At 31.7% G+C, this 72089-nt stretch overlaps 2 protein-coding genes and 2 long non-coding RNA genes across 4 annotated transcripts; 1 reads left to right on the top strand and 3 right to left on the bottom strand.

The window, feature by feature from the left end:
* Positions 1 to 15348: 15348 nt before the first annotated feature.
* Positions 15349 to 16930, bottom strand: LOC127730707 (uncharacterized). The gene is made up of 3 exons (XM_052239221.1): positions 16649 to 16930; positions 15981 to 16392; positions 15349 to 15546 (listed from the first exon to the last, which is right to left on the bottom strand). Exons 1-2 carry the CDS (start codon positions 16862 to 16864, stop codon positions 16117 to 16119), a joined length of 492 nt encoding a protein of 163 aa, XP_052095181.1. The 5' UTR covers positions 16865 to 16930; the 3' UTR covers positions 15349 to 15546; positions 15981 to 16116.
* Positions 16931 to 31377: 14447 nt separating this feature from the next.
* Positions 31378 to 32898, bottom strand: LOC127730717 (uncharacterized). The gene is made up of 2 exons (XM_052239233.1): positions 32640 to 32898; positions 31378 to 32447 (listed from the first exon to the last, which is right to left on the bottom strand). The coding sequence occupies exons 1-2, from the start codon at positions 32850 to 32852 to the stop codon at positions 32190 to 32192; spliced, it is 471 nt and encodes a 156-aa protein (XP_052095193.1). The 5' UTR covers positions 32853 to 32898; the 3' UTR covers positions 31378 to 32189.
* An 11695-nt stretch (positions 32899 to 44593) lies between these two features.
* On the bottom strand, positions 44594 to 46400 carry LOC127730739 (uncharacterized). Its single transcript, XR_007995261.1, has 3 exons — positions 46115 to 46400; positions 45211 to 45595; positions 44594 to 44812 (listed from the first exon to the last, which is right to left on the bottom strand). It is a non-coding gene; the product is annotated as an uncharacterized LOC127730739 (long non-coding RNA).
* Positions 46401 to 69134: 22734 nt separating this feature from the next.
* On the top strand, positions 69135 to 71877 carry LOC127730745 (uncharacterized). Its single transcript, XR_007995263.1, has 3 exons — positions 69135 to 69446; positions 70678 to 71288; positions 71657 to 71877. It is a non-coding gene; the product is annotated as an uncharacterized LOC127730745 (long non-coding RNA).
* Positions 71878 to 72089: the final 212 nt, after the last annotated feature.

Genomic DNA, 72089 nt, shown 5'->3' with positions numbered 1-72089 from the left:
TTACCTAATATGGTATTTTAGTTGTGCGTCTTCTAAATTGAAGACAAAGGGCAAATATATCATTCAGGACGTATCAAACCGTGTTAAACTTTAGATAAATAGTCTGTTACTGAATGATATTAAAGATTTGATTGAGGGTTATAAATGTAGTCATCTTATGGACCCTTCCGAGTTGTTGATCAGACCTAAAACGGTGTCTGAGATTCAACATTCCGATGGGACGTGAATCCGTACTTACACATTCCATAGTCAAATATACGTTCCTTAAGCAGTAGCTCTACTATCTAGTGGAAGAATTCCAGGTAGCACCATTAGATTCTTTAGACAGTGAGCAAAGATCCCCATCTGTTAGGTAAACAATTTAACGCATACAAAAAAAATGAAACAGTTCAAAAGAGACAACTAACGGTCGTATTGAGTACAAACTAAATAAATGTTGCTTTAGACATCACATAATTATACAAGGTAAGAAAGCAGTTTTTGATATTCCTATTTGTCAAGCCTACATTTGATTTTTCACAATTTGTGACCCCAAAGGGTGACTAGGGAATAGAAATATGGTCACTTTGGTCTTTTTCCGACCGGCAGTTAATTTTTCACCAAACTTGGGCGTCAGTTTTGCTGTGCAGGATGTATAAGTACGCAGGTACGTCTGGTAAGAATGGGGGCATTTAACCAGATGCATCGTATAAAGAGAGTGCCATGCTCTCTGCACGTTAAGAGCTATTGCAACAACTCTGTGAGTGGTCCGTAGGTGATCTGTGCAAAACAAACTAACTGTACGATCCAATAAACCCTCATTTTACAGTGACAGTCCAAATTTCACGGCCTCTATTTCAGGACCTACCTATTGTATTTATTGACATATTTGCAACTGGACTTTAAGCAACCAACAATCAATCAGTGAATCACAACTCTTCATGATAAACTCGTATATTATATAAATTGTTTTTTCAATCGTTCCATATAGCAGATGAATAATTTTGCTAAGCTGTATCTCATTTTTTTTATCACGTAAAAACTCAATAAGATACAAGGCCTATGATCAGTAATTGTACTTGTTACACTTATGTGATACCTCTATATGTACACGTAATCAGACAATACTTGTATAGACTGATAAATACCCAAGATGAGAGATTACAAGTTTGTCATTGATCGTTAAGGTTTTACAAGTACAAAGTATGTTCGTTATTAGATCGGTTAACAACAAGGACGCCCTTAAAACGAAAAGTAAAAAAAAGTTTAATGTATTACGTACATTATAATATATTTTGTTTGAATGATTAGTATTTCATCTTTAGAGACGGAACATTGACGCTATATGTAAACACTGTATTTCCAGACTTCCTAAAATTTCTCTTTCGAAAATGCTTTGGTGTTGTTTTTCGGTAATTCTGAAAGCTACAAGGACCAACAAAATTAAAATTAAAAACTGTTCAGTTTTATTAAACTTGGATTGTCTATTGGTTTTCACTCAAAAGTTTGTTTATGTGTCATGTGGACGCATTCACGTTTTGTGAAAACGATACATAAATCCGTACAATGAGTATCTTTTTCATATATCAGTAAAGTTGAAAACCAAGGCATAATCTTAACCTCAAAATTGAAGGCATATCCTGACAACCAGTCTTTATTTGATTTTTTTTTTTGGGGGGGGGCGGGGGGGGGGGGGGAATTAAACAAAATCCTTGCATTTGGTATTTGTATTACATCTTTTTTTGCTGTTATTAAAACTGGCTTTCTCCGGTTCGAAATTTCAAAATGACCTGCGTTGGAACAACTGTTAATGGATATTATACCTATTTGTTAACATAAAAAGGCAACATAAGTTATCAGTAGAATTTTGCTCTAACTTAATACAAAAAGAAAATAGTGTTATTGACAGTCAATACTTTCAGATCTTAGGATGGAGTCAAACTGCTGCTATATCTGGACAAAGAGCGTTTCATCTTCGTTTATCTCCTTTAGCTTGTATCTTCGATTCGGAAGCTAGATTGATAATACCTGCTGCATCAGACAAACATAAAATGAAATGTCCATCCTGTTATCAGTAAATGGAAAATGTGAGCAAAATTAGGAAATACTTATCATTAAAATTCTTCCAATTTATTTATTCGTTAAAATATGCTTTTACTGGTTCCAATGACTACATGGATACACGGTCAAATACCAGGAAGAAAGAAGTAATATACACCGTACTCAGACTGTACACCTAGTATAAGACTTGCCCTTTGTTACGAAAGGTCTTTTGGAAAACAACACTATGAACTTCATGCTTCCGAAGCGTTTTCGTGATTTACCTTCATCGAGAACGCTCAATGCCGAATATTTGAAAGCCAAGGATGTATAAGCTATATAACCAAAAGGACTTAACAAACTTATAAAAAGTGACAGGACAGACGATTGGCTGTGTACATTTTTTCCATGTTCAGATTTTAGAAAAATTACCAACCAACTCTTAAAGTATTTTCCCATTATGTAAGTAATAATATAAACAGTCAGTCACCGACCTTGGCTTCGAAGTTCAAGTTATTTTTATAAAATATTTTCTGTTTTTTGGCAAAATTAACCTTTTCAACTGCGATCAAAACACGATAAGTTTTTTTAATGTTGACATTTATTTCTTATTGAAATAGATATTTAACTCATAAATCTCAATAAACATCCGTGTAAGCAGTTCAATCGGCGTCCATTCGTTTTAACATTAATTTAATGTAACTATAATGCCCATCAAAACTGATGCTTCAGGAATATCCTTGATTATATATCAAAGTTTATTTCAATAATTTACCATCTATGTGGTCTCGTGGTAGCGTGCTTGCCTCGAGTGCGGGGGGTCGCCGGTTTGATCTCCGGCCCGGTCAAAATTGAGAAAGAGTATTTTTTGCTTCTTTCCTAATCATGTGGTATTTAGGAGTATGGTAGTGGTGGTACGGTAGTATTTCCGGTCCATACCGATAATGATAGCCTTTTTAAAATTTTCACCACTTTCTAGCACTGCCCAAAATTTTACATACACAGTTAACTAAAGTACTTTCATTATAATATTAAAAAATTAATTTAAATATGTATGATGACCGTTTACTTTTTTTTTTTGCTATCTTTATAAACCTAAGGCCACTAGTGCTTTTAGGTCTTTTATGATGCAGTGAATACAAATCTTTTTAAAAAATCTCAAAAATTCATTTTCACCTGTATGTAAAATTATTTCATATTTTTCTACACCCGATTCATCACTCAGTGTGGGACAGTATGTTCAGTAGATACTATATTTTTTGTCCAATCACACTGTTCAGATACTTTGACTTAAGTAGGGTACACGAACGAGCAACCTAAATTCCGAAATGTAAATACTACCGTGCCACCTAGTGTGTTTGCATGAAGACCGTAACCTTGTGAACAAGAATGGTTAAAAATCCGGATCAACGTGTTGGTCTAGTACAATGTAGGATTCATAATCATATCAAATTAACATGTTCTCGTCCTTTTAATGCAAAATTTGCCACTGAACGTCTATTCATCCATTAATTCAATATTTGGGATTAATGAATATACAGGGAAGATCAGTAGAATTTTTTTTAAATAATGTTAGGTTTGATGACTTCAGGCTAATGCATAATTGTTTCGGATTCTCAATATAGCATGAAACCAGAAACTGACAAACTATACACATAATATGAAAATAAGGAGATGTGGTGTGATTGCCAATGAGACAACTATCCCCCAAAGTTCAAATGAAGTGGATGTTAACAATCATAGGACGTTCTAAAAACTGAAAAATGTGTTAGTCGTGCGACTGGTAACAAAAATATGCAATATTTTCGACAAATTGTTAGGTTCTCTATTTTTAAGCAGACATTATACATGTTAGGCATATTTCTGGTTAGTTACCGCCTAGCGTCAAAAAATTGATACATATTTAGGATGAAACGAGATAACTATTCATCAATTGGTATAGTCATTGAAGTATTATTGATAATGAAGTTCTGGAAGAAATATAAATGGGGGTTGACTTGTGCACGTTTCAAAAGAACTTTTGCAGAAAAGGAGGCGTTCGTCATCTTTTTTTACTTGAAAATTACATATTTATTGAGAATTATTTTGAATAGCAATTTCCCATAGTTTTGTTTATGAAGAAATGATATCAAAAATGTGGGGCACACTGAATAAAATTAAAAATGTTTGAGGTTATTTCGAATAGAGAGAAAAAATATTACAGTTTTTCCTTATAATTTATTTCTAAATTCCATTTTAAGGATAAAATCATGAATAAAATATTAATGACGTCACGGTCACATGACAAAATTATGCCTATGAGCTGATAGATCTTTCGAATGTGTGGTAGGGATATAAATGATAAATAAAACACACCTTTCGCACTGTCGGAAAGAAGATATACGCTGAAAGCATGCTTTTCGACTTACAAGGTATTGTCAGCTATATATACAAGACCTTTCTTGTGTTGAAAGGCAAAGTTTCAGTTATATGATTATAGCCGAAATCGCCATGCTTTGGCTTGTTCCTCCAACTTTTCAAACCATACCAAATGATTTAGTTAAATTAACCCGCCTTGAATGTGCATGTAGTATTTGTCACTGGACGTTGAGAAACCAACAGTCAACCAACCATTATTCAGAGATTTCCAGATACATACAAAATCATTATACATCTGAATTTAGCATGACAAATAAGGGTCTAATGTAAAATTATAATATGCAATGAACAAAATAAATCATTGATAACTTTAAAATTATCATTGTTATCGATAGTAAGTTTGACTGTTCATCAGCCAGATTTCATTTGTTCACATTTACTTAGATACAAGGGTATTCAGCGAAACTGAATAGCTGGCTTGTGTATACTAGTGTAGTTCATTAATGTTATCGTATACAAAACATCCCAATGTTATTGTAAACAAACTATCAATTGTTGATAGAAATTGCTTCCATCATTCTCACGAACTTTATCAAATGAATTATTTAAATTTGCAACGTTGCATTTGAATAATGATAATTTTTTTAAAAATTCAAGAGCAATGGAAGCATAACATTTTCAAAATGTACCGGGATTAAGGATAAAAAAAAAGATTAAAACTTTCAGATCGTACAATCACTTAGAGATAGCCAAATATACATTGCTCTAAATATTTGTTTACTAAAATGATATTCAGCTACACGTTACCATGTCAACTGACCTCAAACGGACCATCTGTTTACGAAACAGTTAAAAGGCTAATTGCGTGTTGTGGTATCCCAAATATATGAACACTACTAATGAATTTATATAGTTCGTTCAATTGCATTCTTCGAATCCAGAATCTGTCGACACTATATGTTTTACAGTATCGTCGTTGAAATCAGCTGACTGATGGCCCTCGACTAGGTTCTGGATATCTTCAAAAACAGTTTCGGTTTCTTGACACATATTCTCCATTTCACTCTGAGATGCAACAGTTGGTAGGGGATCATGACCTTCACCTTCCGAAAGGTATCGTCCATGGAGATAAAACATACTAGTACTGCTTCCGAACGACTCTTTGCTATACCCATGAAATGTTCTAGATTTCATTTCCTCTATATTCTCGTTAAGTGTTAATAGTTGTCTCATCAGTACCAAGTCTTGATCAAGTAATGACACCTGAATAAACGACGAAAATACGAAAAACTGTTAAATAGTATTGTCATTGTACTTATAATACATTAATCTTCGGGATCCTTTAAAAAGTATTTCAGTTGGGCAATAGTAAAAAAAAAAATGTATTCAAGATAATACAAGAGGAAGTCCGTATCACATGCTATTTTGCGTTATTATGCTTCAAGAGACACATATTGTATCTAGTTTGCTCCCTTATCGGTTTAACCCCTGTTTTGGAGTGTTCGTGTTGCTGATCTTCCGTTTTCTATGGTGTGATTTGTAGAAAGTCTTTTCGACGTTTTTCGTTTTTTTTTCCATGGCGTTGTTAGTTTGTCTTCGACTTATGAGTTTGAATATTCCTTTGGTATCTTCCGCCTCACTTTAAAAACATTTCACTAAACCAATATTAATTAATTAGTAGTGATAAGACTTAGATAGTTAATTTGTCATTTTAACCTACATACAAATCCAGATATGGTACAAACAAAGCAATAGCTATTCAAACTACGAAAGTCGATATTTCAGTTTACAATCTTCATCGAAAATTGGAACTTTACCATTAACTCAGTACTGAATATATACATGTACACATGGGGTTGAACAGTAATATTTAATTTTGATAACCTTTGTAATGCTGGCAAAAGAGTTCTATTCAGTAGACAAATATTTTCGAATGACAAAAGAAACTTGTAAGACCAATAACTAGTTGTATTCGAAATATGGAAATGGTTATACAAATAAATGCATATACTATTGTAAGATAACAAAGTGCCCGCTTTGTTGCAATTGTGTGACTCAAAACTGATTGTGGTTTCGATTACCTATGCATCTCCTTGCAAACTTTGTCTTGTCCAGTTTTTGTTCTTTTATTTTTTTTGTATATTTTCTTGTATAAATTTTCTTTGCATCTTTAAGTAGTGATTTTCGAGAAACTTCACAATTATTGAAAGTAAAAAGAATTCCATTTAGTTAAACAAATATTTCAGTTATGCAAATGGATTGATATACTCACTATTTCTTTTTGCAGGCGCTGCATAGAAGAAACAAGAGGTTTCTCTTTCTTGTTATTTCCTGTCATCTCTTTAGTCGCGTCAACCCCAAATATTTGTTTATAATGTTCTGTCTTCTGAATTCGACTGTAGTAAAATGATCGACATTCGTTCATCAGGTCTACTTGTTGTTCATATTTATCTAAAGCTGTTGTCTCCTCCATTGCCAAAAATGTTCTAAGGAGCACATTTTATTGCAGAATATTTAATAAATACCAAGGACCAATGTCGTAATATATATTCCGATTTAAATGGGTCAGATGGTTATCTTCATTATCATTTATTATTGTATATTAAGATTTAAATTATCGTCAAAAGATTCAAACATAATTAATTGAAAGAAAAAGCAATATGATACCCCTGAAATATAAACAATTAAAATTAAAGCACGTTTGTAAATGGATGATTTCAATTAAAGTGTCCTGCTAATATGATTATCATTTTGTAAATTTAGGATATCCAGAGAAAATAACTACGCCATTTGTAGAGTTTCCACTGTCCATCCAATATGAACGTATTATTTACTATATTATTGCCAGAGTACACGAAACGTGTTTCAAGAATTTTAATTTTCATCAAGTATGTCGGAGACTTACAGGTTAAGAAGTCAAATAAACAAAACGTTTGAGAGAATCAAAACATAAAGTTACTACATTATCTTACATTGTAGGTCGAGTTGCAGCCCACGTTTTAGAATTATGAACCAATGAAGAATTTCAAACCCAATGGTCGACCAGGGTTAAAGAAATACGGTCACCTGACCAAGATGTGTCCGTTTAGCTGCGCGGGATTTATAAATACTCCAATGGGATGTTAAATGCGATTCCTCGTGTAGGGAGAGAGCCACGTGGGAACATTCACGAAGACCCATAAAGCACTATTTTCTTTATACATTCATCTTTAAAACCTGAAGATATTAGGACAATTCTGTGAAAACCATCCAGTTTTATTCTAAATGTACAAATGAAATGTATCAACCTTAACTTACTGTTATTGCAATCATAGTAATAACTGATCATTGATCTTTTATATTTTAAACAATAATATTAGAATTTCCCAAGGTAATCCTTATAACTTAGGGGACGACCATTTGATATTCGGGGCGGGGGGGGGGGGGGGTTGCGGATAGACTAGTCATCAATCTGATTTACCATATAACGATTCATCCCCCCCACACCCCACACACACACACCATCAAATGGTCGTCCCCTTACATTTTTCATATAAGTTGATAATCGTACTTAAGGCTGATCAAGCATTTATGTTGTTTACATTTGTTTATGAGAATGATGCAGTAGCATCAAAGAAAATTGGACAAGTTTGAGTCCTCCAAGCATTTAATTAATGAATTACATGTTTTCAAGATTCAAAAATCAAAAGCTGAAAAGTAAGAAAATTAACATTCATATACGAAATGCTTTTGAAAAAAAATCTATGAACTGAGGAGTTTTTGGAATGACGCTTGACATCATTTAGATAAAAACTTTAAAGGTTTGGGAAAAATTGAATTGGGTAAAATTGAATTGGAAAAAAAATGGATTGAATAATGAAGCTATATGGTTTTAGAACTATATATTAAAGTTATTGGTTGACAGGCTGTACTTAACTGCATGTCTTTAGTTTTCGAATACAAACTGCAATATTCTAGAAGATATGCTTTGAACATCAATCCTATAGTACAATATAATGTTAAGAGATAACCTATACATTCAATTTAGCGTCTGCTCGTCCGATCACATGGGTATTTTGTAGTCTTGGGGAGGGAAACCAACATTATGTATCTTAAAAGAGAGGCGAATGATACCAAAGGGACATTCAAACCCAGAAGTCGAAATTAACAAATTAACCTGACAACGCCATGACTAAAAAAAGAAAACAGACAACCAGACAAACAACAGTACACAAAACACAACATAGAAAACCAAAGACCGAGCAACACGAACCCCACCAAAAACATGGGGTGATCTCGGTTGCTCCGGAAGGGTAATGTAGTTATTCAAATTCGTCCCAAGGGTATGTCGTCCATATACTGAATATTGCTGATTTTCCTTATAAACTTGACTACAGTTATTGTTGGGACCATACAATTTTCAGTTAATTTCACAAAAGTGATGCAGAAAGAAACTGTATAGAAGGTTTTGTAGACAAACAAAATTTTGTCCAAAAATTTTGTTTTTTTCTTGTCTGCAAGCCAAATATTTTGAAATTTTTTAAATTTGAAACGGTCGAATTCAATAAAAGTTTGTGATTTTCAAGGTTGATGAACAATAATTGTTAAGGCATTTTTTGCAATAACTAAACGATAAATATTTTTTCTGGTAAAGTTTGAAAAATAAATATGTTATCTTGACTGGTCTGAATTTTCAACTAATTCAATAGTCAGGAACCTGGTATGTTTTTTTAATTTTGGTTGGAGTTTAGTGTGACGTTTATTTTCGTTGAATTAGTATACATTATTGTTTAGGGGCCAGCTGAAGTCCGCCTCCGGACGCGGGTTTTTTTTGCTGTGTTGAAGACAAATTGGTGGCCTTGGGCTGTTCTGCTCTTTGGTCGGGTTGTTGTCTCTTTGACACATTTCCTGTTCCCATTTTCAATTTTATTCTACTCAATTCGACGAAAAGGTGACAAATCCTGTTGCTTCATATCTTTTAGAACTTACATTCTTCAGCAACACACCATCTTCAAATTCTATTATATGATCTTTTTTATAACTCACACCTGCAAGTTGTCATTTGTCCCAAGTGACCTTTGGACTGTTTCCAGAATTCTTCGTTTACAAATGTACTATCAGAGTCACTATGTAAATAAACATAACTTTTCTATAATACTGTGTTAATATTATTATGTTGACACATGTAAAGTACTTGGGGGACATTATACAAATCTGGTCAAGCTAGTGTAATCAACTTACCATACGATTTAAAAGCATTTGAGACATGTCCAATTGGATATAATTGTACTTAATCTAGCCCCCTGTCGAGAAATATGTCAGTAAAAGTGCTTGTCATATGGATAATTTTGTATTTATTGCTTAAATACTGTATCCTTTATTTTTTTCTTTCAACTGCTCTGGGTACTTTTATAATTTGCGTAATAATAAAAATACATGTATTTATTTGAGAATAGACAAAACTGTTCTTTGTATTAGGAAAAATAAGGGTTTTACGAAAGAGATTACGTTCATCATTTTATTTTTACTGCTTATATACTATTAATAGTACAAATCTGGTCGTCTTATAACGATACGGAGATTTTATTACCTTGTTAGTGAAAAAAATTTTAACAAACAAGCATTTGTGGTATATGGCTGCTGCGACTACAGTCCTTCAAAAATGGGCAAAACTCATACCGTAAAAGTAAGGTATACAATGCACCAGCTGGCAAAATGTTATACAATTAAAAAAATAACTGCCTTGTTTATGCTTAAAACAATATACGATACGTATTGTATGAATGTTCTCAGCGAAGATGTGTATGCTGACAAATAGAAAATACATAGATACTTATCTACTCTAAACTTTGTTCCAGAATTTATAATCATATATTTCAGAATTTATAATCATATATGTAGGATCTGTTGGCCTCTGAGCTTCACAGAATCCTGCTCTTGGGAGACCAAATATTTACATATAAGCATTAGTTATTGACTTAGTAATTTGTACATTTTCTGTACACAATTTAAGCCATGTAGAAACAAATAAAAAATCCTTTTAATGTCTTTGGTTTCAGACTGCAAGATGACAATTACAGAAATGAGAATCTTAATGTCACTACACTTACATTTTTTCGTTCACATTTCTCAAATAAAAAAAAATAGAGCATATAAAAAACAATTGGAATGCATGTGGGAAAAGAAAAAGAGCAGAATACTGGCGCCTAATAAATGTATTACTTTTCATTTTTGTACAAAATATTGTATTTATTTCATTATCTGCATGAAATTTTAAAATATAGATTACATAATACATTTTAACTACTATGTTATGTGGGTCTCGTGACACATTTAACTATATCTTCAAAATCTGAAGTAATACTGATATTCATGTGATATTGCATAAAGACATTTTGATTACATCTACTAACATTCGTTAGATGTGATCAATTTAACTTATTCCATGCGATGAGTGTTCTCTACGTCAGTGGTGACCCTTACTTGTTATACTAAATAAAGTTATCATTAACTTTAGAATTGATATCTATGTTTAACTCTGTTGGTGGTTGCCTTCTTGACCTTTAGTTTACATACGACTTCAAGTGACGATTAAAATTAAATATATTCATAATGCTATGTTATCGATTACATATACCTATTCTGAAATGAGATGTAATGTATACGTTGTATTTGGTTTAAACATTGTATCTGAAAAAAAATACAAATGTTATAAAGACAATGAAACGCGTGCTAATGCAAAAGGAGACAATCTTTAAAAAAATATCTTAAAAGAAGTAAGCTAAAATATCCGACACAAAACATAGATTTAATGGACCAGATCATCAAAATAAACATTTTAAACTAAAACGTATATATCTAAATAACTTTATTTTGGTGTTCGGTACACAGTTTTCAATACTGCATTGTAAACCCATTTCCATTTTAGTGCTAGAATCTCTTACAGTATTTCGGCTTGAATAAGTTTGCTAAACTAGTGGATTTACCTAATCCTATTTTATAATAATTAAGTATCATCTCAGATAGACAACGTAGCGGTTTTGGCTGCTTTGTTTCATTTTTTTTGTAGTTTGCGATAAAGTATATATATATATATAAACAACTCTAAATTGTTTTGTTAAAATATACTTTTTCACTTTTTTTGGTCTTTTGGAAAATGTTGTGTGTGCTGTACTTAGACCCTTCTACCAAGAAATTTGTTTTGCATGCAAACGTATAAAAATTGCGGTTTTTATCCAACGCAATCATAGGTTTGAACGTTGTTTTCAATTTAGACTTGTTTATATCTTTTCGTTTGGGATTGTATTATATTTTCTTTCGGGTTTATATGATCCGTTCATCCTATTTCGACTCTTTCAAAATTCAAGAGTCTATCCTAAATTGAGGTAAATTATATGGCCTTCCAAATATCGTTTCGATTCCTAACATCACTGAAGAGACATTAATTGTCGAAATCCGGATATGGTGTACAAATTTTTGCACCTCATGTTTGCGGTATTCCATCTTTTCCGCAAGTTTATTGTTTTCTGTTTGGTAATAAATTATTATAAGATCCATTTTGTTACATCCTGCCAGTCAAATGCGTTTTGTTAAAATATACTTTTTCACTTTTTTGGTCTTTCGAAAAATGTTGTTTGTGCTGTATTTAGACCCCTCTACCAAGAAATTTGTTTTGCATGCAAACGTATAAAAATTGCGGTTTTTATCCAACGCAATCATAGGTTTGAACGTTGTTTTCAATTTAGACTTGTTTATATATATATATATATATATATATATATATATATATGCCTAGAGTGTGATCATAATGAATACTAGTAAATAAAAAATCAAGTTCATTTTTCAGGGTACAATTAGTTGGTTCTTCTCGAAAATGGTGCTGTAATTTTGCCCTCTGACCTATAACGATGAAAGTACACTTGAAGTCAAACTTTGAAGAGTTTGATTTTACAGGTTATGGTTAATCCTGCATAATCTGTCTTCAAACATGTATGTATTCTATATCAATTTACGTCAGAAATTAATCGAAATATTTTATTTCACCTTCTGTAAAGTTAAATCATTATTTACACTCTTTTGAAGTTAATGATAACACCTCTTCAAATCCTCATCTTGTAAATCTGTTAGTTTGTATATACCTTCCTATCAAAGATAATACACTGAAAACGTCATGAAACTCACGATAATGCTACTTTTCGTTCCCTTCACGCTTTATAATAAAAATGACAATGTTTTTTTTTCTAATTAATGTAAATATCCATCCTTTTATGTATTTACGTGAATCGAAGAGGATGAAGAATTTTCTCTTAGCTACATGAAATTTAGAACGAGCGTTTCGAATGCTTTTGTTAAAAGTTAAGGAACGAAATCCAAATTTCTATTTAATTTACCTCAATGACAACTAGTGCTTGAAAACTATAAATTTTATTTGAACGGACGATTAACTCCAAATTGAAGTAAAACGGCACATAAATAAAAATGTCTGATCTGATTTGACCATTTTTTTTTTTTAGGATTGGATTACGTCCTTCGTAAAATAAGGAGATGTGGTATGATTGCCAATGCGACAACTATCCATCAGAGTTCAAATGAAGTGGATGTAAGCAATTATTTGCCATCGTACGGCCGTCAACAATGAGAAAATTCGATACCGTTTAAAAGGCCTCGACATGAAAAATGTGAAACAATTCAAACGAGAAAACTAACGGCTAATGTATAACAAAACAATTTACGCAAAACAAATATGACAGACATGTTTGTTCACAATTTGTACGGTTTGAGCCTCAACTACATTTCTTCCATTGGCGTCTTCTTGTTACGCTAACTTTCCGAACATACACAATGAGCTCTTGTTTTCCGAACATACACAATGAGCTCTTGTTTTCTAGTTGCATTAATCTAGAAATCAACATACGATCACAAATGAAAGATGTATGTCCATATCTGTCAAGCTCTCAACCAAACCAACTTCTGTACTGTTTAGGTGAATAAATTGTTAACACGTCCTTTCTAATGGACAACCAAAATTTCGGTCCCTAATAAATTATGCATAAACTAAATTAAGATATTATTAAAAAACTTAGGTTAAAATTCCACAGAAAAGTTAAACATAAAAATTTTTGTCAATTCTTTAAGGCTTTATTTGTTTTTTGTTTTTTGTTTTTTGTTTTTGTTTAAAAGAACCTGATGAAGCTAAATCCGGAAAAAGCGCTTCTTAAACACCATTTTTGTATTAAGTTATTGTCGCTGCGCGTTAAGCAACCAACAATCTACACTATTATTAAAATGAATTAACATCATATTGTATTTAAAATATCTTGACAGTGCTGACTACTATATATGTATGTATCCTCGAAGATTTCCCTGAAATTGTTTTACCTTTACTTCTTTGTTCATATCAACTCTTTTTGATCCTTGATTTTTAATAAATGAAGAGTGTTCAATTGCAGGAAGAAAAATGTTGATGTGGGGTTTTAGTGAATAAGACAGTAGTCTATTAAAACTATAAAAAAAAAAAGATGTCTTAAGTGAACTATCTTCAACAATATGTCAAACTCTAAATCAGCCTTATACGTCGCTATCATTACGAAGCAAAACCTTAATGAGCCATTATACACAAAGCACTCTTTGTTCACTTGTAAAGTACCCTGTACTATTAGACCAGTTAAGACTAGTTAAGAAACAAAAGTTTGTTCATAATTTCGATGACTGTTATAGTTGCAAATGATAAAATCAAATACTTTTAAATATCTAAAACGATATCGTAATATCTGCTTTCATGTATAAGTACTTGCAACTTTATGAAATATTTTGAAATCTAAAAAAAAAAAAACTATTAAGGGGCTAGAATGTATGTTTCTTCCAACAGGCGACAAAAGCCAATAGACAGGACTGTTTAATCAATTAACTGATGAGTCAACTTAAACTTTTTTTGTAAATATACAATATTCATAAAGGGAAATGTTGGGTATACACCAATAAGACAACAAACAAGCGATGACAAATACATCTAGAGGTCAATATATAGGTTACAACAAAAGACGAATGGTCTTACAATATGTCGTATTTTATCACCATATGTCTTAAAAACATTACAGTAAATTAACATTAAAGAAACACAAAAATACATTAAGATATGACAAAGGACGATCATTTACGATATTCTTGACTAGGACCGACATTTGGCGGTGTTAATGTAGTTTTTGAGACTTCAGCCCTTACATTTCAGTCTCTATCTTGGGACTATTAAGGTAAATAAAAGTAGAACCCAGTTGTTGTCGGTTGCCATCTGTCATAATTAGTTATTTTTCCATTTTTAAAATGTTCAAAGCTTAAAAGCCGTTAGTTTTCTCTTTTGAATTGTTTCGATTTTTGCCGGGGTCTCTTATAGCTTACTTTTCGGTATTACTTTTGCTTATTGTTGACGGCAATGTCATTAACAGTACACATTATATCGTACAATACACAGAACAAAACTGTAGAGAATTTCAGTGCAAAGACAAAAGGAATAATTGTTTCTTTTTCTCTTGCTTAAAACTATATATTAATACGGCTTGTGGCTTCATTTACTGTTTCTGGTGCCTTCTGAACCAGTGTTTAAGCTAATGCTGTTAACGTTTATGCAAGACCCTCTTTCCTAACGAAGTTAATTGCTCTGAATTTTCCTTGTTCCAGCATAGAATAAAACCATTTTGTCGTCATTGATCAAACAACCGAAACGTTCCTAGCCAATTTGGCTGTTTATAAAATGGTATGAAATGGCAGAATAAGAAACAAATCCGCTAGAGCTACTGAATTATGTCAGAAAACGAGCTACAAGTATACCTATTTTAATTTTTCCTATCAAATCTGCCAAATTGAATTTGGAACAATAGTAATTCGTTCTTTTTTTTTCTTTCTTTCAATTTGTTTTTCTTGTTGTTTTTTTTATGTTTTAATTTGGTAAATTTAATTGTTCTGAGCAAAACTGCCGTAATGAAATGAGTTTTAAAGTGAGAAACAATGATGTTTTATTTTACATTATAAATCTATAAGTTGTACATAATAGGAAGTCAATGTAATTGTTTCAATAATCAATGATCTATATTTTTAACACATTGTTCTTTCATATCAAATATAGGAATTGTCACTATAGATTATAAGCCTTTTTGTCAGTTGGTCTGTTGCTCGTAACTAGGTCTCTTCTGCAATCTGAAAATGTACAAAAAGAAAGTTTGAAATACAAATACATACAATACAGAACTATGGATGCACTGATAAGTTGTGGGAGACAATACAAAAGCACTGAAAAGTTTCAAGAATGTGCTATTTTATTTTAAAGAAAATTCCGTATTGTAATTTGAAGTCTCTTGTAAACACTCCGAAGTACTGTCTGTTATACATTACGAAATATTGAAATGGCTTTGCTTTTTCTACTTTATCATATGCATTGTTTTGGATGTGGCTGCTTTAGTGTCGTAATATTACTTCGTATAAATGCGCAAATTGTAGATGTGACGCGTAATAATCAATAAAAAAACTTAAAGAAATAAATTCAGATTATTAAGTTAGCATAGCTTTTAATTCTGTTTTCTATTCTTTAACTGCATTTACGTACGGTGATGTTTAACTCTGACAGAACTCACCTTCAAATAAACAGATGTTCTTGTTGTCATTAAGGGATCGACACTAAGATTGTCTCTTCTAGTTGTAACGAGTGGGCACCTGCCTTCACAGAATATGACTAGAATATTCAGATATACAGTTGAATTCGGCATTGAATCATTCTCCATAGCCAGAGTCTTCGGAATCTTGATCAGTTTTCTTCATGTCTGTGTCATCTTCGGATCCACTACATTCACAAGAATAATCACTGCCTAGTGACATGGTCGACACACTTTTACTCAGCTGACACGTGCTGTCTTTGAGGTAGTTTGAACTGTCATCTAAAGAATCTTTACTAACACCATAAAGCCTCTTGTTTTTCAGCTCCTCGATGGTTTCATTCAGCGTCAGTAGCTGCCTCATTAAGGAAAGATCTTGGTCGACGAGTGAAGTCTGTAAAAAAAACAAAAATCGTAAAAAAATGTTAAATAAGAAATATATATAGTTAATGTTTTAGGGTCTAGTATATTTTTTTCTTTTTGTTTATTCAATATCAATTTAATGTTTATAAAAAAAAAATTGGATGAAAAAATGCGGCACTAACCTAGATGGTTTAAAGCATAGTTTCAAGGTATCAATATATGTGTACATATTTGAAAGTATTGAGTAATAAATGTTGATAATAAAAATAATTTAAAACACTACCTACCATTTCAAGTCGTAATCTATCCATAGCCATAGACAATGAAGTTTTCTTTGGTTCACAGTCTCCGTTTTTATTCTCCAACTTTTGCTTCAGATTTTCAGTTGCTTTCACACGATTTAGGTAAAATGATCTGCAATCATTCTGAAGGTCCACCAGTTTTTCATATTTATCAATAGATGAAGTTTTCTGTATGTTTGTTGAATTCGCCTCCAAAACCATATTGAATCTAGAAGTAAATGTATGTAACACTTTGATAGCAATATTCTCACTGAAACTATTGTAGCTTTAAAGAACCTTTTATACCAAACAGGATCAGAGTAGTTGTGATTGGTGGAAACTGAACAGGTAAAAATAAAGGTATGATGTAAACTAAAAGTAGACACGCTTAGTAATGCTTTACCATTTAAAATTCAAATGAGTTTGATTATGAAACATTACTAATGTATTTTAAATTATTATGTTAATTAAGGCATGAAATCTTGATTATAAATAAATACAAATATAGATCATTTACTCATACTAGTTTGATAGAAATAAACCATATATAGGAAAGGTTTCAATTTCATTTCAATCGAATTACTGAGAAATTCAGTTTTTCAGTACAAGCACTTGCAATGGAAATACGAAAACCTCCCACTTCGCACTAAGAACCAGAAGATGAAATATTCTATAACCAATGATGATTAGTGGATACTTTTTATATACTACTACTTGTCGTTAGCGTTGCTGGTGGACTGTTTTACCCGAAGTGTACAAAAGGTGGTTGCTTCGGTACTAGAAGTGTTCAATACATTTACTTAGATTCACGTATCTTATTTTATTTCTCTAATGATTGTATTTAAAATAAGGTTGAATCTTCCTCGAAGGAAGTTGATATCCAGGATTGCATTCAATAATATACTTTAAGAATCTTCACAAGCTTTCCACTTAAAAAGTTTTATAAAACTCGGGTTTTATTTTAGTTAGCTACTCCTGGATAGGTAATAAGAATTGTCATACAAATGTTTTATTCTAAAAATGAATTAATACAACCTTCTTTGACAGAATAATCTGTCATGATAAGACTAACCCGTGTTTATGTTGCTTGCATAAAAATAATCTCATTTATGTAATAATGGTAATTTTGTCTTACTTTTTATTAGTTGACTTGATGTATTATGGTGATATTTAAAGAACAAAAAATTAAAATGTCAAAATTAATGCTTTTTGAAAATTAAGTATAAAGTAAAAAAATTGTCTTGCAAGATTTGTTTTCTTCAATCATTCAATTATAAGAACTAGCAATCTATAAACTTGGCATATGTTTTGACATGAAGGACTATTTTTATTTTGTAGCTGAACTATTGTCGTTTCATTATTCCACTACAAATCATGACGTTTAACTTAAAAGATCTTCGGCTTGACTCGCCATCATATTCTCCAGCATTGTGTCATTCTAATATCTCCATCGTCTGCTTTGCCCAAAATATAACAATATAAAATCAGAATGCCTTATATGCAAGACAGTCAGTGTTCAATTATGTGTATGACATTCATTTTAAATTACAGATCACTGCCCTTTTTCATAATTAAATGTTGTGATCATGCAGTTAAAACCTCTGAAATTAATTGTTTGAACTCAAGTTTCTGTGATTGCCATATCATGCGCATGGTCCTCTGCTTTATCCAAGATTGTAAAAATCATTGCTAATTCTTAAAGCTATGCATAGTATCGGTTTTGTTAATAAGACTTGTACATTGACATTAATTAAGGAAGACTTTTCATTAGACAAATTAATACTGAAGTTATTGGTGATTCATACATATTGTTTACATTCTGCCGTCCCGTCTGATTTACAGTTGAATATTAAATTTCATTTTCAAGTTATTAAATCCGGTTGGAATTTTTATTTTTTTCTAATTTAGTATTATAGATATATATATATAGTATCTCTCGTATTTCATCTCTATTCATTCCTATACCCTCATTATATTTCAATGTAATATCATTATCAAAATTATCCAAATTTTTGAGAGTTGAATTTCTGACATCAATGCATCATAATTCGTTCAACTCACAGATTTAATACATTATGGGATTACTTATCCAAACTTTGCTTTCCTTTTCATTTTGCCTGGCATTGATTATACTAGACATCACTGGATGGGCATGCTTTGTGATCAGTGTATATCCAGATTAGAAATGCTGACCCTTCAGACTCTCTCCCCGTAGTTCATACAGGACAAATCGTCTGTATGCATTGGAATGTTTGTTTGAACATGGACTGGAACCATCATAAAAAAAAGTGCAAGTAGACAATGAGGCTTAATTTTTATGCAAATTAAAACAGGCATATATCATATGTGTTATAAGAAAAACTGCTATCAAATGACACAACTACATGTAACCAATGAACAACATCTTTTAAAAAAGTAGTTTGAGTTTTATCATGATTCTTTTTATTTTCATTTTGTGTTCACGATTCCATTTGTATTTTTTTTATTTTCATACTACTGGAAAACTGAAAACGAAAACTTATGATATTGTTAAACTGAAATGATCTGACGCATGTTATGATTTTAGGTATATTGTAATTGTTTGTTTATTGTTTGACCAAAAGAAGAATCCATTTGTACTTGTAAACATATTTCCAATTACTTGAACTTTGTAGTGTTACTGATTAGATAAACTGCAATGCTCACTTGAAATTTGTATATAACTATACTACGTCAACAATTTATTTCCTACGTATTTTCCTTAAATACACGCAATTTCTATTTTTGCTATAAACCAGGTTTAATCCACCATTTTCAACATAAGGAAATGCCTGTACCAAGGGACTTTCCGATTTTAATTTTCCTTGGAGTTCGGTATTTTTGTTGTTTTACTTTTTGATAGATGCATGAATGTATATTAGAGTCCAGCCGAATAAATTGCATTCATTTTCAGCACGAGAAGAGGTTGATTTACATGAATGTGTTTCACTTTGTAGTTCAACTTCAATGCTCACTTGAAATGTGTATATAAAATATGTTTTCCTGTATACTGATTGTTATTGTATTGTATTTTATTTTCCTTTCATTATTCACAGAACGAGATTATAAAGGGAGAAGGTTGAGATCGCAAACACAACTTTAATCCTGCCACATATATTCACCCCCCCCCCCCCCCTTCCCCCTGTTCAAAGTTCGGAATATCGCCAGTAGTTTTCTCATGTCATATCTTTTTTTTTTGAGGATTGGGTGTTAATACATGTAGTAGATCTTTGATTGATTCTCAGTTGAATTTACTCGTAACTTTTATGCACTCTGGACGATCTAGAGCTTGACATGTTGTATAGATATCTAGCTATTGCTGAAGCCCTCTAGGTGTCTTTTGAGGTTTGTTGTGTAGCGGTCTCATTGATGTTTACCCCAACATCTTCTTTTATTCATTTTAAAAAACCACAAAGGTATTTTATACTGAAGTGTGGTATAAAATATATCAAGCTTTATCTTGCCCCGAGTTCAGAAAAAGGAATAATTTAAACAAAAAAAAACAGTAGCATACACCTACGGCACGGGGATACATTCTGCAGCACTAAGAAATCAATTTCTTTATAAACTTACATGTAACAGGATGAAAAAGTCAAATGACACATTTCTTGCTTTTAGAATTATAGTTTATAAAATTGTATATCATCTTATTAATTTACAGAGTTACAACAACGCCGTTCATGCCAAAACATCAGTGTTTTGTTATATATGACTTTTGCCAGAAAATGAATTTGTACCTTTTCACCTTGTACCCAACTGAATAGTCCTTCTTCTGCTTTAATTGGGTTATTGATAATTACTTCTTTCTTTCTTGATTTCATAAACAAATAATATGTAATGAACAAATGTCCTCTCTATTCTTGACACGTGGATGTATATATATAATACAAGTGTCAATTTATTTTTTATTTTGAAAATAATATATATCATAAAATGTTTCATTTGATACATTCACGAGGGTTAACGCCTTCTTAATATCAGTAAGATTCTTTGTTTAAGGTCAGTCATATAATTCGCTAATATGATTTACTTGGATATTATTTAATCAGATTTGGTGCATCCCAAAGTTCGTACTATGTTATAGTTTTAAGAAATCTGTTACTGTATTTTTAATGACACCTCCACAATATAACTAAGTTATTGTACTATATACTTTCAGTGATGGTACGGGTTTTTTAATTCCAAAACCCTTAAGGTGAATTCAGTTCATACTGAAATAATATTTTATTATAATGAAAAACAGGGTATATTTACTTTCTTGTATACTTGCATAGTGAAAAAAATTGTAAATCTCCAATTCTTAAAGACATTATACTGAGAAGACACATGCTAATAACTGTGATGAACGAGGGAAAATACTAGTAGTATGTAACAGTTGTGCCTCATGAATTATGATAAGTTTTTAAAAAGACTACAATGTACACTTTAATTCATGCCAAAGCCTTAAGAATTCGGTGTAATACGATGCTAGGAAAAGTATATCTTTTAAAATGTATGCACAATTTTGCGTTGTACTTTTACACATGTTTCTACAGGCAGGCAGGCATGAAGACAGGTAAAACACGACATCCTTTTTCTAGCGAAATTAGATCTAAATTGACCAATGGTCAAGTATTTTGTGTTTAGATTTTTATCATATCTTTAAATGTAAAGGAGCAAAGCAGAAACATTTAAATAGCCATCAAGATTCCAGGGGTGCGATAAAAACCATTAGTTGAAGAAAATTAGACAACACCTTATGATAAAAAGAGTCTACAAAACACTTCACAACTTAGTACGACTGAGTAACGTGAACACGGAACTCGAAAAAAACCTGGGTTCTCGGTCATAAAACTTTACTCAGTACTCGGAGTACAAAATTTGTGCTCGAAACACCAAATCCAGGATTTTGATTGGTTGATTTCTGAGTGTGAGTACGAAAATCGTGCTCGAAAGTTTTATGACCGCAAGGCCTGGTGCTCTGGAAAGGGCTACAGTTCCTACTCCACTAGTGACACCCGCCGTGATACTCTTGTTAAAATACGTTGAAGGGTCATCAGGTATTTACGTATTATAAAATATAAAATATCACTAAGGCATCACCAAATTCATGTAGCATCGATATATATTAAATTGTAAACACCTGGTTTATCTGGACAAAAGAGACAATGTTGTCACCAGTATAGAATCAAAACAAACAATGAAAAATAATAGCACGTATAAAACAACATTGAAAGCAAAAGAAAAAGCAACACGAACCTCCTTTAATCTAAACTAGGGTTTAAGTCGGGGTAAGCAAATATAAGAATTAAAATAAACATTTTCATTTTACATTTCTATATAAGGTCTGTTAAAAAATCTAGTTCGATTATTGTACACTAAAAAATTAAATCAAATTTATAAAATCTATGAAGTCGATGTCCAGAATGATTTTCCTGGAAAATACAGAGTTTTACAAAAAAACTTTTGTCCTAAATTTGTTTTCTTAGAAATAATCACAATCAAACCCGACTTCAATATCCTGGAATCAACCACCTTTCGTGGCGGAAAATGATTGATTGCTTTTTCTCGATGTCCAGTGTCAAATAATTCATGCTCTGACAATTTGCTTCTTCGAACTGTATTTATTATTTAATTTTCAAATTCACACATTTAAGTTAAAATGACAGTTAATTCGCAAAAACAATTAAAAAAATAAAAACGTGAAATATTCTTCACCGCATTGTAATAACTTTCTTACCAAGAAGATGAAAAAACGACTTAACATATAGTTATGGGACAGAAACATGAATACCGAATATGAATACAATATGATATATAGGTATGAGTAACTTGTACATATTTTTTTATTAATTAGGCAATTACATTGACAGTAATAAGGAAGTATATTCAATTAAACAAACCAATACAGTAGGTTAAGGTGATTCATACCAATTGTTTACATTATGGCAACACTTTCAGTAGTACGAATTACTTCCTTGTTCAACTCCAACAGTGATTCTTGATTTTGGAGAAGTACAATTATTATTGTAAAAATGAAGCTGCATATTTACTCATCCTGTCTGTGTAGTAGTCAGAACTTCGGTGTTGACATAAATATCAATTATATGGTCATTTGTATAAATTTCCAAAACTTTGAATTTTTCGAAAAACTAAGGATTTTCTTATTCCAGGAATAGATTACCTTAGCCGTATTTGGCACATTTTTTTGGAATTTTGGGTCCTCAATGCTCTTCAGCTTTGTACTTGTTTGGCTTTATAAATATTTTGATCTGAGCGTCACTGATGAGTCTTATGTAGACGAAACGCGCGTCTGGCGTATTAAATTATAATCCTGGTACCTTTGATAACTATTTATGATATATTTAGAACTAGTGAAAAAAAATGCATGCACATCATAATTTACTAAATCCATTGTAATTCCATTACATTTGAAAATAATATTCAGTCTCTAATATGAAAGCCCCATTGTTTGTTCTCACTTCATTTAGGCTGTCTTTTATTTGATAAAGCAACGAAGCATATTGTATTTTTATTGCACGGAGTAATAAATATGATTTGGCCTATTTATAAATAACACCGACTACTTCTAAAGAAAATAAAATCTATCCTGATGTGCATGATTTTTATATAAAATTTATATTTCAAAGTTTCGCATCTTTCATAATATGTTATACCTTAGGCTATTTCTTTGCACACGGCACGTGTTCCAAAAGCAATTAAAACACATAAAATAGTAATGTGCATCTAAACAGGAAGGACAAAAGTAATACTACAAAATTATTCTGTAAACCACATTCTCACTTCCTACAGGAAGGCATGTGTTGTCATGTCAGATATTGTAACGTAGGAAGTCACAATTTTTTTTACAATTATTACATAACTTCCACACTGAAAATAGGACTTGAAGTTTTTTGTGTTTATCATTCTACACATTTTGCAATGTCACTTTTAGTTAGTTGATCCGAATTATTGTTGAAAGATTTCGGATGATAAACGTATACAAATAAACTCATCATAGATACCAGGAGACTCACTTTAGCATGTAATATGGTTAAAAGTATCTTACAAGTGGCTTCTAATTATACACAACCAGCAAAATATGATACATAACATATTTACGTGACATTGCAGAATACAACAAAGCAATTTCGAAAGATCGAAAAGTACATTCTATCTAAACCTTTGACTACATTACCTTTTGCACAAGTATTCCCCATTCCAAACTAAAAGACATATTGAAAGAATTGTTCCTGCCTTGTTTCATAAATGAAAATGCCAACGAGATACAAGTATCTTGTATGAGGGAGGGATATATTGTACTATGTAAAAAAATCTGTCCGATTCAAATAAAATAATTTCCGAACTGACATTATCAAGATGCTTGAATTTTTGATTAACAACATATTTAATACGTTTGGAGGAAGTTTTTTTTCAACAAACAATCGACATTCCCATGGGAACCAATTGTGTTCCTCTTCTTGTCGACTTGTTCCCTTATTCATATGAAGCTGACTTCATACAAGAGCTGCTTAGGAAGAATAGAAAAGAAGCTAGCATTATCCTTTAACCTCACGTTCCACTATATATAGTTGATGTCCTCTCACTGAATAATTCAAATTTGAACTGTTGTATCCCATCGATTTTGAGATAAAGGATACAACAGATACAGTTAATTCTGCCTCATATCTTGACTTACATCTAAAAATTGACAATTAGGGTAGGTTGTGAACAAAACTTTACGACAAAAGAGATGACTATAGCTTCCCAATTGTGAACTCTTCATTTCCATGTAGCAACATTCCTGCAGCACCTGCATATGGAGTATATATCTCCTAGTTGATACGATATTCCAAAGCTTGGATTTCCTTGATAGAGGCCTAGGGTTGCTGTTTACCAGGAAGTTATTGAACCAAGAGTTCTAAGTGGTGAAGTTGAAATCTTCCCTTCGAAGATTTTACGGACGACATCACGAGTTGGTTGACCGTTATGGAATATCTATTTCACAGATGACGACGGATATGTTCCAATTGTTTTTAACACAATCCCGTCCTCTTTTCCTCGAATTTGACTTATTATCAGATTTGTACTTGCATGAGCAACACGCCGGGTGCCCTATGTGGAGGAAGATCTGCTTATCCATCCGGAGCACCTGAGATCAACCCCGGTCTTTGTTTGTGTTGTGTTACTCAGTCTTTAGTATTCTATGTTGTGTTTTGTTTTCTGTTGTTTGTCTTTTCGTCGTTTTTGCATTTCTTGCTATATGGCATTGTCAGTTTGTTTTCGATTTGGATATCCCTTTGGCATCTTTCACCTAATAAGGCAATCACACATTTTAATTATTAAATTAGACAGAGTATAGAATTTGCTGCATAGCTTTACATGTCTAATAATTTAATTGCAATGCTTTAAAAAGGTAACACCAAAGCAATATTTTCCTGTAGTGCGGAATTCCTCAGAACATGCAATTAGCTACATGTGTAAAATGATAAACACACAAGTTATATTTTAAGGGCGAAAGTTATGTAAAAATCGTAACAGATTTGTAACTTCCTACGATAGAAGTTCTTGACACGACAACGTATGTTCGTTTTATGCTTAGAAAGTGAAAATGTGGTTTTCAGAATTGTGTTTCATGTTGGGAAGACATTGTTTACTATCAAGGTTACCACAGATCATTGAATTTATTATTATTATTACATTCACATGTGGTCTACATTCGAGCCACGTTCTGTTTGTTGGAACTCTGATCAATGATAACCACTACATATTCTCACGAAAATAAATAATTCTTTAAAATGACATATAAAATTATGGTTTTGTACAATGATATATTTTTGTTTGAATAACAGAGTTTTAGTTATAAATTTTTGCACACTTCTTTATTACAAGACAAGCATTCAAGATACATGTAATTTGTTCAGACAGAGATTCAAAATGTAATTCATGTTTTTACTGTTGTGCTCTACTGTTTATTATAAGATGTTGGCATAAAAAAAATCGTTTGATCCTATATAACATATAGTTTTTGTCATAAATTACTCCCTTGTTTTTTGAAAGCTATTTGAATTCAATCTTCTCCTTCTACAGAACCCCATTCGAAATGAGATGTTTGTTTTCGTGGGTCATCCTTGGGTAAAGGCATTAAATATACATAAAATCACCTCCATTACAACATCTTAAGGTTTTCTTTAGCTATGTATCAAAATGTAATTTACATTTTTATTTATTGCCTTTATCTGAATAAATATTAAAATAATTATTATAGAGCACTGAATTAAGCATAAAATCAAATGGAGAAAGGTTCCATCTTAGTGCAAGAAGCATCATTGACTGAATGATTAATGTGCTATACCAAACGCCCCTTGTCACATATTGATAATTTTACGTGTACTTTATCTAACAAGGAAATCTATTGACATAACATATCGGTACTGTTTAGATGCAAATGATATTAACAATACTCCACTGTTATGAAAAATTCAAAATATTTTACACTCTGTTTTCTGAAGATAAGGTAAAGTACATGTAATGTGTAACATTGGTTTGATAGTCATTGTTTTCATGGAATCATTAATTATGAATTATGACACGGAAAAGGATCAAGTTTCAAAACACGAGTAATTTCTATCAGTAAGCCATTTTGTAGCCTGCATATATTGAATATGAAAATAAGGAAATGTGGTATGATTGCCAATGAGACAACTATCCACTAGAGTCCAAGAGACGAGCATGTAAACAACTACAGGGCAATTTGCGTCCTTCAACAATCAGCAAAACCAATATCGTATCAGTAGCTATAAAAAGTATGACAAAATGTGAACAATGCAAAATATGAAACACAACTCCTTGATATATTGATCTCAGGAACACAAGCACCGATTTAAAGACCGATAAGTACAATATTCAAAAGAGAGGCGAAAGATACCAAAGGGATAATCAAACTCATAAGTCAAAAACAATTGACAACGGCATGGCAAAAAACGAAAAACTACCAAAAGACAAACAACAGTATAAAAACACAATATAGAAAACTAAAGACTGAGCAACACAAACCGCACCAAAAACCCGGAGGTGATATCATGTGCTCCGGAAGGATAATCAGATCCTGCTCTACATGTGGCAACTGTCGTGTTGCTCATGTAAGTACAAACCCGCGGTGATAAGTCTAATTCGGTATGCCACAAAAGAAGACGGATTATAGATATGACAATTGGAACATATTGGTCGTCACCTGTGAAATAAATATTCCATAACGGTCAACCAATTTGTTGTGTCCGTAAAAATTTCGAAGGGATGATTTCAACTTCACTACTTTGAACTCTTGATTTAAAAGCTTCCTTGTAACTGCAATGTTTATTCATGTTTAAACAGTATTGGACCTAACTTAATGATATATACATTTAGAGACACTAATTGAATATCACCAGGGGCTCTTGAGTGTGTTGCTGGTTTGGTCATACACTGCCTTTTTTCTGTAATCAAAACAATTTTAACAAGAAGGTTGAAACTTTGAGGACAAAACCTAGCGACCATTGCAATTTCACTTGATCCACAAAAGAGGATAAAGTATATTTATTCAAACCAAACACTGAGATTGAAACAATTATCCCGCAAAGATAACTGAAATTTGTTATTATAGTTTATTTTAAGATTTTGACATTCTGTAAAAATCGTGGGTCTTCAATTGAGTCTTCGACCACTGTTATTGCATAGGTTAAACAGTTCAAAATCTGCAAACCCGAGGGAAGGAAATTCTAATCGTTAAACTGTGTATTTAAAATGAAAATTTAAAAAATATTTTTAGTATTAAGTGTCTATTTTAAATATGTTTATTCTACTTAATACTTAACATAAGAAAACTTTTAGATTGATACAATCCCAGTGATGATTTAAAAGATATTCTAAACTTATTTTACATGTCAAAACCCACACGAAAGTAAATTTTACTGATACAAGTTCAAACAATTACAGAGGCTTTGTGATTGGTAAGAGCTTAGCCTAGTATTATATGTAAATCGTTCTCTAACTTATTTTGATATGACATATTTACTTATTTTCTACGTAAAATACTACTTGATTTTTATTTACCGGCAAATGTATGTCATTTCATGAACAAAAATTCAAAAGAATTTCATTTTCCCGGAATTTAAAAAGCGTTTTGGTTATTAACCATCCTGCGCCAAATATTTTATAGTCAGGATGCTCGAAGTTTGAAATAAATATATATTGTATAAAAGTTTAAACAGATTAATGAACTTTAAATATATTTGTCTTTAAATTACCCATTGCAGCCATTCAAGGGGACTGTCCTTATTCAAAGAAAATATGTCTTTAACGTTTAGGGAGTACATCTCCAACTGACCTCACCACCTTGCCCACCTTTGAATTGATACGGTATCTTTACCCTACTTTTGTGTTTTGAATATAATTAGCATCGCAGTAACTTGATTACAATAACAATAAGGTGAAATATGTTTATTGAAGGCATGTTTATATGCTGTACCATATCACCGGTCATATGTTGTTCCTTGCTTCCATAATTGATTTACTTCATACGTTAAGGCTTGTTATTTCTTTAACTTCTGAGGTACATGTATAAGTAAACAAGCCCCCATTCTGATGGGTACGTGTTGCCAGCGTATTCAGCAGCTAAGTACAAGTGCTTTTTTGTGTTTGTATTCTGAAAGCAATATGTATTATAATTAAATCATTTAACTTAACACTTTTGAGTTAACGAAGGCCAACGCCTTCTGACCAAAAATAATACCCATTGTTTACTGGTTTTTTTTGTGTCCTTTGTTCAAATATTTTTTGTAAATTATTTCAATCTTTTTTGGAACATCGCAAATTTCAATTCACATTCAGTTTATATAAATGAAGTTTAACAAAGATAAACCCAATTGTTATGGCAGAGATGGTTTAACTTCACATCGCCAAATGAAAAAAAAAACTATCATGATGATTTTTTCTTATCACAAAAACAAGACAAAATGCATGTGTATAAGATTTAAAAGAAACACTTTACATTTTGTACGTCTGGAGCGTTTGTCTGGATTTACATTCATGAGGAACGTTCAAACTGAAGTAGAACTGTGAGCCATTGCTCACTTTAAGTATTCGGTAAAAGGTAAGCTGACGAAAACTGAACCTGAAAACGCATTACAAGCTTATGTATGTATACATGAAGCCTAATATCAAATTTCAATAAGCTTTTATTTGTACTTCCGTTGAAAATGCGACGAAAATTTCATATATGTCCTGTATGTGTTAGAATACTAAATAAATATTCGATAAAAAGGAAGTTGATGAGCGATGACTCTGAAACCACGTCACACGGTATAGCATGTTGACATGAAATCTGATAAGACATTTTAGGAAACTATTATTTGTAGGTTCCTATAAAATGTGACGAAAATGTCATACACAGCCATTTTTCGAATATATCAGTATTCGTTAAACAAAAAATTGATTAGCGATTGTAGTCATTGAGAAAAATGCCATGGAAATTTAATGGGATAGTTTTGACCTATGTGTATTAAATTTTAATTCACGTTTTTGTACTGCTGGTCAGGTTTTTTTACTTCTTAAAAATACTGAAATTTTGGATGACATTGATTCGCCACTTGAGTTCCTATGCAGAAAGTATCTTTGTCTTTCGCACATGAACTTCTCTAATCTTACAGTAATATCCATACTTAGGAGGGCCGTTTGGCTGTCGGGATTTATAAATACACAGTCATGTATGATCAGAATGGAGACGTAAATCCGATGCTTTGTTTAGGAAGTGAACCACGCTCTCTACACGGTAAAGTATCCTTGCAACAATTCTTTAAAGATTCTATAAGTTGTTTGTTGCAAGGAAGCTATATATCCCTTCCCTTCTTACAGCTTAGTCCACTGTGCAGAAACTTTACCTTTTGGATTTATCGTTATTTTGTTCCTGTCCTTAATATGCATGAAATATTTGCCACTGGACATTGAGCAAACAGCTTTCAAGGCCAGAATTATTTTTAAATAAAACAAGATATGATACATAAATAAATAAAGCAAAGGGACGGAGCTTGTATTGCTGTTTAAGCTACATTGCTTATATCAAACTTTAAGACTTATACTACTCCAAATTACCTAGAATATGACAATGCTGTAACATAAACGAATGATTGATACTATTGAACTTCATTTCATTAATCTGTAGACGCATGTTTTGATACATTTTACACCTTTTTATCTTGTGTGTATAACAAATGAGTAATCTGTATACTAAACGCCCCTTGTTTTCATGTCCTGTTCATGTTAGTTTGCACTTTATTTAACAAGGAGTCTATTGAAATAAAACATCAGTACACATTAGATGTAGTGATCAAAATCAATCAAGTAAAGTATTGCAAAAAAGGTGCTTTTATGTTTTCTATCGTATTGTAAAGTACATATAAGGCTTAAGCCACAAGAGCTAATTATTTCTTTAAAGTACTTTCATTCTGTTAATAGCAATTGGAACAAAGCGTTGACTTAAGTTTTATATACCAAGATAAAGATACATAATTGTAGTAGTTACATAAGAGTATTCGAACACTTATGGTACAGCACAACTGTAATTGATACAATTCGTTGATGCCTTAACAGTTTTTTTTATAAGATCAGACGTAGCAAGGATAGTATGTAGTATATCACTTATATGTGACATACCGAATTAAACTTATCATCGGGTTTGTACTAACATGAGCAATACGACGGGTGCCACATGAGGAGCAGGATCTGCGTACCCTTCCGGAGCACCTGAGATAAATCACCCCTAGTTTTGTTTTAAAGGGGTTCGTTTTGCTCTTGCTTTAGTTATAAGTGTTGTTCTTTGTGTTTTTAAAATTTTTAAATGGTTTGTTGTTTATACCGGTAACAGTCTCGTCTATCTTTTGTCATGGAAAACCTGTTTCAGTTTTAAAATTTCACATTCGGTCAAGTGTTATGGTTAGAAAATTTTACCGATGGTCTAGAATTTGGTGATGTCTTAGGGTTAGATAAGAGTCAATTACCAATCCGCTATTGCGTGATGTCAAATCACAAAGTATAACTTATTAACGTATTTTATAGGAGTAACACTACGGGTGTCACATGTGAAGCAGGATCTGCTTACATTTCCGAGGCACCTGAGATCACCCTCAGTTTTGGTGGTGTTCGTGTTGCTCAGTCTTTAGTTTTCTTTATTATGTTTTGTGTACTGTTGTTTGTCTGGTTTTTTTCAGCCATGGCGTTGTCAATTTATTTTCGACTTATGAGTTTCGATGTCCCTTTGGTATCTTTCGCCTCTCTTTAATAAATGTTTTAAGTTTAGTGGTAGATTTATTATTTATTTTACACGCCGTGGTGCAAAAGCTATAGCGTGGCGAATTTAACAGGTAAAGTAATTTTGAGACAGTGTTATGTAGTAGGAGTAACTGGTCATTTTTATTGTACTTGTGGTATTTTATAGATTTTCTAGGAAGCACAGTTTCGTTTGAAATTTTCTTGAATTAAACTGGTTATAAAGCAACAGATTCTACGTTTTTTTTTTTTTTTTTTGTCTTTTGTTCATTTTCGTTTTTGGCTATGGTGTCGACAGTTTGTCTTCGACTAATGAGTTTGAATATCCCTTTTGTATCTTTCAGCCTCTCTTTCAATAAAAGATTGTTCTTTTTGTCCAATATTTGATCTTTTTAAACCAAAGGAATAAATGACATTCAGTTATTAAAACAAATGAGTGATTGTAATGAAACTTTATTTGAACTTCACTACAGCAATAACTATTTGCACATATAACATCTTGAATTGTCAATGAAAACAGCAGTAAAGTCTAGGATTGCACATAGAAACGGTTGGTATTTTGTCATTTGCTATTCATCACCGAGTCCATCATATGTTCTTCCCGCATTCAGCATCAATGACTTCTGCATCAATTCTTCTATTGCAATTTTCTGAAAAAGAAATAATCATGTATCGTTTAATATACATGAAAGACGTACACTTATTTGTAAATTGTTTTAATCTAAAGTCGATTCAACACAAACAGTACACGCAATTAATTGCATACTTCATATAGTTAAGTTGCGCTGAAGTAATTAAATAGAGTATGTACATATTTATAATATATCAACCAATAAATCTATCTCCTAGTCAATAAAGATTATTTAAATGTTATTGATATCATGTAAAGTTTTCTTTTCACATTTATAAGCTTATTTTTCAAATATGTCTTATCATGATGTGCATTTCATTATGTCAAAAGCTACATTTACTTTAGTTTATACATTTACTTTAGTTTATACATTTACTTTAGTTTATACATTGTTTTAAATTCAAATTATTGTACTTACTAGCAATGTAAAAAAAAAACATCGAACCAGATTGTTTGTTGCCTCTCATTTGACAAGGTTCTGTAAACTCCGTGAGGTTTTTTTTCTTGCTACTCATCCAACTTGTATGTTGAGTACTTGGTTTAAACCCACACTGTTTATTTATTCCTCAATCATACCACATAGCCAGAATATTCCGAGTCCTGGACACATATGGGTTTTCATGAATCTAACTCTTTAATTTCTGTGTCGTCCTCCGACATAATTGAACTGCTACATTCACTAGAGGTTTGACTGCTGAGTGAAAGTGAAGACATACTTTTATCCAACTGGCGTGAGCTGTCTTTTAGATAATTTGTACTTTCACCTAAAGAATCTTTGCTGACACCATAAAGTCTTTTGTTTTTCAGCTCCTCGATTGTTTCATTCAGTGTCAGTAGCTGTCTCATTAAGGAGAGATCTTGATCGACAAGGGAAGTCTGTAAAAATAAATAAAACGATGCTTAGGGGCGTTACATTTTTTGCATGTTTGTCACTACCAAAGCTACAAATCTGTTGTGAACAATTTCCTTCTGAGTATAAAATATTTATATTTATGAAAAGACATATGGATAGATATTACTTGTCATACTTGCACAAAAAAGCAGTGTTATGTCAAGATAAACACTTACCATTTCTTGTCTTAATCTTTCCATTGCTGCTGACATAGAAGTCTGTTTTGGTTTTTCTCTATTCTGCTCTAATTTCCTCTTGAAACTTTCACTTGCTTCCACTCGATTTAGATAGTAAGATCTACAGTTATTTTGAAAGTCTACTGACTCTTCATATTTATCTATTGACTGAACTGCTGTTTGATCACTAGTATTCCTCACTTCCCAAACCATTTTGAATATTTTGTTACAAACTGTAATGTGTAGTGTTAATAATAACACTGTTCATACCTTTATATACATGACGTCCCCGAGTAGCGATATGATTGGCTACATAAATACAAGCTACGCTGGAGTAAACCTGCTTAATAATGGTATAAACTAAAAATTCAAATGATTCTGATTATTCAAAAGATTATCTAATATTTTAATAAAATTTATTTGCATGAGGTCTTGTTTGTTAATAGACGTATTTAGATTCCACATTGTTCTGATATAGATAAAAGCCGAAGGAGGTATACTGTATAGAAATCCATAATTAATAACACGTTAGATCTTTTAACAAGACCAAAGTTAATCTCTGTATCAAAATAGATACAAGTGATTCTACATTTGTAACAAAAGGAGATGTGGGGTATACTTTGATAAGTCAATAACTAAGATAATATATGACATGTAGATATAACACTTATGTTCTAATTTTGTAGCTAGTATCTTTTTACGCGTTTTTCTTATCTGTAATTTCTTTGTTGGTTGTGGTAGGAAGCCATTTAGCCATACGAATTAAATTCATAACAAGTCTAAAAACCTCGAGGAAAAACAACGTAGCTATAATAGAAAAACATAGATTTGTGTATGTATAGGTACGGAGTTGCACAAATGTACAGAAATGCACAAAAGTACGGAGATGCACGAAATACATTTGATCGTGAGTTTTCTTTTCCGTTAATTCTAGCACAGTGATATATTATTAAGGTATATGTAAGTGATCTTAATATGCAGTTATCAATGACACTCTCGTAAATCATTGAGGCGACTGATAAATACAAAATTTAGCTTTATCATGGTGTAAACTTTTTCGTTTGAAAAAATTATACCTTTCAAGTTATAAATATTTCTAATGGGAACATTATATGATTGAGGACAATATTTTATTCTTATAGCTTTATTCAATTTTATATAAATGCCATTTAAAATATGTGCATCAATCTTATTTAATAGAGCTTGTTATTTCTTGTTTGCAATCTGCTGCGTAGTGTTATAAAATAGTTTGTCATTAAACCTTATTCAATGTAAACTTTTCAATATCATTCGATGCATTTATCAGGGAACAAGGAGACGAGCCAATGCAGAAATCAACAGCCGCAATTTTTTCATTGGCAGTTTCAGATCAAGTAACTGTACATATGTAACGGAAATGATAAATAAAGTAACAACAAACTCATCCTACAAAAATATCAAATTACCCACTGAAAGAAAATACTAGTTGTTTACATCCCTTTGGGGTGGGTGGGGGTGTCTTTTGCTGGATAGTTGTCTCATTAGCAAACATAACACTTCTTATTTTTATTCTTTAAATGTAATTTCCCGAATAAAATACATTTATATTATATAAAGCTCTGAAAAAAATATGCGAAATAATTGAGTCAAAGAGGAAGTGAATGGGGAAGTATATTTGATATTCCAGTAAATATCTTTTTTGCTCTAGAAAAAAACCCAGTAATTTAGAATTCAGAATTTACAAATATGAAATATAGGACAATATTAAATATCTGTACATCAAGAACGACTATATCACTGAAAAAAATGTTGTCAAAAAGAAGTTGTTACACAAAAGTGTGTCGTCTGTAGAGGAGAAGCGATTCAACTCTTTTACAAACTATACTTTTGATGCACTTTGCGCGGTAACTGTCTGTAGTGGCAGGTGCAGTTTGATAAGACACAAAATCAAACAGAAACAGAAGTGAACAAAATAACTAGAAGGAAATTTAGATAATAAATGTTCGTTAAAATCTTATCCAATATGATAACCACATTTCAAATATAAATGACTTTAACGAGACTTGACACTAAAGAGAAAAATAAAAAATCAATTAAAATGTCTCAGCAATGGAAAGTGTTGTATCATGTTAAATTTGTTTTTGGCTGTATTGTTTACTTGTTGTGTATTTCCTGAAACAAATAGTAATTGTGGTTAATTTTGTGCATGATATTACAAGAAAGGAGACTATATGCTTTGACAATTTACATGTAGTGTCAAGGAATTTTCCTTGTCCCAAGATGATACGTCTCGCTTTGTCGGAACATTAACTGCTGAGTTGGCGTATATTATACATTTTGCGGTCGAATGTTCTGTCTTTGAATTGTTTGTTTCCTATATTGCTATTAAGTCAACGTTCGAATGGGAATAATCTTTTCATTTTGTTACATTAATACATTTGAGTATCTGTGCATCCGTAGCCCTTTTATGTTTTATAACATAAATTTTAACCAAGCATGTAACAGTGTTATTTAACTCGAATATTTCCTCGCGCCTGCATTTTTAATCACTTGTAACTCCTAAAGTATACTGTAAATATAGATAAAGGCAACAGTAGTATACCGCTGTTCGAAAGTCATAAATCGATTGAGACAAAAACAAATCCGGGTTACAAACTAAAACCGAGGGAAACACATCAACTATATAAGGAAAACAACGAAACAACACTGAAGTGAACAAAAAACAAACGACAATGCAACACACACAGAAACGAACTATAAGATAACAACTGCCATTTTCCTGACTTGGAACAGGACATTTTAAGAAAAAAATGGTGGGTTGAACCTGGTTTTGTGGCGAGCCAAACCTCGCACTTTTATGGCAATGTTAAATATAACACTAAAATGACACCATTACATGACAGGAATACAGTACAAATAAAAGCAAGAACATTCAGGACAGAGAAATACACAAATAAACAATACAAAAGTACATTTCGACATGCTAACCACAGAATAAAAACGAACACGTAAAACAACATAGGACAGCACACAAAACAGCACAATAGAACCAAGAACTGTCTTTCACACGACTGGTTCAACGCCACAAAAGTGACGTCAAAGGTAAATTTCTAAAACAAAATTGATACTGTTCAAGATCAGGTTTGTAACTATGTCATTTGATGTATTTTATAACAATTACAAGAATATTAATATAGAATTATGTTAGTAATTAGATAATTAATTGTATAACTTATAAATCACCTCATGACCTGTATTTTCTGATAAAGATGAAATGAAACATATTGGCATGGTCTGGAGCTTCATCAGACATGACAATGTACATGATCATCCTATTCACTATCAATAAGATCTGGGAACGATTTGCATTATGCCACCTACTGTGATGTTATTTTTACCTTAGAGCAATGCTAAAAATTTATCAGATTGAACAGTATCTAAGTTATGCGGTTCAAGGACAATATCAAAGACATGAGTATCATGAACTCTTCATCCAATGGCACGACATAGTTATACATGTATGTTAAAACCTGTGCAATTTGATTTAATCAAATTTAAGAGGTCTCGTTATGGTATAATGAAAAATTGCAATTCTTAATAGATGTATGTTGTCTCTTTCACACAAAAGACCGCAATATTTACGCAACCAGTGCAGTATTTGGTAATAGAAAATTACTATATGATAGATACTATTACAAAATTATATATTGTCATTGTTTAAACAAAGGTAGGATGTTGCTGACAAATTAAGTTATGGGTATTGGTCTAAATCTTTGGTCATAAGTATATGTTATCCTTACTGAAGGACAAACATAAACTGCAACGTTAATATGACATAAAATCTACAATCGTAAGCCCTCCGTACTTTCCAATGACTTATCGCTTTACAGATGTGGTAAATGATGGTATGAATATCCAACTGATAACCTTTAAAGTCTTTTAATAGGTTTAGGATTGCTTAAAAGTGTTTCTCTGAATAGGTAAAATAAATATATGTGATTTCTTTTTGAATTCTCTTTTTGATCCGCGAATAAATATATATACATATCGCTGATTTTATCAGACCTCCTGCAAGTTTTATCAAAAGAATAAATATTTATATTGTATTTTAAAATCTTTTTATTTGTGATTTAGCACATTTTACTCCTTTATAGGTTAAATGTTCGCAATTTGTCTTATTGAATACAATAATAATTTACTTATGTACTTGTATGGCTTTGAAAATTGGTAAGGTGTAAATAAATATAATTTGATAATGATACACTAGAAATAATTTGTTTAGAAAGAACTTGACTTTACTATTTTGTTATTTATGCCCTTACGTTTTCTATACGACCCGTCTGGATTGATTTTCATAATTGATAGTTTCACATGTTTTCGATAAAACCCTCCATTAATCTACAACAGTAAAGGTACAGTTATTGAATAATAGTTCAAACTGTTGTAATAGTGCACAAACACAAAGATACATGGGACTGTCATTAAATTAAACATTCTCGTGTAGATTCAAAAAAAGAAAAGATACCAAGAGACATTTACTATAGTGTTATCATACTACACTAGAGATGTTTAGAACAAAAATACACACACACTAAATAAAAAGCTAGACTATTCTTCATATATATTCTAAATCTATCAAAAAAACGAGGATATGACACTGGGAGTTATGAAAACCTAAAGGAAACATGTTCACCAATATACGTATGTTTATCATTATTAAACGAACTATCAGATAACAGAATTCCAAAGAATGACTCTAAACAATAACATATATCAGAGTACGATATAGGTCTATAAAGAAAGAAATTAATCAAAAAAATAAACAGTTATTTGTCTTAAAACAATATGTTTGATAAATTCCCAAAAATATAGACTTCTTTTTTAATATCTGTTAAGTTTCCCCGGTATGATGAAAAAAAAATATGCGTGCCCTAGGTAGATAAACGAAAGTTCTTCATGTTTACCATTTTTAATCCGAAGTGCAAAATATTCTACATAATTATGGATATTAAGCAACAACAACCAACAATTCTACTTAAGCTGTCCTGTTTGCTGTGTATTTCGAGTCAGTTGTTGTTTTTATTCTTTCGCAGAATAAATAACCACACACAGTACAGGTACCTTTTATTTTACCTTAGTCATTATTTTCACATTTAAATTCAGATCGCGTTGAAGAATCGCTGCGTCAACCTACCCGTCCTTTTAGCATATCATTATGCTTCGTGGGGATGTTAACAGATAATAAAACTACCCATCCATATTATTAATAAACAACATTATAAATAAGAAATGTTCACATTTAAATAATTGAAAGAAAAAAAACTAACATAAACAACATGTTATTTGTGATTCCTTTAAATTACAGAGACTAACAGTATACCTTCCATTCAAATTAAGGATTGATAATATTTGTAAATTATGCAGAAGTACTTCGGTACATCAAACAATATAACAGAGAGTATTGCAAAAATAGATATACTACGATTATACAATAAAAGTTCTTTGAAAATGTATTGATAAACTAAAATACTGTTATATCAGTAGACAAACATTATATATGAACTGCACATCAAAGTAAAGCAAAACTTTTCGTGATTCTTCCGATTATCATATCTGGATTTTCCCCCAACTAGGAACGCCAAAAGTCAAAAATTGGGATAGCCAAAGTATAGCAAAATTTAACATAACGTTGGTTAAGTTTATAAAGCAACTGAACACGACAGTGTTTACCTTTTTAGTAACTCTCATACTGGACATGTTTTTTTTATGATTTCTCGTTATACTTTTTTCTAGTTGTTGTGCTGGAGTAATTTTAAAATTTTTAGTCATTAATTTCCCTTGTCTGTAGTTGTATTCGATGTTTCCTTAGTTAAGATGGCCACAATTTGGACATTCGGAACTAAAACGAATAAAACGTCGAAGAAGTAAAACAATCGAAAAGCACAAACAGAAAAGGAGAACCAGGCTGAGGAAGCAGAACTAGGAATTGGGATACATGCACACCGTATATTACAAATATTTGTATCCGTATTTCTTTTAACATCGAAATAGCCAGAGCCAAAGTACTGTTTTACCTGAATGGTGAAAAACTTAGTTCTAAGCGATCCCACTCAAGCGCTAATTTGAGCTAAGTTATTTGCTAAATAACGACAATACTTTATCTGTACACTGAAGAACACAGATTTGGGGTAACATCTACAAATTTAGAACTGAATTGGACAAAGAAAGCTTACAAATATTGTTATAGCTTGCCCGACAATTCATTAATTAATGTAAGAATATGGAAAATATTTTGGATAGACTGCATAATGATTTCTCGCTAATTAAAGACTCAAGGTGATTAGGCTATAGATATGTAATCATCATGCCGTCCTTCATTCTTATATTTGTGTGTTTGTACGTTTTTTCTGTAAAACATTTTATTGTATAAAGTAGTCAATATAGTGTTAATTCAGCAAGAAATGGAAAATGATCTTGATTGAAGTAAAAGTGGGTCGTGCGTGTTAACAATCATGAATCTTTTCTTTAAAACACATAGGCTAATATATCTATAAATACAATAACCACGAGAATGCTAAATCAGCAGCCGAGATTGTTTTTATTGATGTTTTTTTGTATGCCCCGACAATGTAATTACAATTATTCACAATGACAAACTTATTTGCAAGATTGTAGCCATGCATTTTCATAAATGATTACTTAATAAAAAAAATGTGTTACATAACAAACATACACACACTCACGTAAGAGTGAAGGGCAGCATACACATTTTGAAAATAGAAAAATGACCATTGCTATCGTTTATCTTACTGTACAGTTTGAAATGGCTATTTTTAAATTTGTACTCATTGTTCACATTTGTCTCGAGAGACTATTCTTATCTAAATTTCTCAACATTTCTTAACATTTCATCGATTGTCTTAACTTGGACATTCATCCTCCTAAAAGTATGTCCATGGTTTGTAAGTCCACAAGTCAAGAAGCCAGTGTAGGTTGAAATTTGACGGTTTTTGGTCGTTTTGATATGCCTGTTATGATTTGAGATTCTTGTCAGCAGCGGTTTTCATTGTTTCTTAAAGTTTTTGTCTTTTATGGAATTAGTTTTGGTGATAGATCTATTTTTATTCTGTGGCCTTTGTGGTGATACGGCTTGCGTACTTTTCACAAAAATACGAATCTCAGCTAAATCCTTTATACACATTCAAATAAAGACAGGCTTCATACTCTGTGGAATCGACTGCATTCGTTTTGGCGTCCGGTCCAGTTCATATATATTTTATTAGGGCCCCGCCTAGTGGCGGGTCGCCCTATAGTGATCAGTCTGTCCGTCCGTCCGTCCGTAACAAATTGTGTCCGCTCTATATCTAGAGAACCGTTATAATTTCATACTTTATACTTGACATGTATATTAACCAACACCAGAGGGTGTGTCATTATGTTTGTATAACTTCCTAGGTCAAAGTTCAAGGTCAAAAACTTTGGTTTCAGTTGACAACCCCATGTCCTCTGGTAAAGATCGTGTCCGCTGTCATAATGTTTGTACAATATATCTTATATTAACCAACACTAGAGGGTGTGTCATATGTATGTACAACTTCCTAGGTCAAAGGTCAAGGTCAAAAGCTTTGGTTTCAGTTGAAAACCCCATGTCCTATGGTACAGATAATGTCCGCTCTATATCTTGAAAACCGTTATGATTTCAAAGTGTATACTCGACATGTATATCAACCAACACTAGAGGGTGTGTCATAATGTATGTACAACTTCCTAGGTCAAATGTCCGTCCGTCTGTCTGTCGGTCCGTCCGTCCGTCCCTAACAAATTGTGTTCGCTCTATATATCTTGAGAACCGTTATGATTTCATATTTTATACTTGACATGTATATTAACCAACACCAGAGGGTGTGTCATAATGTATGTACAACTTCCTAGGTCAAAGGTCAAAATCTTTGGTTTCAGTTGACAACCCCATGACCTACCACACGTTATTTACAGCGGGACCCACAGAGATGGCTCCCATTTCAATGATGTCTAGTTTTTATTCTATCATTTCCAAATATTTTGAACTGCACTGTTTTGTTTTAACTTGTGGCAAAATTTAAAACGTGCGTGAAATACATTGTGGTTATACGAACATATTCATAATTATGTACATTTATTTGAAATAAATCAAACCTGATAGAAGATAATTTATAAGGACAAAAACTGATTTAAAATTGTAAATTTGAACAAAATTGAATATATCCAGAAATTGGTTTTAAGCGTGATACATGAGAAAAATAACTTAATGAACGAAACACATGCACTCCATTTATGAGCATAAATATAAAATCAACAGTAGTATATTGTTTGAAATGTTTTCTTTAACCTTAATTGTGTTTACGAAGTTTAATGTAATGAATTTAATTAAACAGGGTGTAAACTCTTTTATACATTTCAGCGGAGACACACAAACAATGATAGTTGTTGTTGTTGTAATGACAGTATCATTGAGCGTAAACCTTATTTTGTACTTGAGTAAATATTCTCCCAAAAGATTAAGCCCATTCAAAACGTACCGAAGCAACTTTGACATGAATATTACCAAAATATTAGTTTAATCCAGAGGACATTTGAATTGAAATACACTGATTTGGCATGACCAAGAGGATCACTAAAGACAAACATATCTCCTATCTTTTCACTCTCTACGTAGGGGTCTATGAAATCGTTATGGCTAATGGAAGTTCTCTGTTGTGATGACAGTAGTAATTTACATGTAATATTGGCCAAGATTATTTTTTGTGAGTGACAGTATTATACAGGAAGTCTCAATACACAGCTGGTTTGACAATATAAGTCGATTTCGATGAAATTGATTTTTACTGTTCAGAATAGGTAAATTCACTATTGGAAATAGATGGGTTTTTTTTGTTAAAGTTACGCCTTGGATAGTCCTCTTCATTTTCCTTGTAAGAATAATCCAGAACATCCTCATCACGATATCATTTCAGTCTTTTATATTATTCCGAATTTTCCTTTCACAGAGTTTCCCCATAAAAAATCATCAGAATAACTTGACTTACTTGTAACCTCCATTATAATACGAGAAGGAGATCACATATAACTTATATGACATGTCCATATATCTTTACTGAATAAGACTTTCAAATGACAAGAATTCAGATATGTTGCGTTATTTTATTTGTACTGATTTTGAAAACGCATTAGTTGTAATTTACTTTTATGAACATCTCAAACAAAGTAATATTAAAATTTGACGGAAAGAAGAGAAAAACTATTCTACCGCTACCGATTCAAAAGGGATCACATGCAATCTTTTGCATTTATATAAGTGTCCTCATAAAAAAGTGTTATTTTAAATTATATTGGGTATTTTGCAGCATTTTATATCTAGTGCTTTTCAAGGTTTTTTTTACTATATGAATCAATTTAGTCTTTGCTGATGTTTGTTTGCAAGACTATCACGGTTATGTAATTTTTTCAGGCCTTGAAACAGTTGCTATATATAACATATAACATGTAAGTTAATGTTTAGGATTCAATATAATTGGTGACTCACTTCATTATACAAACTATCAAATTATTATTTCTTTCCTGAAAGATGTCAATTGTTCATTAAAGATGTCATTTTAAAATGATGTCAAGATGTGTGACATCTTTTATATTTATTTCACTAAGTACATGTATTTGTATCAACCAAAACATAAGCAGCATCATTTAAAAGAAATGATTAGCTTAAACATAATAAACTGTTTCGAGAAATTACAAAAATATCAACTTATGATGTTCAAATAACAAGTAGACTTTTAGTTTTCAAAATTAGACAAAAAATGATTATGTTATTAATATAATTCAGAGTATGAATTTCAGTATATTAAGCATGAATAGTTTTAAAGAAATGATAAGATAATCACACGTTATAATTTTCGTGCGTTCGAAGCTTTTTGTTTGGTATATCTTGACCAGAAACACTCGAATCCAAAAATTTCAATCGATGAATGTATGTAAATATTTGAGTTAGGTGAAGATATCAAGTAATGGAATTGTAAATTGAAGAAAGACAACAAATATTTAAAAAGAAACAAGAAAGCCAGTAAATTATCACCCACTGAAAATCACGGAGTACAAAAGATTGAGTAACATCAACTCTAAACAGGTGTTGAACTTGCTTATTATAAACATTCAATTCGAAGTTGTCGCGTCAAAATATCGCAAATATCAACCATAAAAATTGTGTCGGATAGTTTCGTTCTTAATCAACTATGTAATTTCCGGTTGCAGTGCAACTAAGTTTTGTTTGTTGTATCGTTTATTTCATGGTCGATGGGTTACAGCCTTTAAAGTAGGCAATATACTTTGAATTATTGAGTGAAAGTACTTTATCTATTATATTGAAGACTGTCAGAGTAAAGCATAGCAGTAACTTTGTTTCTAGTCTGGAACGACTTTTAAACAAACAAAGAAAGAAATACCAAAAGACCAATCAAAACATCGAAAATAAAGGAGAAAAAAGGAGCAACATGTATAAGAAAACAAATGAAAAGCAAGACGAATACCAACCAATAAATGGTGTGGTCTCGAGTGCTTTATTAAGGCAACTGTAGTAACCAATGTTCAAATCTATTAAATCGAAGAAGACATATCAAGGTAACAAACAAAAATATAAGGGAATCGCATGAACTCCAAAAGGTGCGTCGTCGGAGTTAGCTTCTTACCCCTCGCATGCATTACCCACCATGCGAATCCACACTCAAAATATCAAAATTGTAAATAGGACACAAATGGTAAAAATACTACAGGACTATTCTGATCTCTAGAGATCTTAGACCGCGAATACATGTCTGTAGAGTTAAGACATAGACATATCGTAACGGTCAATCAATTCGTAATGGTGACCATAAAACTTATTTAGTGTCGATTTCAGTCGTTATTCCTTTAATCGTAACTCTGTTGGAGCAGTTTTTTGTGTGAGCTGCATGTAGTTAGTGGGAATATGAAGTAGTGTAACGTATTGATTGAGATATGCAAAAGCTATACGATGGGACAGAGGGTATACTACTGTTGAGAAATAGAAAGTTGAAATCATCACGTTTGTCATAGATTCTAGTTTGAAATCGGCCATATGTGTTAATATCGAGGAATAGATTGAAGTAAGACATTTCTTCTTTATAAACAAAACATGTCATTCGTCTACCACTCTTTTTTAAAAGAAAAAAGAGATTTTCATGTCTTATCAATAAATTGCTATCAGTATGATTAATATTCTTCGCAAGAAATACACAAACCACGGTATGAAGCTAGGCTTTGCATGTGTTCAACTGAGCATTTATCAAAACTCTTTACATTTAGCCTATCAGCAATTACAAAAGTACTTCTTATGGACGATGCAACTACAGGTCTACTCCACTATTCATATGTATTAGATGAAGATTCTTGCAAATTCCAAAAGATTTAATGGGAAACGTAAAATTTAAGCACATTCAATTGGTAAGTAATATTCAAATCGTAGCATTTTGTAAACTTTACAATTGATTTCCTTCATGATAAATTGATTATTATACACTTTCATTGGTTGTTTATTTGCATTGTGTTGTTCATTTACATGTTCAGAAAAGGTGTTATGGGAAGTTTGGCGGATCATTATAAAACCCAACAACTTTTAACTTCCCTATAAGTTAAAACTGTAAATAATTTTCAAGGATAATATTATCCTATTGATCAAGCGTTTATCTTTTAACAAAATAAACTTGAAATGTTTTTAAAAACGTCTTCCTTGTGTAAAACATTTTCCACCTGTTAAAAAGAAGCGAAAGATACCAAAGGGATTATCAAACTGTAAAACGTATTACGAAACTCCTTCCGGTTACAGTTAATGGAATGATCAGGGCCACTTTATCCGCTTCCCGCTCTAAAGTGAAACAATATTTCATCATACGGTTGATTTCTTTATAATCTGGCGTACAAAATTGTAATCCTGGTATGATGAGTTTATTTGCTCATATATAATCAATTCATAACAACATATTTTTTTATCATAAAATATAACGACAATATAAACATTAACATCATAATGAAATGAAAGAACAACGAGTCATGAGTTTTATATTTCTATAAGTTCGGAAATCGTCTGCTTGTGACTATCACAGTGACTTTGGATGCTCGTTTGTTTAACCACAGTGTACAATGGTCATCTGAAATGAAAAGAATAAAATATGTTTGATACTCGACAAAATTGAAACATATGGTGATCTCCGTCGATTTTAATTTACAAATGTTTGTACCCTTGATTAAATGAAAAAGGCTCATTAAGAAAAATGATTTGTTTCAGTAAAATGTATATATGTAATTATACTTCATTACGATTATGTATTGATTCCCATGTAATTAATGTTTTATCTTAGTTTTAAGTGACAGTAAACAAAGCTAACAGACACATTTTTAATTAACATTTTTGTTGTGATTCTAAGTAGTTATTGAAAACTTTACCTTACCCAGCTTAACTGTCACAATTAACAGATCTAGATCCTTTTCAAACGTTAATCATATACAAAATACGTATATATCTTATTCCGTATGTCTATATACTTACAATGGACAATGCTGTTGTATAAAGTAGAATGTTCGATGTTCTGAGATCAATCTATATCATCTAAGACTAGAAAAACGATTCTGCTCAGTATCCATAACCAGAATCAGTAGAGGTATGTTTGACGGCTGTTTTTGGAAAACTCTGTCGGAATTCCTACGTAGTTTGCTTTTACACCATTACTACTTTCACTTCAGTGGTCACTGTTTAATGATAGAGTGGATATACTTTGGGGCGTATTTGTTTCTCTCCTGTCAACACCATCTATACTATCTGCTACAGAGTCTTTGCTCACGCCATACAGTCTCTTGGTTTTTATTTCTTCTATTGTTTCATTCAAAGTCATTAGTTGCTTCATCAAAGATAAGTCTTGGTCCACAAGCGAAGCCTGGAAAATACGTTTCATAGTCCTTATTTAAAAGGTATGATAAAGCAAGAATCAGTTTACCCGATGACTCACAATCTTAAGAAATTATATACATACAGTGCTTTAAATAGATGCATACATGACTAAGGTTTAAATTTGAGATATACTGATAACGAAAACACTGATGTGTTATAACGACCATAATAAGATGACATTTCAACAAAAATTTTCCTGTGTTTTCATTTATTTTTTTAATGTAATTGTAATTTTTCATCCTAACATTAAATAAAACAAAATTATACGTATCGATGCTTGTATGCTAAAAAGTATGTAAAACAAGGTTTAAAAGGGATTACAATCGAAACCAATAATCAATGTTATCTTTAAACTTCAATCTTTTCTGTTACTAGCTTGGTTTTTAATGTGAAACCAATAACAGCTGGTATACTTTATAAAAAATCTACAGAATAAAAAGTTACATTGTTCATGATTAATACAAGGTAGAATCAAAGCATAAGTAAATAATTTGTATTTACTCACCATTTCTTCTCGCAACTTGTCCATAGCCGTAGAAAGTGATGTTCTTTTCCCTGTACCGACATTCTTTTCACTATGCTCATTTAGTGATTGCTTGAAATCTTCTGACGCCTTCTTACGATTCAAGTAAAATGATCTACAATTATTTTGTAGATCCACATTTTCTTCATATTTTTCCACAGTAATATTAGGAATATTCTGATTTGACATGCTTAATTCCAAAACCATATTTATCAGTATACGTGTTATAGATCTTATTAGTTTAAATGTAAAATTAAATGATGTAAGCATTACTTTGCAAAGTCTTTTATACTCCAAAGCCTACTCACGATTGCTCTGATTGGTTAAAACTTACAGGTAAATATTATGGTCACGGTGGAGTAAGCAAACTTACGATGTTCCTCTTGATCTAGGACATTTGCATTTTGACTACAACAACTTGTTTTTACTTCCTTGGCTTGTATCCAATAGATGTAAATGTAAATTACCACATGATGGCAGATATAAAATTAGAAAAAAAATTGTTTTTTTACAAATAGTTTTACCATCTGCTAAGCTGACGTTCATTTGAGAATTTTTGTTCATCAGCATAAATCGTTGGATATCTGTTTTCCTTGAAATATGTTTCAATTTATTTGCATAGATGCATAAAAAGTTTACATGTACTCGTAGAAATAAGATAAAAAATAAATTTATTGAAACCTTTTATCCTGAACTTTAAAAGAAATAACATATTGCGCAAAAGGTGATGTTTCGCTGAAGTTTACGATTATAACCAATTGTATAGTACCTTTTTACATTTAATTTTACCTCTGCATTTTATTCGTGTTTCAGTTGTGTAAATTAGCTTGCGTCAATTAGTTTGTCTTTTACAATTTTTTTTTTTGGACAAAAGTCTATTCCTGTTCGAACTGACTTAATTCTTTTTCTTTTATATATAATTGTTAAACCTTCTTATTCATAGTTGCACTTTTCAGAAACGTTCAGCGGTAAAAACTCAAAGATACAAGGCTTACAAGGTCACCTCTTCTCTGACTGTAAATGACGTCGTACACTAAATCCATTGGATTTCGATGTGTACTGAATGATATTTTAGTCTTAGATACGTTAATTTTTTATTAGTTGTTATTAGTTTTGAACTATCTTTCAGTAACTGCGTGAACTCTCAGGTCTGTACTTTGTGTCTTTGTAAGTTGTTTTTGTGCTGTGTATCAATATGATGTGTTAAGCCTTTTTCAACTGATTTTTATTGTTTGTTCTTATGGTGTGCTATTTCACAACAGTACCAGGTTAGGGGATGAATGGCGCGCCCTCAAACACGTTTAACCCCGCCACATTCTGTATGTGCCTATCTCAAAACAGGATCATGTAATTCAGTAGTCGTCGTTTGTTGCTATATATCGAATTTGTTTTTCGTTTATTGTTTTTTTTTTACATAAAATAAGGCCGTTAGTTTTTTCGTTTGAATTGTTTCGCGACCATTTATCGCTTGCTATGCCGTATGGGTTTGCTTATTGTTGAAGGCCGTACGGTGACCTTAAGTTGCTAACATTTTATGTCATTTGATCTCTGGTGGAGAGTTGTCTCATTGGAAATCATACCACATCTTCTTGTTTTTATATTATAATTGAATATGCCAGACGAGCGTTTAGTCTACACAAGACTCCTCAGTAGCACCTAGATCAAAAAAAAGAACAACCATAACACAAGAGTATTGTTTATAAGTATACGAGTGTTCATTTGCCAGGCAAGATGAAAGTACAATTGAACACACATATAGCATTGTAAACATTTTAACATAAATTATAAATCATTGTCCTGGAAATTCATGCAGTAAATCAAAAGGATTGGTTGTTATAATGATATCATGAAAGCAAATAGTTTAGACTACCTAAAGAACACTTGTTTCAGCATTAGTAAACTAAAGATATTTTCAATAATTCTAGACCTGTTTGTTGATATATGAGAAATATAATACAATATAGTTATATTATCATAATATCATTGAATTATGTTTGTCTTTATTATAAATATGTTTGCTGTTACAAAGTATTATTTTCCTTTTAAAACGTTTTTCACCTTTATTTATTTTCGTTAATTATATTTAACACCCTATTAAAAGCATTATTTAAGTTGAGACATTTTCATTTAACTGTTAAAAATTAGGCCAGTATTGAATCAGTATCCACAAGATGGATATTAATATTATGAAAAAAAACATGAGCTATGTGCATTTAAATCGATACCATACGTGTACAGTATCATGTTTAAAAAACTAAGGTTGTCCCTCTGTCTGGAAAACTCGATATTATCTATGACTATTTTATTTAAGTTCTGTTGGATTAATGCTCTAGAAATCGATTGTATAATAATGATTTTGTTTTCAAATAAAGTTTTAAGCTTCTTATATCATATTTTGAAATGAAAACAACTTTGTTGATTGAGTAGTAGACCCTTTATTTACAGGAAATACTATTTGTCTTTACTTTTTTGTGCGCACATCCATATTTTCACGGAATCTCTTTCATAGATATAGGAAGATGTGGTATGAGTGCCAATGAGACAACTCTCCATCCAAGTTACAATTTATAAAAGTAAACCATTATAGGTCAATGTACGGCCTTCAACACGGAGCATTGGCTCACACCGAACAGCAAGCTATAAAGGGCCCCAAAAAATTACTAGTGTAAAACCATTCAAACGGGAAAACCAACGGTCTAATCTATATGAAAACAAGAAACGAGAAACACGTATGAACTACATAAACAGACGACAACTACTGTAATCAGATTCCTGACTTAGGACAGGTGCAAACATTTGCAGCGGGATTAAACGTTTTAATGGTACAAAACCTTCTCCCTTTTCTGAAACAATAGTATAACATCACAACATAGAAAATCACACTATAAAATATCAATTGGAAGGCTTAACTCAATCAAAAAACGTAAATTAACACACAATGAACGAATAAATTTGACCTGTGACACCTGAATGCAAATACACAGTTAATAAAAAATTACAAGGGATAAATAATTAAAGTCAAAAGTAAATAAACAGGTTTAAACAAAGTTAAAGTATGATATCACTGTGAAATTTCAAACATTTTTTAGAAAATCATCACTTTTGAAGAAACCTGCGTCATATTATACACAGGTAAATGAAAATAATTTTGTTGTTAAGTATACTTCTTTTTCTGTGTGTATAAAATCTTCCGTTTAGGAATACCTAGAAATTTCATTAATATCAATAAAACTAATCTAACACTTGGTACATATGGGGTGAATATCAACAATAAAAATATACAATTAGTGCTAGATAAAACTTCCTGTACAGGTCCAAGAACAGCATCTAAGGAAAAATGAAATAATTTTGATGTTCATAGTACGAAGAAGTGAAAATTTGTAGTAAATTAAATACCAAATAATATATATTTTACACGGTAATATAATAATATCTTATATCAATGTCAACAACGTTGTTAATTGGAGGAGCCATTTCAAAGACCATCTTAAGACTATCAAAATCATACTTGGTTCGGTTTTATCAAAACACGTTTTATGTATACGAAACGTGCGTTTGGTGTAACAAATTATAAGCCTTGTATTTTTGAAGAGTTTATACTACAGACAGAAATGGGTTAAGAGATAAAAGAACAAAAGATTGATGTTGGAAATTTTCATTAGTTGAGATAATAGTCACATCTGAAAACAGTGCAAGTACTTTGTGGATTATTATTTTGATTAATGTCTTCTTTCTACTAAGTTACTGAATATTTGAATTCTTATTAACCAATGATAACGACAACAAACTTCTATTTAAAATGAAAAAACCAACAAAAAATTGGTGTTCGGATAAATTTTTCAAAGAAGAAATACACATTCGAAGAATTTGATGCTGTGAAAGAAGTACGTATTCTGAATATTAGTAGGAATATGTGTATCTGAACCGTTACTGGTTACATGACCTGTAAGCAATGTTTATATTAGTATTGATAGTACTTCAAATATATACACTTAGTACTGTCGAAGCATCATATCATAAATTTCAAATGCTATGTGACATCAATACACATCTCAGTTATTTCAGAGTGTTCTTGCGTTAATTTGTACTGTATTCCTGTCACGTAATGTCATTTTAGCGGTTTTTTAAACTTTGCCATATAAGCGAAAGGTTTGGCTAGCCATAAAACCAGGTTGAACCCACCATTTTTTCTTAAAATGTCCTGTACCAAGTCAGAATATGGCAGTTGTTATCAAATTAATCCGTTTCTATGTATGTTGGCGTTTGTTTTTGTTGCAGTTCATTGTTTCTGTTGTTCCGTTATTTTCCTCTTAAATTTGGTGTGTTTCCCTCAGTTTTGGTTTGTGACCCGGATTTGTTTTCGCTTAATCGATTTATGACTATTGAACAGCGGTATACTACTGTTGCCTTTATTTAGAAGCATCATTTAATCAATAAATTACCATTTTCGAACCTATAATTTTGACTTCTTTTGCTTCTTTGAAAAAAAGAGGAAGCGATCAATGATCGCTTTTGTTATTCTTAAAAAAATGGAAAAGACCACACTACAGTCTTGATCTCATTAGGTGAGAAACCATAAGTCCTTCTTCACTATTAAACTAAATAGGAAAGATTGAATGTTTTTACTAGATCTGAGAAGAGGACAACCGCCGGTGACGCAGTCGCAGCTTAATTAATACCTACAAAAACAAACTACATGTTTTTACAAATTTTTAGAAAGGCAAGTGGTGTTTTTTATATTTGAAGTTCATGTTTTGAAGAAGAAGGGATCAAAGTTAAATGTTTTATAAATAAACAAAAATATCTTTAAGTGTCTTATTTTAAAACATATTTGTTGTTACAAAATATAATAGCGTTTTAATCTGGTGTATCTATTTTCTTTATTACTGTTATGTATGTTCATTGTTTACTTTGTTTACAACATCTTTAATTGAAGTAGTGTTATTTATTTGCGCATTTAAGGGTTATTGGAAAGCATTGTTTGAACACTTTCAAATTGTATGAAAATCTACCGATTTTCGAAAACGTTGTAGTAAATATAAGTTTCGTAATGATCGGTGATAATCTTTTGATGTCGCATTGAACCTATTGGGATAACGTATTAATAATTTTGTTAAAAATATTTAGTAACCCGAATGTATACCTTGCAACTGCAAGCCTATAATCAAAAATGTGTTATATAGATATTCGGGAGAAATTACTTAAATTCCTATAACATATTTAGTATAATTTCTACTACAATAAAATGATTGATCAATTAATTAGTCTTTTGGAGAAATAGATATTTTCTTTAGGAAAAATATTACCATAAAAACCGCGAGGTTCGTAGGATCTTGTAATCGCTACCATGTAACTATATAGCTTTTAAAATGCAAAACCACTACGTCAAGCTTATTATGTCTTCATGCAGAGTTGACCTTGAAGGGTTTTGGGAAATCTAATGGTATAAATCTCCATTATCAGACGTATTTCTTTTTAATCGTTTTGCACACTTTTCATCTATCCTAACAATGGTTACTTTTGGTTAATATGGATGTTGTTGAATGCAATAGGAAGTATTTCCCTTCTGGGGCTTCTTATATCACTTCTGATAATAAGTTTGAGTTTTTATGTTTCCTAAACTTAAAGTGTCTTATGTATATGTTAGCTTTTTTGCTTGTCTTTACACTTGTTGCATTGACTTTGATTTGCTAAAACCTTGTAGTGTGCTCTGAATTCCGATTTATATATCCCCTTTCGGTTTTGTTGGTTTTTGCATCTATTTGTGTTATAGAAGTAACAGTTAAGTTTATCCTATCTACATGTGTTTACTGAACAAAAGAATTTAAGATCAAGTTAATTTTCGGCATATCTAAAGTTTAAAAGACAAAAAAGTTAAAATGTCTTTCAATACAATACAGCATAATACTTTCACTGTGAAATCTTTAAATGTAAAACCCGTGAGAAATACTAACTTAAAAGAGGGAGCTCAGTAACCCAAATGTACATAACAAGCTTGTGTCAAGGTTAGCTCTGACCTACACCTACATTATTTATTTTGTACATTGTAGTTTACATTAATTAGGACACCCCTGACCATAGTCCAATATACAAATATTATTGATAAAATATGTTTTTTCTAATAGTCATTCCACTATTGTGATCTAAACTTTAATGTCATCGTATTTTGTGGTTCGAAATCGAGCGAACAAATTAAGAGCTTTTACTTTTAAATTGACAACCATAGTAGGCCTAAAAAGATCAAAAACAAATTCAGTTTTCTTTGACATAATCAATTGAGAAATGTACAAAATTTTATTGTATAAATACCATGCTTCCATGTGCTGATCTTGTACGTATTGATTATTGTCTTGAAGTTGTGTCGAATAAATATTAAAACAATTACTAATCATTATCTGTCGTAGAAAAATACAATAATATACATTTATCATAAAATAACTATTTGGTTTCTTGTCGATGACATATTTTTTTACCAAAGCTTGAATGCAATGAAGACACAAATCTGTAATCGGACTCGTTCTGGTCTTGCAAAAATGTCAGCAATTCGAAATCTATTTGAATACATTATTTCAATTTAATTTTAATCATGATCATTACATGATTTGTTTGGCCATTTACTAATGAAATATTTTTAAATTGAATATACTTTGGCTACATGCTTGGTGTTTTATGTCTAGAAATACGGGTGGTAAAATAATTTTTTTTTATTATATGACTTATTCAGTACTTAACTTTAATACACCAAACTATTTCGCATTTTAATAATAAACAAAGGATTTTGTAGATGTGTAGTTATTAAAAAACTACAAATTATTTTTTTTTTTATTGGCACTGAATAAGGAAGGTTTCTTTTTGGGATAGAAAAATTAGGTGAAGATATCAGTAAGACAAAATATAAATCACGGCCAAACGAAAAAAAGATGACCAAGCAAATAGTCCACAAATCATTACACAGAAAATTTCAGAGTACAAAATGATTCCAACCAAAATTCTGGGTTGAACTCACGGGATGGTGGTTTTATACATAACAATTGATATTACTTAGGTCAATTCTGACTATTATCCAATTGTACAAATATTATTGTCATTCAAGTATTGTGATCGAACTGTTAATGGTATCGTTTTTGTAATTTGAAATCGGTCACAATATTCACGAAAGTATCAAATATTGTCAATACAATACTTCCATGCACTGTGGATACTGGAAAGTCATGCCCATTTCAATATAACAAACGACCACTTTCAGTCGTAAGAAGTTTTGTGAAAAGACCCACACATATCTTTGAAGGGTTGTTTTTACCTTAAGATGTTCTTTCTTTTCAGTAACTAAAAATATCAAGTTTATGTCAAAGTTAGCTCTGATCTACATCAACATCAATGAGTGTTTGTACATATTGATATTACTTAGGTCATCATGACCATTATCCAATATACAAATATTATTGAAAATTATGTTTGTCAGATGAATCATTCAAGTGTTATGATTAAAATTCAATCGTCATCCTATTAAAGATTTTAAATCGGTTTCACTAATTGATACTTTTACTTCAAAAATTGACCAATTTGATCATCAAATTTAGTATGACCTCCTAGTATGCCTTTAAATACAAACATACTGTAAGCTTTCGTTGACGTTACCATTTGAATTATGTTTACAGAAATAATGTAGGACAAATACAATGGGTCCATCTGTTGACCACGTACATATTGGTCTTAATGGTTTAGATAAAACAAATATATCAATCATTATCTGTCACAGAAAACATTTAACACCACTCAGTCTTTCAAAATGTCAGCAAATTAAAAATTTACTTGCAAGACATTATTTCAAATTATTTCGCATACTGATAAAGTTCTTTTTGATTAATCTTTTTTTTGTTCATCTAATGATGAAATATTGTAGTTTTATTATTTTTATTGGTACAAATTTTCATATATCTAGTAAAAAAAGAGGCGAAAGATACCAAAAGGAAAAGCAAACTCACAAGTCGAATTTTGTATTTGTATTTTAGTGGATACTGGATTTTATCGTTTTTCCAATGTCTTAAACAAGTCTATAGTATGAACATACATTTTGTTGAATACTTAAATTCGTGGTTCACATATACCAAAAAATGTCCAGTGTCTTGAAATGCAACACGTAAACCATAAATAGTTTTCATAAAACTTCCTGACTTAATAGGAGGTAGTTAATTTTATGTACCAACAACACCTTTGGAAACTCTTTTGTAGACTTCAAGTTTAAAAGTGACAGCCCACTTAGGGGAGCCTCTTGCTTCGTGGTGAGATCTGAATAAAACGAAGCACAGTGAATTTCTGGAAAACAATACATTTCACTTCAATTCGAAAGTCTGAAAAATCTACGCAATGCATAGTCACAGAAACTACCAGGAAAAACAGTCATATTCCTGACTTGGTACAGATTTTTTTCCAGAAAAAATTCCATAACCACGACTTTTATGATTTAGGTTGGTAAGTTGATACTTTTGCAGAGCACATATGTGAATCACCTTGTCAGGAGCTACTGTGTTCTGCCACTAGCCAAGAAAGCTCTAACATCTTTGTATGTTACATAAATCTTTTGCAACAACTCATTGTGTGCCGATAAGTTGCCTATTGTAACAATGCAAAATATCTGCCCCTATCTTATATACTCCATTTTCTGTATAAGTCCTTATTTGGCGCCCTTTATTCAAGTCGATCCACTTAGCTGGACCTACTAAATAAATGTATTTTTAATTTATTTTGATTTACTCCTGAATATGAATACATTTTCTAAAATACATTAAATAAACAAACTATTAGCTACCATACAGCACTTTATCATAGTTTTTTTAATTTAATTCACGAAAACACATTTTTTTACCAGTACCACATCTAACATATTTCCTAATGTCAAAAGTAAACAAAAAGAATATAAAAAAAAATCTAATCCAAAAAAATAAAAACATTTCTGGAAAAAGTTGTTTAAAAACTTTCATTTCAAGCTAATTTCTTCTTCTACTTTTCGTTTGTGTAGATTGTACTAACATTTTAGATAACCACATTGGAATTCGGACTATGTCTGTTGTCTGCGAAACTTTATATTCTTGGCAAAGACTGAATTTACAGAGCCTACATTCTGTAATTTAACTCCATGTTGTCATGTACTTCACCGCTTTTAAGACATCCCGCTGACAATGCTTACATTTAATACCATCTCAATAATCGTATCGTTATTATTGGATACTTTTATAAATGATTTGGTAATTTCATCTATGCTGATATATATTATTTTTGGAGGCAGTAATTAAAGACAGTGTTGTTATAGCTTATATTACTTTTGTAAAGAACAGACACTGAAGTTTACATCATTAAACTGTACTAATTTTGCTGCACTAAACGCGTATTTCAACGAATAATGTCTCTTCCTTTATGAACTCCAAACCTTGTACAATTGTTGAAGAGCTGATAAAGACTGAAAGTATAGCAAAACCCGAACAAGAAATGATTTTCCAATTTGTAATGCTGCAAATTTGAAAAAAACAATATCGTAAACTATCATACCGATTAAAAAACTAAAGTTAATGTTTTAAAATTTGACAATATCGACTAGAAAAACTATTCTGTTTTATTTAGTAACCACTGCTGTATTCAAAAGCAGCGTAATTCCAAAGTTATTTGGTTTGTATACTAACCATATGGTTTACATTTAGCAAAATAACTTAAAGTAAAAGGTTCGATAAGGCCCCAACACCGCTCCCATTTCTAGCTTATATGTCAAATTAAGATGTAATGCCCATTAACACAATATATCCTAGTTGAGAAAAGGTTTACATAGAAAATCGGATTATCAGAAAATTATGTCTCTTTGAAATTAAAAAATAATGCATAACAAACAATTTAATTTTCAATCAAATTTAATGCAAACGGTCCAAATTCCGTCGTTTGTTGGGTGTGGGGGACCGGAAATATAAAGCATATGCGTTTAACTCGACGATAATCGTTATTTTTCAACTTATAATATGTTTATACATCAACATAAAATAACGGACTACATTTTTTGTCAAACAGGTCCCTCGATGAAACTTCTCCTTACATAAACTCCTCATAGATACCAGGAAAAAATATATGTACGGCAGACGCGCGTTTCATCTACAAAAGGGAAAGTTTCATGAAGGCAATTGTCGCATTGGTTATTTCAAAATATGTTTTTCTTGCTACTTGATATGGGGGAAATATAATACAGATACACGCTCGAAGGACTTGTGTATGCTACAGTATTTATAAATTTTCAAATATATACATATGCATTTAGTACTGTTGTTATCGTCATATTTACATATACCAATTGTTCAGTTTATCAAAGTTTGAAAAAAGTACTTAATAATCTGAGATTATTCCATGTGTCAATGTTATAAAAAATATATTTCTTAAAAATTCTACTATGTATTGATATAGTTGAATCTAGAGGACATCTTTCATACATTCTATAATAAAAAAAGAGGAAACAACCAATACCAATTCGTTGTTCTTGAATTACCCAAAGACATTAAGACAGCTTTGCTCTAATTAGGAAATGAATCGCGAGTTTCTATGAACTGTCTTTTTTCTATTTTACGCTTTTTAATAAACATAAGGCTTACCAAGAAAAAGATTTTACTTTTTAACTGAGTTTTTTTTTAAGACCAAGCAAATTTACAATCTATTTCAAGTTTGTCGTGTAAAAAGACAATGCTTCTCTCAAACGACAATACAGCATACTAGTAATTCATTCATGTTGGAATTTATGTATGTAAAACTCTTGCGATGTTCTGTTTTGAAGAATGGAACCGGTAATGACCAAAACAAACTTGTGTCAAGGTTAGTTCTGACCAACACCTACATTGGATATTTTGTACATTATAATGGATATTACTTCGGTCACACCTGACCATTATCCGTTATACAAATGTTATTGAAAATTATATTTTTCTAATACTCATTCAACTTTTATTATCTGAATTTTAATGTCATTGTATTTTTGTTTTGAAATCGGTCAAACTAATTAAGAGCATTTACTTTAGTATTGACAATTCTGGTTAGCATATCTAGGGTAAACCATTGAAGGTCTAAAATATACAAAACAAGTTAAAAGTTTTCTCTGACGTAATCATTTGAGTAATTTACAAACATTAAATTGTGAAAATACCTCATTTGACTATTTGATTTCTTATTGTTGACAGAATTTTTTAAATAAAGCTTGAAGACACCATTCTGTAATCGGACTCGTAATGGTCTTGCAAAAATGTCAGCAGTTTGATAATCTATCCTGAATTATCATATCAATTTTGAGATAGCTATAATCATAACTAGATTTATCTGACTATTTAATAATGAAATAAGATATATTTTGGCTCAATGCCGATTAATTGTTTTATGTGTGGAAATATTTCTCACTTGGTTGGTTTATGTATTTTCCAGAGAGACAATCTAAAACTAAAACTTGTATGACAATCGGTTGTTGTTCTTAAATAAATACAAATATAGTGTATGTATAATGTGCGTATAACATTGGATTGCAGTAACACATCACTCACTACTGTAATTATAAATATATGATATATATAAAAGTAATTTCTCACGTTTCGGTAATATAGGAAGTAATTTTAGTATTAATGGTACTAGCGAAATGGCTTAATAGTTGCGTCATGAGGGATAATACACGTGACGAATTTTATAAAGAACATCGGAATATCTTGCTCTCTTAAATAAAGCAAGGTTTAATGTATAACATTTCCTCTAATGGAGACGATGATGTCATCTTTCCAATCAAACATAAGACAATCACAACAGGACATTTCACAGTCCAATGTACACAATCGAACATACCTTTACTCATTCAAGGGAAAAGACAACAAAAATATATATATAAACATGATCCAAAAGTACAGTCGAAGCTGGAGAAGCAGACGCTTTTTAGAGGGACTGAAATTGAGCGTTGATTCCATACAAACAGCCAAACCCAAGATAGCAGAAGGTATGAAATTAGTGTAGGAACGATAGAAGCTTATCAAATGGTAGATTCCTAAGAACTGGGCTAGAAAGCTCTATGCAAATACAAGGCAAATCTTATTGCCGACGATAACTTTTTCTAACGTTTTACAATTTGCCAGTTTTGACTTAAAGTATAGGTTCACAATAAGATGAAATGGATCAGAGTTCATTAGAAATATATAATCATAAGATTGATTGATTGTTGGTGCTTAACTCCACTTTCATCAAAATTGACTGCGAACCAAATATGAAATCTTTCCCTTCCATAAAAAGCAACAAAAGTTTGACGAAAATGTTCCTTGTAAAAGGAGTGATGTAAAATTTCAAACTATCGGCAAACAGGAAGTAGTTGCATGACATATGTATAAATTGCTTGCCCGCTACAACTAAATATTATGAAGATGCATACTAATCATAAAATCATTCCCTTTCATAGAAGCAAGGACAAATTTGACGAAAGGTATCTACCCAAGGGTTTTCAGACTAAAGGGAGTCGAGCGGTTACTAGACCTGCTAGCGAATAGACTTATAAGTTTACGTCACAAAGTATAAGTAGTAAAATAACAAAAATACCGAACTCCAAGGAAATTTCAAACGGAAAGTCCTTTATCAAATGTCAAAATCAAAAGCTCAAACACATCAAACGAATGGAAAACAACTGTCATATTCCTGACTTGGTACAGGCATTTCCTTATGTAGAAAATGGTGGATTAACCCTGGTTTCATAAGACACGTGACGAATTTATATAACGGGAAATATTTTACCAGTGACTATCACTTTCTAGCCCGCCGCAGAGAGGTTAACATTCAAGTTTTATTTAAACATGTATATATATTTTATTCAAGACTTTGCATGTCCGAGTATATCTCTTGAGACTACTTTTCGCATTGGGTTCGGACACAGGTTTCCAGCTAACTCAAATATTTGGCTTGTTTGGTTGTTCTTGTCCGTCGAGATAGTCTGTGATTGAGTAATTCAGTTTACATTAATGTCAGCATATTATATTTTTGACTGTATTAGGTTTACATTTTTCCAACTAAGAATTATATATAGTCACGATTTTGAAATTTGGATTATTTGTGATAATTATGTATTGATAAAGATAATAGATAAATTTCTTTGTCCACTATGCATGTTAGGCTATCGCCTATACCTAAATAAAAAGCACTTTGGACGCACCAAATTTTAAAAAGTATTAGTTTCATTTCAATGATGGCGATCAACAAATAACAATTCATCATTCATTTAATGGAAACCAAGCAAACAATTTATTAATGTAATGAGGTGACAATGGACATTACAATCTCCCGTTATTGAACTGTGTAATTCCTTATTTATAATTTTAATATTATAAACTTATAACAAATTGTCAGCAGTCAACAGTCAGCAGCTTACTAATATCAAAAATGTCACCTTGCAACATAATAAAAATAAATCAGGTACACAGTAGACAGCAGAAACAAATGATGATTTTCTCTCCCCTATCATCTGTGCGTACTTTGTCAATCTATTTTCGCGCAATAAAACTGAATGATAATAATGTAATTTATTACTTTGTTTTGAACAAAGAAAAAAGCAAGTCCTTCATATCTCGTAATGTCCTGTTAAATCGAAATTAAGATTTAACACAAGGTCGTGGAATAAATACCAAAAAAAATATTTTAGGGGTATCATGTTCAAGTAGTTGGGACTATTGGTCAATCATAAATGGAGATTTTTTGATCGGACAAAATCAGTGAAAGTGATTAACATATAGCTTGCTCTCCTTGTCTTTGTTAGAATTGTACTAACATTTTGAATCGCTACAATGAAATTCGGATTTAGTATACGTGGCAAAGACTTATTTAACCTTTTCTTTATTTTATAATTAAACACTATTAAATTTTGTGTTGATTGCAGATCTTTGAAATTCTCTATCAAATTCATTTATTCGAGGTGGTGTTTATTCAAAAAAGAATTGTCTAATTGAATAGACACCGGTCTAATTTTGAAGACCGTCTGTGTACCTCCAAAGTTTGTTTGTGTTTTTAGTGTTGTTTGGCTACAGTTCTCTTCTTTTCTTCAGACTGTGTTGCCATAAATTACACTGAATATTATCCTGACATGGCACTGAAAATGCATACACTCCATACTACCGGTACTTCAATAATTTTGTCGTTATTATGAAACTTTGTATAAATTAATTTTGTTTGGAAAGTGACAATATGTGTCAGTGGTTATAATAAAACATGATAATATACAATACCGAATGTAACCACCGTTCGAACGAATCTTCGATTCTACCCGTCTTCTCATTCCTTGGATCAAACGTTAAATCTGGTGTTGTGGAAGTCTTTGTCATTCCTGATGCAAAGCTTGTGTACATTCAGCGTAATTCTGGCGGTACACTCTCGCGTACGCGACAAACAATTATCTCTCACATATGCTCAATGGGGATCACATCTCCTTTTTTGCAGGGAGAAGGGGTGTGTATTGTCAGTTTTTGTAAAAGTAGTGTCAGTGTAATATACAAATAAACATACATATAGAGATATTAGAGAAAAGATGTTTCAATATTCAGCTGAAAAGAGAATATTTTTTTAACAGATCGCCTTATCAACGTTGATTTTGAAATGTAAAGAAATTCCATAGTACAGGAGAATTGAGCAACAATTTTGAGGTCAACGATTTATATGTCAGGAAATCAAGTTTATCAACATTTGAAATAGAAGCTTGAACATGTCAGCCCTAAGCAAGAAGAACACAATGACCGTTGTGACAATATTAATATATCAGACCTTAAAACAAGCAGTACGAAAAGGTTACTGTTAATTTATTTGAACTCCCTTAGACAAAAATGCTATGGATGCTTGAAATTGCAGAATTTAACATAGAAATCAACACGGTCATGATTAAGTAGTTTTCTCCAAGGATCACTTTCTAATAAAAGAGGGACGATAGATACCAGAGGGACAGTCAAACTCATAGATCGAAAACAAACTGACAACGCCATGGCCAAAAATAAAAAGACAAACAGACAAATAATAGTACAGATGACACAACATAGAAAACTAAAGACTAAGCAACACGAACCCCACCAAAAACTGGGGGTGATCTCAGGTGCTCCGGAAGGGTAAGCAGATCCTGCTCCACATGTGGCACCCGTCGTGTTGCTTATGTTATTACAAATCCGGTAAATAGTCTAATTCGGTAAGTCATATTCATGAAAAGGGAAGGGTGTTGTAGTAACGACATAAGGAACATATCCGATATCATCTGTGAAACGGTTATTCCATAACGGTCAACCAACTCGTGATGGCGTCCGTAAAATTTACGAAGGGATGATTTCAACTTCACCATTTGGAACTCTTGGCTTAATAGCTTCCTTGTGAGCAGCAATCCTCTATCAAGGAAATCATGATAGGAAACACAAGCCCGGGAATATCGTATCAATTGGGAGATATATACTCCGTATGCAGGCGCTGCTGGAATGTTGCTACATAAAAATGGAAAATTCACAATTGGGAAGCTGAAATAATCTCTTTTGTCGTAAAGTTTTGTTTTCAACCGACCTTCATTGTCAATTTCTAGATGTAAGTCAAGATATGAGGCAGACTTAACTGTATCTGTAGTATCCTTTATCTCTAGTTCGATGGGATAGATTCGTTCAACATAGTCACCAAATTTTGTATTATTTAGTGAGAGAACATCATCTATATAGCGGAACGTAGAGTTAAAGGATATTGCTAGCTTCTTATCTTTCTTTCTAAGAAGTTCCTGTATGAAGTCAGCCTCATAATAATAAAGAAACAAGTCGGCAAGAAGAGGGGCACAATTGGTTCCCATTGGAATTCCGACAGTCTGTTGAAAAACACGTCCTCCAAACGTAACAAATATGTTGTCACTCAAGAAATCAAGCATCTCGATAATGTCAGTTTCAGAGAATTTTTTGTTTGAATCAGAGTGATTCTTTACAAAGTAGGATTTATCCCTCCCCAAGACAAGATACTTGTATCTACGTTCGCCATTCTTTTTAATGAAACAAAGTAATACCAACTCTTTCAATTTGTCTTTTAGTTTGGAATGGGGAATACTTGTGTAAAGTGTAGAAAAGTCAAATGTTTTAATACAATTGCAAGATGAGAGAGTCTTAGATTGTATGTACTCTAAAAGATCTTTGGAATTTTTTAGTATCCACATCTGATTCACGCCACCTCTAGAATAGGCAGTTTCATAATAACTTTGGAGCCCGGCTTTGATTGCTGATAAAATAGATGTTAATAATTTAGAAAGAGGTTTCGTGGAGCACTTGGAAGACCCAGCAATATACCGTTGTTTGTAAGGACACTTATGTAGTTTAGGTATCCAATACAGTGATGGAAGATCCAGTTCTTCATCTTTGGTTGAAATTCCAAAGGAACATAGAACAGACCTATGATTATCCAGGATTTCCTCTTTGGTAAGTGTCGTTAGGGTATATGTTGAGTTTCCAAGTGAATTGTCAATACCTAATTCATTTATCAAGCAGTTTATGTAATGATATTTACACACAAAAACGATGTTGTTTGGGGCTTTATCTGCGGGGACAACAACATATTTGTCATGGAGGTAGGACAAGTGTTTTGCAACATTTGGGTCTTTAAAAATTGATGTAGCGTGGGTATTGATATGCCCATTTAGTTTCTTAATTCGGATTTGTATCAACGACCTCACAGCTTTAATCCATTCGGAAAGAGTATCTACGTCTTCTTTCTCGCGTTTAGCCCATTGCCTAGCATAATCCTCGACTGAATCCATCAGTATTTTGAAGTTGTATTTCCAATTGATGGATTTAGGCTCACGATATTTCGGACCTTTGGATAACAAATTTCGCAGGGAAGTGTTATTGACAATGTTGAGGTCTCCGGTAATAACGTGGCCAGCCGGATTATATGTGAATTGGGAACTAGCACAGGTGCAATCGGGAGGTTATAAAAGTGATAGAGTAACTAGTTTAATGATGCACTTTTCATTTCACTGACCGGTATTTGATAGTGCTTTCCAGTTAGAATTATTTATGATCTTGAAGTTAACGTCAAAAATTGGACCTGACGTGACCTTGTATTTATACAGACCACACAGACCAAATGGAAACCGCTCATTGAGCACACAGAAGTGTAAATGTTGAGATTTTGTTACCAACAAAGACCCTGGCATATACTAATATGTCTTCTGTTTATAAAATCTACAAAAAGACCGGGTAATGATTGTACATTTAATTATTCTTCACAACCAAACGTGTCCACTTTGTCAGATCAGTACATGCAGAGAGCCTGGTGTATGTATTTTATCATACGTGCTCAAACAAATCGGACGCGATTGCGTATTTATACAACAGGCACTATCAAATGTGCACGCCTTAGTACCTAGTATAGTATTACTTTCACACAGGTTATGTATTTTCAAAAGTTCCGTTCAACCCGAAAGTGTTTGCGTATTCAAAAACCCAGCACATTTAACGGCGCAATGGTATACTACATAATACAGAATGCAAACCATTGAATAACAATAACCCATAACACGAGTTATCTCTGTCGTTCTGAAAGTTTTTGCATAATTCACGAATTGAAAATTTAATAAATACCATGCAGTTTCCCGATCATGTTAGGTTTTTCAAATATAATGTTTTCCTCGTCAGATTAAAAGTATATTTATTAAATGAAAGAAAATACAAATATGTTTAAAACAATCCCTAAAATAGTCAGCAAAAACACAAGCAAAATTTAATTTTTTCCAACCTGTTTCATTGTTTTTTTCTACAAAGCCTATGTATTTAGTTCAATTTTTAGTTCGTGTTTAATGTTATTTTGCAGCTTATATGAATTACCAATACACTCAGGCGTAAGAAACTTTCCAAATATGGTTATAAATATTAAATGTTAAACAAGGATCTACTTAAAAACTGAATGAAAATCATATTAAATCAAATTTTTTGTTGGTTTGCCAGATTTATGGTCCTCCTACACAAACTATGGTTAGGTGATTTGACCTATATTTAACGTATAGGTGTGGACTTATTCATAAATTTGTTTCATTTATTGAAGTATGAATATCAGTTTGAAAAAATAAATCTTATTAAAAAATAAGCATTATCCACATAGTTTATATAATCCGAATGAAATCTTTCTTTATTTCATAATCATAAAGTTGGACAAATATTTTGATTCCACTGGGCTTTATAAAATGCCGGTTCTGTTTTTGTCAAACTTCAAATCTGCTGGAAATGTGTTTATTTATGGACATATATATATGTGTGTGTGTATTTGAATTATATCATTGTTATTCCATATAACCAGAAAATCGTCAGAAATTATTCTGACTCTCAAACCACTTCTCAATCTTAATAATTTAGAAAATTCCAAATAAATCGCTCAAGCCATACTTTGTAAACAATAACTTTTTGTTTTAACTCAGGAAACACATATTTGAAAATCGCAAACTGTATACAGAACCCCAGAAAATCATTCCTTATATCTCGGTAGAATTTGATATTTAAAAAAGCTTTTGTTACATGCAATAACTCCTATTATGAGTCGACTGATGATTTTGGTCATTTCATGTGTTAGTAGATCCTGTCGTGCCGTTCATTATTTTCTATATTCAGTTTCTATCTATCTACTGTTATTTCACCAAATACTCAAAAATGGGCAATTACTCCTACATGTATAAACGGTTGACTAATGGTTTCGGTTTATCAACTTAAGTGATGATTTTGGAAATATTTTAGTGTTTACCCAATCTCTTGAAGACTGAAGCTTATTTTATCAGCAACACAAGATCTACAAACAAGTCAAATTATTGAAATCGTCTATTGACTCCTTATAGGATTTATTGTTCCTAACTCACAATTGTAACTTTTTATACTACCTTACAAAACAACAATGGATCGACCCAAATTTCTGTCCAGCTAAAATATCATCAAGACAAGGTGTCGGCCCATATAAACAGTTTCCATTCAACGCAAATATTCTAGTTTCATTGTATCCGTTTTATGCAATAATGCCAGGTGAGCGATATAGGCTACTTGGAGCCTCCAGTTTATATATACTCGCTATTGCTTCGTGTGCTATGGTAGATTACCACACTAAAACAATATATAACTTCAATTTGTCTCTGAGTTGATATACATGTACTTAGTGGTAATCTTATGGTAACCAACCATAAGACCATCAACTTAATATGGCAATTTTTGTACAGAAACATATGAAAGAATATTACCGGGAAGAGTAAAATGTGTGTTTTTACTATAGCAGCATTCACCCTGTTGCAAAATTCGCATTATGATAGTTCTACAAATATCACATTAATGTCTGAATGAACAGTTTGCAGAATAATAAAACGTTTTCTTATGAAAATACTGCACGATATAATCCGAGATAAATGAAAAACATCACGGATTATAAATGCCTTGAAGCCATACACACCACTATGTCTAGTAGAATATTCATTTTGCGGTAGCTATGAAGTTTCATTCAGACAAGGTGTGCATCTTATGTTATTTATGAGCAATTTTGTTAAAATTGACATATTTGTGGTTTTAAAACTTATTCATTGAAAATATGTTAGCATACATCTTTGTACGTTGTGTGCTTAAATATTCTCCCCTTGAAACGATATTAAGTATGTTTTGTTCTTAAACATAATACTTGTCGTTTTCTCTGGTGTCGAGTTTCGAGATAGAACATTCTTGTATAGAATTCAGAATGGAAAAAGAAGTATACCGAAGTTCTAACTATAACAAAAAGAGATGAAAATGGTCCGAATACAAACGTTTGTCAAAGAACGTTGCATCCTTTTTCTAAAAAAGTTCAACGGAAGATACCAAGACCTTTTTGGCAAATATTCAACTTCACAAATAATACATGATGGTCTTGAAGTATAGATTCTAGGTACTGACGTTGTTTATCATCTTAATCACGTGTTATAGTGTTCTTTTCTTTTGTCTTTGTATATTTTAACTTTTACTGTTTAGTCCATCTTTGGTATATACTGTTGGCGAAGCTAGGTATTTATACATCCCGCCATTGTGTTATTGTGCTATGGTAATTTTTGTATTCTTGTCTTTCATTTTTGCTTATGTACTTTGTCTATAGAGTGTCTATGTGCCATTTTGTTTTTCTTTGTTTAAATAGTTATTTGTTTTCACAGTAATTAAGATTATAACACTTTGACTGCTGTGCCCCAATTTTTGACATTTTTACCTATTATGTCTGTTTGTTTTGCTCACACATTGTTGTCAATATAATGGAATGCTATATGACTGTCATACAAGTGAGAGGTTTAGCTAGCTATAAAACCAGGTTTAATCCACCATTTTCTACATAAGGAAATGCCTGTACCAAGTCAGGAATATGACAGTTGTTTTCCATTCGTTTGATGTGTTTGAGCTTTTGATTTTGCCATTTGATAAGGGACTTTCCGTTTTGAATTTTCCTTGGAGTTCGGTATTTTTGATATTTTACTTTTTGTTTGTCTGTGTTTTGAATGTTTTTGTTGTTGACTTTGTTTCTCTTGGATTTTTCATACATTGTTGCTGGTGGTAATAACAATGGCTTTTAGTTTTGAGTGTTTTGTTATATTTTCGGCCAACCTCATTCAATCATATGTGACCTACCGAGTTAGACTATTTACCGGATTTGTAATAACATAAGCAACACGACGGGTGCCACATGTGGAGCAGGATCTGCTTACCCTTCCGGAGCACCTGAGATCACCCCCAGTTTTTGGTGGGGTTCGTGTTGCTTAGTCTTTGGTTTTCTATATTGTGTCATCTGTACTATTATTTGTCTGTTTGTCTTTTTATTTTTGGCCATGGCGTTGTCAGTTTGTTTTCGATCTGTGAGTTTGACTGTCCCTCTGGTATCTTTCGTCCCTCTTTCATAGATTTCCTGCTTTAGCATCTTCCTTCTTATTATAATAAAAAACTATACGTGTAAGATGAATACTGGCAGTATATTGTCAATTGCTTAGAAAGCGTAAAAACAGTGTTCAACAATAACGTTTGAACTAGGTTTTGCACTTTAAATCATGAATATAAACTGCAATTGTTTTCTCGAAATGCCTGTGCAAAATATCTAACGGTCACACATGTTTATTTGGTGCTTATTTACTTCCTGATTGCATACCAGAAATTTGCACTTACTTACAGCTGGGACATAATCTTACAGACAAAACACCAGTATATATATCTTCAAGCTACATTGTGAATTAAATCTAGCGATCATTATGTGACGCAAGTAAAATGTTTGGTTGGGAAAAAAATGTATGCATATAGTGTAATTGTTTATTGTAAATGTCGTTAAGGTCGAAATTATCGTGTTATTGAAGCATGCAAACATTATAAGTCATTATGTGTTAAAACAATTTATTTGATGCAATTTGTTTCTTATTCAGGAATATATTGCTAATGTAATCAGAGTATGTGTAAAGTTAAGTTTGGAAATCTCAGTGAATAAAACATTGCAGGAGAAAAAAAACAAAATATTATTCAAAGATTTGAGAGCAATGAAAGCAATTCACAATTTTTGAAAAAAATATTGCTTCTCTTATTTTGGTTTGCATGTTCAGTACACAATAAATATGTACTTTTGTTTACTTAACCTTTTACACATTATATGGTCAACGTTAAGTGCACTTATGTTTACTTCATTTAAGTTGTATAATAAAATGACTAAGGCTGTTGTCATCTATTACCGACAGGACATATTTCGTCACAACGCATATTTACCCAGGAAACCAAATTGATACTTCAAGCTATCTTATATGCATGTGTTATCTTAAAGTGATCTCTGGAGTAACTTGCACTCGGATATAAAACCAGGAGGGCTTGAACATAAAAGAAATTAAATTTCAAGGACTCCTACTGTATTGATGAATGATTAACTCACAAATACAAAAAATGATAAATTGTCAAATAGTTAATCGCACTTTGGTATCAGGGTCATTAGAGGTTTGTTGGCTTGTTATTTGACAGGATGGGGTTTCAGCTCTGGAAGTGCTATTGCAGCATCAAACCACATCCAACCGCTTTTCGAAAGGGTTCACCAGGATTCTTTTGTATTATACTATATGTTAAGATGTAAATGCAATTTATACGATATCTAGATATTATTTCGAACGACCCATACAAGACGAGACGGACTAAGGTGCAGTGCATGGAGATAACAAAAACATTAATTTTATCTTCCAAAGAAAATTCCTATTTATCTTTATCTAGGTTTTATTATAATAAAAATTATGTCAACATTCTGTCTTTTTGGAACTGATATCCCAAATTTTCTGTAAAGATTTAATTACATACCAATATTCTGTCCTGTAGCTGAGACTACTATAACACAGTGCTATAGTAGTCTCAGCCTGTAGGAACTAATGTAAGGAAATATAACAGTTCATTATACATATATTGTATAATCAAAATTGGGTTTAAAATTTATTGAATAAGGGATGTTCAGGTAGTAAAATTAAAGAATTATAAATGATATTGATTTCAGATGATTTTATCGCAGGTACAGACACACCAACCTCCGGAAGTATTCTTGAATGAATGTCACAATAGTTCTTCAATAATAATATTTTCACTATACATTTATACTAAAAAAACATTTCTACATAAATGACCAATTTCAAACCCTTTCAACCGTTTAATGTACCGTGAAATACGATTTTCCGTAAAATAACCATAATCTGATCCTTGCATCTCAATTAAACTAACCACAAGAACATTTTAAGATAACGCGTTCAATGCATTTTGTTTGAACAGTTCAGTCTATTTTCCACAACAAAGACAGCAAACAATCCCCCTTAGGTGTGTATTGTACATCATTTTACAAATATGCAGTAATTGAAGTATACCTTTTTCCAACCGAGTACATTAGAATACTATAGCCTTTCGTGCCATGAACCAATGAAATCAACTGACCATAAGTCACGTGTAAACAGGTAAGTAATATAGTCATTGTTATTGTACATTACCTTATTCTTATAGCTAAAAATCCAACAGGTGACACATATATATTATAGCAGGTGAAACATCTGATAATCTCTTTAAAGAAAAAGCTGCAGCTGCTGCATTAATTGGAAATGGAAATTTTAGACACTGTAGATAAACAATGTGAATCAATTGACTTTTCAAATTCATGTAGACAATTTTACATGACAAGACTTAAGGCAACAGAAGATTTTAAACGACAAGTTGCAGAATCAAATGCATCTTGTCAGCAAGATTCCAAAAGAAAAACTACAAAAATTGATAGTGCTATGGAAACACTTAGAAAAGAAATGGTAAGGTTGTTTTTCTATTTTTTAACAAAATTGTGTACATTAATTGCACGTATATGTATTAGAAAAAAAATTCAGAGTGCTAATAAGGATAAACTTTATTATAGATGACAATTTAAACCAAAGACGTGTTTATCCTTTTACGTTTTTTTTTTGTCGCGTCTTCGATGAAATGAATGCAATACATGTATCGATTGCCCAAAAACAATCTGGTATCTAGACTATAGAGCATCAGTATCATGTAACACTACATAGAAATGTAACATAGCCGTTTTCCTAGGACAGACATGTCCAAAATATATATTATTTCTTTTTTACTTTCGTTGCGTTTTATTTCATAACATATATTTATATTGACATGTAATTGTTCACAGTTTAATTGTCTGTTATTGGAAATTCCAGACATTTTTTTGTGTTATCGAGCAATTTAAACAATAATTGTCTATTAAATCCTTCAGATTTATTGTGTTAATGCAACATTGTAACAACTACTATGATATAGCAAATCTACATAAAGGATGGCTCACTGGGGGTGTAACAAACTATTATTTAGGTATTCAAACTGGACGATCAAAGCAACATTTAGATAACACATCACCAATATGTCACACCTGGACAGGTAGATGTCGCAGGTGAAGGGCCTTTAAAGCAATACACAATCTCAATAGAGCCTAGGTCGTATCGCTGTCAATCTCATATTATAATTGGGTATATTATACCTAACTGTAAACTTCTGATCAAAGAGTCAGATAAGTTCAATGGAAAAAGAACTGTGGAATTCTGGTGATATGACATAGACATTACCTTTTGACCTCTTTTTAAATTAGCTCTATCTTTAAATCTTGACATACCCCCTACTTTGAGAAGGCATGCTGATACATCAGAAGTAAACTTTTGGCGACGAAAATCTACGCCAAATATATGTAGAACCTTCGAGCGATTCCAGAAATATTGACACGATTTAAATTTCTTCCTGTATCCTTGGTGTTTGACAAATGAATGGTCCAAGTTAAAGACGTAAGCTACATAAAAAAAATACAAAATAATTACAGATAATGAGACTAAAACAATATTTTAAGACTTGTTTATGGAATGAATGGTAGACTTTGTTTGAACACAGTGTTCTTTGTAATTTTAAAGTGCCGATGAATTTTAAAGGTAAATGCAAATCAAGGACGTATCCGTGTGCGAATTTACCGATTAAATTTTTATATATTTTATTTATATATTTTAGGCCTCCTTAATGGACCAAGATTTATCTCTTATGAAACAACTGCTGACGTTAAATGAAACAATAGAGGAAATAAAATTCAAAAGGCTCCATGGTTCGAATAGTAACTCCATGGGAACGAGTTCTTGTAACCTTGACAACAGTGATTGGTATGTAGGTGACAATGAAGTGCAAAAACAAAGCTGTGATACACAATGTGAAAGACTGGCAGTTCCTCATATTCCTTCCATCAAAATAACTTCAGACAGTTGTACAAGTATAAAAAAATCTCAAAATCTGGACAATTATAAATTCGTAGAAAAAGAAATGGTTATAGATGGCACAAAAAGACATATAATTCACGGCAGAGGGAATTTCTCTATGGATTCTGGATATGGCGAGACAGAAGACTATCAAACAGATGTCGAAATGACCTTGTAGTGGTCAGTCCCAGCCAAAATACAGACATTATCTAATATTCAATCATGTTGGCACATTAGCCTCGCATAAATCAATCAATTTAACACGGCCATGGACAGTCAGTCCCAGATAATAATCTATAATTAATGAGCAGACCACAGACAGACGGGGTAGAACAAGAAAAACAACCTGGCGGAAGAAGATTTATCCGGCAGGTAAATTCATACATTATCAGATAATAACTTAAGTTATCACAAATTTAATCTAATGTTCCATCATTATTTATGATTGTCCAATATAATCACAACCAGACTGTACATAATTATATACTTGTTAATCTTTTCTTATATTAATTCTTTATAACAATAAAGCTTAAGGTGATTCAATTATGATAAATTGTTTACAAAGAACAAATATTTCATAAGTATTTCTGGTTTTATGGTATCATATTGAATAAGTAATCGAAACAGTTTAAATGATAAAATATTAGTGAAACAAATTTTTCAGATTTTTATTAATTTTGTATTATCATTTCTTCCTTTTTATGTATAATTTAATATAATGTTTTACGTTATCTTTTCAGATCACTTGTGTAGAAGACCACAAGATGGAATGCACGACAATTTCAATTTATATAATTATAAACAATGTTCTAGTCAATTTTTTTTTTTATTAAATTCATTATCTGTTATAAATTGTAACTTTATCAATTCTTTGTGTACTGTTGCAATTATTGCTAGATAACTTTTTATTAAAAAAAATCTACTATTTTACACAGAAGAGATAAACACAGTAGAAACTGAATTCTAGTTAGAAGTTTTTTACGAGGTTTTGGATGTCGGTGCGGGTACAATTTTTACGTGACTAAACATAACTTTATGGAAACTGCATCTTAAAAAAATTATTATACACATACATGTATACACAAATTATTGTTAGTAGAAATATTATAATTATTAATTGCTATCCATAGTGAGAATCTGTCCTAAAAAGAAATCAGAAAAACTGAGGCATTG

This window comes from Mytilus californianus, unplaced genomic scaffold (genome assembly GCF_021869535.1).
Source record: "Mytilus californianus isolate M0D057914Y unplaced genomic scaffold, xbMytCali1.0.p SCAF_1, whole genome shotgun sequence".
Lineage (NCBI taxonomy): Eukaryota > Metazoa > Mollusca > Bivalvia > Mytilida > Mytilidae > Mytilus > Mytilus californianus.
This window is presented reverse-complemented; position numbering and strand designations above follow the sequence as displayed.

Bases quoted from the DNA above. Each gene is read 5' to 3' on its own strand.
- LOC127730707 (XM_052239221.1), bottom strand. From the start codon at position 16,864: ATGGTTTTGGAGGCGAATTCAACAAACATACAGAAAACTTCATCTATT. The intron at 16,393-16,648 runs GTAGGTAGTGTT...TTTTTTTTACAG, and splicing joins ATAGATTACGACTTGAAATG to ACTTCACTCGTCGACCAAGA.
- LOC127730717 (XM_052239233.1), bottom strand. From the start codon at position 32,852: ATGGTTTGGGAAGTGAGGAATACTAGTGATCAAACAGCAGTTCAGTCA. The intron at 32,448-32,639 runs GTAAGTGTTTAT...TTATTTTTACAG, and splicing joins AAAGATTAAGACAAGAAATG to ACTTCCCTTGTCGATCAAGA.